The sequence below is a fragment of the Cannabis sativa genome, chromosome 4, assembly GCF_029168945.1.
Source record: "Cannabis sativa cultivar Pink pepper isolate KNU-18-1 chromosome 4, ASM2916894v1, whole genome shotgun sequence".
In the NCBI taxonomy this organism is placed as follows: domain Eukaryota; kingdom Viridiplantae; phylum Streptophyta; class Magnoliopsida; order Rosales; family Cannabaceae; genus Cannabis; species Cannabis sativa.
The window spans coordinates 7,063,543-7,135,631 of NC_083604.1; the positions used below are offsets into that span (position 1 = coordinate 7,063,543).

The 72,089-nt window shown below is 31.7% G+C and overlaps 8 protein-coding genes across 8 annotated transcripts in view; 2 read left to right on the forward strand and 6 right to left on the reverse strand.

Moving 5' to 3' along the window:
- Nucleotides 1-690, reverse strand: part of LOC115713070 (ALBINO3-like protein 1, chloroplastic) — a 4,040-nt gene extending 3,350 nt beyond the window's left edge. Inside the window, exon 1 of the mRNA XM_030641551.2 lies at nt 85-690. Within this exon, the coding sequence (XP_030497411.2) occupies nt 85-441 (357 nt within the window). The 5' untranslated portion in view covers nt 442-690. The remainder of the gene's footprint in view (nt 1-84) is intronic.
- Nucleotides 691-4,312: 3,622 nt separating this feature from the next.
- On the reverse strand, nt 4,313-5,023 carry LOC115713158 (uncharacterized). The gene has a single exon (XM_030641644.2). The coding sequence runs from the start codon at nt 5,021-5,023 to the stop codon at nt 4,313-4,315; it is 711 nt and encodes a 236-aa protein (XP_030497504.2).
- Nucleotides 5,024-20,484: 15,461 nt separating this feature from the next.
- LOC115714330 (photosystem II reaction center proteins PsbY, chloroplastic) lies at nt 20,485-21,645 on the forward strand. Its single transcript, XM_030642993.2, has one exon. The coding sequence runs from the start codon at nt 20,794-20,796 to the stop codon at nt 21,418-21,420; it is 627 nt and encodes a 208-aa protein (XP_030498853.1). The 5' UTR covers nt 20,485-20,793; the 3' UTR covers nt 21,421-21,645.
- A 433-nt stretch (nt 21,646-22,078) lies between these two features.
- On the reverse strand, nt 22,079-23,356 carry LOC133036760 (uncharacterized). Its single transcript, XM_061113490.1, has one exon. The coding sequence runs from the start codon at nt 23,354-23,356 to the stop codon at nt 22,079-22,081; it is 1,278 nt and encodes a 425-aa protein (XP_060969473.1).
- A 7,522-nt stretch (nt 23,357-30,878) lies between these two features.
- On the reverse strand, nt 30,879-32,304 carry LOC115714729 (uncharacterized). The gene is made up of 3 exons (XM_061113005.1): nt 31,938-32,304; nt 31,414-31,856; nt 30,879-31,334 (listed from the first exon to the last, which is right to left on the reverse strand). Exons 2-3 carry the CDS (start codon nt 31,849-31,851, stop codon nt 31,227-31,229), a joined length of 546 nt encoding a protein of 181 aa, XP_060968988.1. The 5' UTR covers nt 31,852-31,856; nt 31,938-32,304; the 3' UTR covers nt 30,879-31,226.
- Nucleotides 32,305-34,015: 1,711 nt separating this feature from the next.
- Nucleotides 34,016-35,324, forward strand: LOC115712340 (uncharacterized). The gene has a single exon (XM_030640614.2). It carries the CDS (start codon nt 34,168-34,170, stop codon nt 34,939-34,941), a length of 774 nt encoding a protein of 257 aa, XP_030496474.2. The 5' UTR covers nt 34,016-34,167; the 3' UTR covers nt 34,942-35,324.
- A 7,558-nt stretch (nt 35,325-42,882) lies between these two features.
- LOC115712537 (uncharacterized) lies at nt 42,883-47,674 on the reverse strand. The gene is made up of 6 exons (XM_030640828.2): nt 47,272-47,674; nt 46,900-46,967; nt 45,006-46,812; nt 43,553-44,872; nt 43,377-43,425; nt 42,883-43,284 (listed from the first exon to the last, which is right to left on the reverse strand). Exons 1-6 carry the CDS (start codon nt 47,390-47,392, stop codon nt 43,137-43,139), a joined length of 3,513 nt encoding a protein of 1,170 aa, XP_030496688.2. The 5' UTR covers nt 47,393-47,674; the 3' UTR covers nt 42,883-43,136.
- A 23,341-nt stretch (nt 47,675-71,015) lies between these two features.
- Nucleotides 71,016-72,089, reverse strand: part of LOC115713927 (very-long-chain 3-oxoacyl-CoA reductase 1) — a 2,205-nt gene continuing 1,131 nt past the window's right edge. The window contains exons 2-3 of the mRNA XM_030642407.2: nt 72,025-72,089; nt 71,016-71,465 (exon numbers count right to left, since the gene is read on the reverse strand). The exon at nt 72,025-72,089 is cut by the window's right edge and continues 5 nt beyond it. Of these exons, the coding sequence (XP_030498267.2) occupies nt 71,211-71,465; nt 72,025-72,089 (320 nt within the window). The 3' untranslated portion in view covers nt 71,016-71,210. The remainder of the gene's footprint in view (nt 71,466-72,024) is intronic.

The following is a 72,089-nucleotide window of genomic DNA, read 5'->3' on the forward strand; positions in this document are numbered from 1 at the left end:
AAACACCCAATATAAAGGAAATGTTTATATATATAATAAAAAAAGGATAGTCAACATTCAACATCAATTGAATTGATTACTCACTTTCAAAATAGTCTCCATATAATTGGTAATCCCAGTGAACCAATCACTGTTTTGTTTAGCTGTAGTAACAGTATCCGAAGAAGAAGAAGACGAAACAGCAGCATCAGCAACCGTGTAGAGAAGACCTTCTGCTCTACCAAAAAGCTCCCTAACAAACCCCTCAGTGCTATCAGGGTCAGGAAAGAAATCGGGTTTGAACCCGAGTCTGGCTACGGCGAGAGAACCACGAAGACCCGGCTTAGATAAAGGCGCCAATCCAAAATAATGGGTTCGACGGAAAACTGGATTCTGGGTTCGGTCAGGGACCGGGACCGGAGACAAGACCAAGCTCGGTCGATGCGGTAACACAGTGTTCATTTTTTTTAAAGTCGGTGAGGGATTGAGTAGGCAGCGGAGCTCGAAACAGAGAGCTTAAGGAATTGTTGGGCGGAGGTTCGTTGGTTTTGGGGAAGCTTGTTCAAAGTTTCAGTTGCTTGCTCACTCTGCCTCTTCTCCTGGAGAGGTAAGAACCATGAAAATGGAGCTCCGAGTTAGAGGAAGATGGATTGGGTTTTTCTTTACGCTGTTGCGGTTTTGTAATTTTTAATTTAATCGTTATTTCGTTTATTTATTTACAGAAAATTAAATATTATAAATATCTGTTTTTTTTAAGTATTCATTTGGAAAATTTACATCATATACTAACTTTTGTCATTTTTTTATAAAAATACTCTCAGGCGGAAATTTTTACTTTTTTTCTGTATTTTTTTATAAGTTTCATACTGCAGTATACTGTGTTAAATTTCATTGGTGTTCTACTGGTATTTTTTAGTTGTTCTACTGTTGTTTTGAGTTGTTCTGCTTTGTGTTTTACTGGTCTTTTATAAAAACACAGTATTTTTGAAAACTTTTTCGTGAGACAGTATTTTTATAAAAGTTAACTCAAATTCCAGTATTTTTTGTAAGTTTTCCATTCATTTTTCTTCAATTTTGGATCGGACCATGGTTTTTGGGCTTTTAACGATTAAGCTTAAAATTGAGGGATTATTTCACAAAAATATAGAAACAACAAAAAAAATTATAAAAGTACGATTTTACAGAATTTTAAATATTTTTACAATTTTTTTAATTTTATTTATATAAAATACTTTTTTTTTTATGTTGTAATCTTGTTAATTTGTTGTTGATTTTTTCTTATATGTATGTTATTTTTTGTTGTTATTTTGATGTTACTTATATGTAGTTTTCTTATTGATTTTATGTTGTTTTCGTGTTACTTTTTGAAAAACCGTAAAAATGAAAATATATATATATTCTTTGAACGTAAAAATGTAAATATTTTACAAAAAATAATGTCTTATGTAATTACTCCTAAAATTGAAGAGCTGTCGATGGCCATTTTGAAAGGATTGGGCTTTCATTAGAAGGAATAAGAACATTATACTGTATATCTCTTTTAAATTAGGGATAATTACATAAAGTACTAATTTTTTTAAAAAAAATTATCTTTTACGTTTAAAGAATTTTTTTTATATTTTTACGGTTTTCTATAAAAACAACAAGAAAACTACATAAAAATAAAATCTAAATAACAACAAAAAATAACATACAAATAATAAAAAATTAACAAGAGTACACCATAAAAAAAACTGTATTTTCTGTAAATAAAATTAAAAAAAAATCGTAAAAATATTTAAAATTTCGTGAAATCGTATTTTTGTAATTTTTTTGTTGTTTTTGTGTATTTATGAAATAATCCCTTTAAATTAATGTCTTTAATTTTTACCTCCTCTTTTAAAATTTTTTATATTTACCGTTTTTTTTAATCATTCTACCAATTTTACTCCTATCACTTCATAATTTTCTTCATTCTTCTCTAATCAAAATTTTGCTCCACAAAAATAATTTATACAATTATATTTAATGTAATTTATCATAAAAATGGGAGACAGAGGTAATTTATAACCTTAATAAGGGGAATTATATTTACATATATATAACCTAATATAAAAGGACTAGATTATCCATTTCTTAGTTTTAGTTATATCTTTAAAAAAATCTCTTTTTTAAAAAAAAAAAAATATATATATATATATATAGCGTTTATAGATAAATAAAGAAGTTAGACCTCACGGTCATTGTAATACTTGAGTGTGATAATCTGAAATTTATTTGGCAATATTTGAGTGCGAAATGACATTTTTGCCCTTGAAAATGAATATGTATGTTTTATAGCCCTAAGGGAAAAATGGTCATTTGACCATTATTGAGTTATATTGAATTCAATGGATTTTGAGAGAAAATGAATTGTATTTTCTGGATAATTCTCTCTCTCATCCGACCCTCTTTCTCTCTTCCAAACCCTCTTGATTTTTCAAAATTTGTTTGGAGAATTGCTTGAAGATGGTGTGGAATCAAAGCTTTGCAATTGTGGAATTTTGAGCTTGCTTTTGGGTTGAGTTTAAGGTAGTTTTCTCAGCTTTATTTCTAATTATAGTTTGCTGATTTTTGTTGTTAGAAGAGCATGAAAATGGTTGTGATATTGTGAATTGCATGTTCTTAATTTTGATGTTAATCTTGGTGAATAGAGTGTGTAAAGCATAGTTTAATTGTGATATATGTTTATTGAGCATGGAATGTGAGTTTAGGTCAGAATTTATGAGTTATTGGTTGAGTTTGCAGCTCTGATTTTAGTGTTGTTTTTGAGTTTGTGTTTTGGGGTTTTGATGTTCATGGTTATGGACTTGAATTCTAGGTTGAATTTTGCTCAAGTATTGAGCTTGACTTGAGGGTTGTTAATCTAATTTTTGGGATGCATATTCTGTGATGAATTTAAGCATGAAATTGTGTTTTACTCCCTGTTTTGATTAAGGTTCGAATATATGGTAAAGTGGGCATGTTTAGACCTTAAAATCTGCTTTTCTGGGTTTTTCGAACCCAGTGGCCGCGGCCAGATCTATGGTCGCCGCGACCATAAAACGCAGCAGAGAGCCATCTTTTTTCCGATTTTGTTTTGGCCATAACTTTTGACTCGGGACTCTATTTGGGACGTTCTTTATACCGTTGGAAAGCTCTTTTCGAGCTCTATGTGATTATCTGTAATGTAAATGCCATGCTTGAATTTTATTGAGTTAAAAGTCAGGGGTTAACCCTAAGTATGAATTATCCCGGATTTGTGTGACTAGGATTACCGGCACCTGATCAGGAGCACCCGGGGATTTGGAATCTCCTTCTATTGCTGGACAACAGGTAAGACAGTAGTTTGCACATAGAGTATGCGCAGTGGCGCTTATGTTGAATATGATATATGTGAGTTATGGTAACCGGGATTAGGGTTATTACCCTGATAGGAACGGTTTGTTAGCTTAGGGTTATTACCCTAGTGAAATATGTGTATAAATGCCATGCCATGTTAATTGAAATGAAATTTATGGATTATGCGCTCAAGGCATAATCCAGGTTGGACTCGGTACACATAACCGAGATGAACCACTTCTAAGGCCTTAATGTATTTAGACGTGTGAGAGCAACACGTGGTTCTACGTCACGTAGATTTAATTAGATGTGTGGGCGCAACACATAGGTCTACGCCACGTAGACATAAATGGGCATGTTGATATAGTGATTAGGTCTGTGCTATACAGACATATGTAAATGAGCATATTATATTTATTGTGATTTATACTGTCTTGCTGGGCTTGGCTCACGGGTGCTCTACTGTGCAGGAAAGGGTAAGGCATTAGCTGATCAGCCATGAGTTTCAGGAGCAGGACGAAGAATGTACATGTTCACGCCACTTCAGACCAAGCGGGTTATGGGTCTAATAGTGTTGACTTTTGTATTCGGTTTTGCCGCTTAGGTCGTCTAGTAAGAAAGAACTTGTAATAAGTTTGTAAATATTTTTGGGATCCCAACTATTTTGAAAAGTTAAATATATTAGAAGTTTATTTTCAGTCTGTTTAATATAAAAGTTTAAATTCTGCGCTATTTTAATTAGTAATCCCGATTAGGGGATTAGGGTTTCATAAGTATTTTTGAGTAGCGTGCCTAATTATTTAGGGCGTTACAACATTACATAAGATATTTCCTGATATAGAAGATATCTCAACCATACCAGTAATATTTTTAACGAAAGCCCACCTAGCTAAATTATGGGCTGCAAAATTATACAGTCTGGAAATAAACAAAAAATTACATCTAAATAAAAGATTAGAGAGTCTTTTACATTGTTGGATATAATTATCAATACTCAATTGGAACAATTTCCTTTCAGGGCATTGATAACTATTTTTGAGTCACTCTCAATCATAACAAAAAGGTATTTCATCATAACCGCCGTCTCTAAAGCTAACTGACATGCCGCAACTTCTCCAACAAGTGGGTTAGAGAAATTAAGCATGTTGGTAATCATCCACATAACGATCCCTGTGTGATCCCTAGCTAAAGTCACCACGCACATGGAACAGCTGCCCACTTTAACGTCACAAATGATTTTGACCCAATCATCTGGAGGAGGGGACCAAACAGGAGACACAACAGCCATCGTCAGAGCAAATAAAAATGACCCATAATCTACGTAACAAGTAGAGATAGAATCAATACAGTGTTGAATGTTACCGAGAGAATTATTGTGTACCTTGTCATTGCGAGCTTTCCAAATCGTTTCCACCACAATCGAAGCATAGAAAAATAATTTGTCTGTATCCACCCCTTTCGACCTCAAATTCCAAAGAAATTTTACCCAATCCCAAACATGAGCACCAGATTCAATGATAGGCATAACCCCCCAAGGGGATGACCTCCAAAGGTGGAAAGAAAAATTACAATGGAGGAAGAGATGCTCCATCAACTTCTCACCTTCCCCACAAAGAGGACAAGAAATCTCATCAACCTGAATTCTCTTAGCAAGGAGGCCACGGATAGGAAGAGCATCAAAAAGTATACACCACCAAAGTACCATATGACACTCTAGAATTTTAGCATTCTAGAGTTTGTTCCACAGGGTGGGGGCAATAACGCAGGCAGTGGCTCGCTCGAGAGCTTGGATAAGATAAGCTGACTTAGAAGTAAATAAATCATTAGGCTCTTTTGTCCACACCCACCTGTCACTACCCTGACCACAGAGTCTACCACCTTTAATGATATCCCTGATTGTTGTCGGGTTGAAAAGCATTCGAAGCTTTGGAATATCCTAGTCCAAGTTATCTAACAGTAGTTTTGCAACTTTTGTTACTTCCCCTAGCCCAGTGGAAGTTGGCTTTGGGTGAAAATCCTGACTATGAATAGTCCAAGGATCAATCTAAATGTTCGTCTCTTCCCCATTAGATATCAGCTTACACGCACCTTTCTTAAGGATTTCCTTAGTTTTCACAACATTCTTCCAAAACCAAGAATTTAAGTTTTTATAGGAACAATCCAAAAATGACTTGCCTCTCAGATACTTAGTTCTTAAAACTTTGCAGCATAGCGATTGATCCTCATTGATGAGGGCCCAACCCCACCTAGCCAATAAAGCCTAATTCATTTCCAAAGTCTTTCGAAAGCCTAGGCCACCCTAAGACTTATGTAGGCAAAGACGATCCCAAGCTTTCAAATAGATACCTTAGTTGCCCTGTTCACAACCCCCACCAAAAATCTCTATCCATACAATCAAATTTGGATGCGAGTTTCTTAGAAAGCTTGGTAATTTGCATAGTGTAGACTGGCATAGCAAGTCCTACCGATTTGATCAAAGTCGCATGTACAACCTTAGATAGAGTTTTCAACTTCCACCCGTGGAGCTTCGAAACCAAGTTCTCAATAATGAAGTTAAAATTAGCATCCTTTTGATTGGACCTAAATAAGAGGAATCCTAAGTATTTAATGTTGCTAATGGCAATGTTGAGCCCAAGCTCTTGGAGAATGCCTCTTTTCATACCCTCACTTGTGTTATTGCTGAAGAAGATGGAGGTTTTAAGCTTGTTTATACGTTGGCTAGACCAAATACAAAATTTTGCTAGGCATTGCCAAAATCCTTTTGCTTTTGCAATAATCGCTCTGCCCACAAGGATAAGGTCATCCGTAAAGAATAGATGGGAGAGCCTAGGGCCATCCCTACTCAAAGTGATACCTCTAATGGATTCAACCTCAAAGGCATTCTCGAGAATACGCGAGTAGATATCGGTAGCCCAGATAAAGAGGTAAGGGGCCAGCGGGTCACCCTGCCTTATGCCATACTCAGGGGCCAAGTTACTTACTAAACCTCCATTTAGGCAAATGTTGAATGAAGATGTAGAAAATTGGCGGACCCAATTACAAAACTTTTCAGGGGCCTTAAAGCTGCGAAGGACGTGATTAATAAATTGTCAGCTTAACTTGCCATAAGCTTTCACCGGGTATATTTTGATAGCAAAGAGGCCTTCTTTACCTTTTTTGAGCTTAAACGAATGAACGATCTCTTAGACCAACACATTGTTATCCTGAATACTACGATCGGGAACAAAATCCATCTGTGTAGGGAAAATCAACCAGGGGAGGACCGGTCTAATTCTGTTTGCAATTATTGTTAGAATATGTTTTATCAGAATCTAGATTTACTACCGTGTATGTTATTTAACATCCTAAATATGAATTTCTAAAATAATGTAAATAAACACATATAAAGTTTAGGAAACCTTACATTGGGTGCAGCAGAATATTAATGGCTCCTTCCACTCAGATCTCTAACCCTTGTATCTTGTGTTGGGTTTTATGTCCTAAATAAAACTCTATTTCAATGTAATCCAGATTATTCGATATCAATAAAGTAACAGAAGTATTTTTCATTCATTTGTGTATGTTTTGGTTCACCTTATCAATTGTTTGTCTTTTTGATTGATAAATTTATTCAAACCCTTTTCACATACTTGATCATGTTTATTGTGTTGTCAACACAGTGGAAAGTAAACATGACTATGTGAATAAAGATTCCTAGATTTATCAGAACACTGGGTTTTACTGATATGACAATCTACAACAGAGTTTACTTGCATTTGGAGAAATGCTATGTTCTTTCCAAAACATTAGTTAAAGTAAAGCTTGGGTTGGATGCATGGAGTATGCATTGGAATGGACCGATATTAAACTTTGATATAGATTTATTAAACTTACCGTAATATCTATTCAATTCAATATCACTTAGTAGATCCTAGATCAAATGATCTAAATCCTGATATGATTAGGTTCAATCTCAAGAGTATTATTTGATTTGTTAGTTAAGCCTACTTTTGGGTCAGGGTGATACGTACATTTTGAGAACACGATAGTACAATTGAGTGGGAGCGCTAACATAAATATGGAATCTATAGCTTCTATCTGGCGAATAGAAAGTAAAGGATGATTTCCTTCGAGCTTAACCAAACGAATATAAATGGTGGAGTACTCATTTCACTTAGCTGAAATATCATTTATATGGGGTTAAGTGTTTTAAGGATAAAATACATTGTAGGGTGTTACGGTAATTAAATCCCTTTACAGTGTAAATCATCCATATAGAGGATCATTGATCAAATTAGGATTATAACAATGGATAATTAATGACGTGTCTATATGGTGGAACGTATAGAGCGTTCTATATAACTGAGAGTGCAATTCTAAGTTCTATGCGTGGATTCAACAAAGAATTAATAAGTCAGTGAATTTAAGTTGTAAATTCTTGATCTGCTTATTAGAAGCTCAGATATATAGACCCATGGTCCCCACACTAATTGAGACAATATTACTTGTAAGACTCATTTAATGGATTTTAATTAGTCAATTATAATTCTCAAAGTTAGACTATGTCTATTTGAGAATTTATCACTTATTAAGGGCAAAACAGTAAATAGAGAGTTTAAAGGGTATATTTATTAGGCTAAATAGTGGCATAAGTACCCAAAGTTTTAGGTTTGTAAGCGGCATAAACCGAATGATTTTTTTTAGTGGCATAAGTACCCAATGTTTATAGAACTGTAATTTTTTTCCAGTTTTATCAGTACAGACTCTGTTATTGTCTCAAACAGGACACATATAAGACTCGAATTTTAGATTATTTGGTCTGGACGAAAAATATGTAGTATCATTTACTTCCAAATCTTTTTTTAATAAATTTAAAACGGAGCCTGTACTGAAGAAAATAGAGAAAAATTACAGTTTTACAAACATTGGGTACTTATGCCACTAAAAAAAATCATTGGGTTTATGCCACTTACAAACTCAAAACTTTGGGTACTTATGCCGCAATTTACCCTATTTATTAATTGGGAAACTTTGATTAGTTTTATTATTAATAAATAAATGACAATATATTATTTGATAATTAATTATAATTATTAAATAATTAGATTTGACATTTATGAGGTTGAATAAGAGAATTGGCAGTTTTTGACAAAATGGAAAACTAGGAATGATGGAAAAGGAAAGTTGGACAAGTGGAAGGCTTATTTCCAGATTGCTAGGCCGGCCACCTTTGCTTCCCTTTTCCCATTTATTTTTCATTTTTTAATGCCAAGTAATTCAACCATAACCCTAGGTGGTCCTCTATAAATAGAAGGTAAAGGCTTCAAGTTTTACACACACTTTGACATTATTTTATTTCACTCAAAAACCATCTTGAAGCCGCCACTCTCTCTCTCTCTCTCTCTCTCTCTCTCTCTCTCTCTCTCTCTCTACCTTCTCTGTTTTTCGAAACCCTCTAAGTGATAGAGTAGTGCCCACACACATCAAGTAATACCTCAATCATAGTGAGGAAGGCTGTGTAGAATTCAGAGTCAATATAGAAGGACATTCAGGCTCATATCTTGATTATACTCTGCGACAGAAAGGAATCAACATACTTGTGAGTAGATCTAAGATCCTGGTATTATGCCGCTGCACTCAATGTAAGGTTTCTCATACTTTTATATGTTTAATTTATTATCGTTTTAGAAGTTCATATTTAGGTTGTTAAATCAACATACTTGTGAGTAGATCTAAGATCCTGGTAAAATAATTCCAACATCTTGTCTATAGCAGAGTATCACCAAGATCTGAGCCCGAATGTCCTTCTCTTGATTCTGGATTCTTCACAGCCTTACACACTATGCTTGAGATACCACTTGATGTGTGTGGGTACTCACTCTATCACTCAAGGTATGAAATTATGAAGAAGGAAGAGAAGTGGCTGGTTCGAAAATAGAAAGAGGATGGCTCAAGAAAGTTTTTTACTGAAGGCAAGAAAAATTCATCATCTTTTAATTGTGAGCCATCACTATCTATTTATAGGTAACCACCTAGGTTTAGGTTAGGATTTATTAGGCATTAAAATAATGGAAATATTAAGTGGAAAATCCATCCAAGTGGCCGGCCATAGTAATGGGCCCCACTTTGGAATTTTTCACTTTTGACAAAATTTCCTTATTTTCTCAAAAAATACCATTTTTCCAATTCTAACAATTTAAATGCCAAAACTGTTTATTTAATAATTAATTAGACTTAACAAAGTCTCTCTATTAATAAATAAGACCTAGAATCTCTTTTCTTCACAATTAAGCCATTGCTTAGTGAAAATTCATAAACTAGACATAGTCTAATTTTAGAATTATAATTGATTAATTAAAATTAATTATCTCAGTCTTACAAGTAGTATGGTCTCAACTAGTATGGGGACCAGGAGACCATACAACCGAGCTTCCAATAAGCAGAACTAGAATTTACCAAATAAATTCCCTAACTTATTAATTCCTTGTTGCATCCACCATTGAACTTGGAATTGCACTCTCAGTCATATAAAACGATCGATATGTTCCACGATATAGATTCGCTATAAACATTTAACCATCGTTCTAATCTCAATAATCAAAGATCCTCTATAGATGACTTACACCGAGTAGGGATAAATTTTACCGTTTCACTCCTCAATGTATTTTATCCTTAAAACACTTAGCTTCCTGTAAATGATATTTCAGTGAACTAAAATATAATCACTAAAATAAGAGCTCTTCCATTTACCTCTATGAAGCCAAGCTCGAAGGAAATCATCGTTTTACTCCTATGTCCTGATAGAAGCTATAGATTCCATATCTATGTTTAGCGCTCCCACTCAATCACACTACCATGTTTCCAAAATGTACGTATCACCCTGACCAGAAAGTAGGCTTAACTAACAAATCAAAGAACATGAATAACACTCCTGAGATTGAACCTAAGCATGTCAGGATTAAGATCTTTTGATCTAAGATCAACCAGTGATATTGACTTAGAGAGATACAACGGTAAGATTATAATATCTTTACCAAGATCAATATCGGTCCCAGTCCAATGTATACTCCATACATCCGAAACTAGCATACTTTGCCAATGTTCTGGAAAGAACATAACACTTATGCAAAGTGTAAGTACACTTCATCGCTGATTATCACATCAGTGTAAATTCAGTGCACTGATGAATCAGGGACTTTTTCTTTTGAAGCATATAATCACAATCACATTCCACTGTGTTGACATCACTGTAATTGTGAATCACTATATGTTCGGGACTTACAGATTTTTGTATATATTAAACCATAAACACGAAAACTACACGTAAACATAAATGACTTCTAATCTTTCATTGATAAAAAATCAGATTAGATTGAAATGGGTTTTATTTAGGGCATATAATCCCAACAATTATTTTTGACATAACCTTGTACACCACATTACAAAGAGAAATAGGTCTGAATTGAGATAATTTTTTTGGATTGGGCACCTTGGGAATAAGGATTATATTTGTCGCATTAATGCCCCTATGCATTGTCCCCGACTTGAAGAAATCCACAACTGCCTGCCTCACAGAAGTCTACCCCAACTAAGCTCTAGTAATGCTTAAAGAATAGGATTGACATACCATCAGGACCCGGGGCCTTCATTGTAACACCCTGGAATTTAGAAATGGATTAGCAAAACCCTAATTAAATAATTGTGAATATTAAGGAATTATATTATTATATAGTTCAATATATGTGAAATTATATGAATTTTAATATGTTAAGACCTCGTTGGTGAGCTAGGGGCATTTTGGTAATTATGACCCGAGAAGGGTAAAAGGATGAAATTAATTTAATTACGTGCTTAATAGAACTATATTATTATATAGTATATCTGTATTGTCTTTTCAGGTGTGTTCTGACAGGTTGGCGCGGTATAGTCACAACCGGGAATTTGGGGCCGAACCGGGTTCGGGCCCGAAATGCAATTTGGGATTTAAAATGTTGGCATTTTATTTGATATTTGATAATCTGAAATTTATTTGTGAATGAATTGAGTATGAATGACAAATATGCCCTTGAGAATGCTTATGCATGTTATATAGCCCTAGGGGCAAAATGGTCATTTGACCATATATGAGTTTCATTTAATTAAAAGTGTTTTTTGAAGAAATGAAATGTAATTTCTGGTTGCATCTCCCTCTCAACCGAACCCTCTCTCCCTCTCTAACCCTTTCTTTAACTTCAAGTGAATTGTTGGTTTTTTTTGAGTGAATTGCTTGACTTTGGAGCTTGGGATTGGAAGAATTATAAGCTTGGAATTGAGGTATTCTCTAGCTGAAGTGATGTAGAATTTATTGTTGAAATCCATGCTGAATTTGTTTGTGGTAGAAACATGCTTAGATTATTTGATTTTTGGTTATGCATGTGTTGTGAAGGGATGCTTAATCTTGTTAGTTTGAAGGTTAATCTCTTAACTTGTGTTGAATTGAGCTTAGAGAATAATTCATGGATGTTTTTCAAGCTTGAATTTGAGTATTTATTTGCTGTTTGTGGTTAGTTGCTGCTGGAAATTAGGTGTGAGTATTGGGTTTTAGCTCAAAGTTCTTGAGTTTGAATATTGCAAGTTTAAAGCATGAGTTTGTGTGTCATGCAATCTGAAATCTTGGGTTTATTGATGGAAATTGATGTTTGAAACATGAGTTTTATTTCCTTGTTAATTGTTAGCATCAATATTTGGTTAATTGAATGTTTGGTTGAGTTTTGGGATGGAAAAGATTGGATTTTGTTGCTGAAAAATCGTGTTGAGCTGCTGGTTTTCTGGGTTCTGCACCCAGATGCCGCGGCATGCTCAGGAGCATGCCGCAGCCCGCTCCTCTGAGTGGAAGGCATGCCGCAGCCCCCCCTCGTGTTTTTGAGCAGTTTTGAGTTGATTTTCGAAAATACATAACTTTTGTTTCCGAACTCTGATTTGGGAGTTCTTTATATCGTTGGAAAGTTTGTTCCGAGCTCTGTATAATTATCTGAATTATAAATGCCATGCTTGAATTTTTATGAGTTGAAAGTCAGGGGTTAACCCTAAGTGTGAAAAATCCCGAATTGGTGTGACTAGGATTAGCGGCACCTGATCAGGAGCACCCGCGGATTCAGAATCTCTTTCCATTGCTGGACAACAGGTAAGACAGTGATTAGCATGTAGAGTATGCGCAGTGGCACTTATATTGAGAATGATATGCATGAATGTTTAGTAACCGGGATTAGGGTTATTACCCTAATAGGAACGGTCTAATAGCCTAGGGTTATTACCCTAGTGATATATGTGTATAAATGCCATGCCATGTTAATTGAAATGAGATTTAGGGATTATGCGCTCAAGGCATAATCAGGTTGGACTCGGTAACCATAACCGAGATGAACCAATTCTAAGGCCTTAATGTATTTAGACGTGTGAGAGCAACACGTGGGTCTACATCATGTAGATTTAAATAGATGTGTGAGCGCAACACATAGGTCTACGCCACGTAGACATAAATGGGCATGTTGGTATAATAATCAGGTCTGTGTTACACAGACATATGTGAATGGCATATCTATTAAATAGTATGATGAGCATATTATATTTGTTATGATTTATACTGTCTTGCTGGGCTTGGCTCACGGGTGCTCTACTGTGCAGGAAAGGGTAAGTCAGTGGCTGATCAACCATGAGTTTGAGGAGCAGGACGAAGAATGTACATGTTCAAGCCATATCAGACCAAGCGGGTTAAGGCTCTATCAGTGTTGAACTTTTGAATTCTGTTTTGCCGCTTAGGTCGGCTAGAAAGAAAAGACTTGTAATAAAGTTTATAAATATTTTTTTTGGGATCCCAACCGTTTAAAAGTTTAAATGCATTACAAGTTTTATTTTCATTCCATTTAATTTAAAAGTTTAAATTCTGCGCTATTTTGGTTAGTAATCCCGATTAGGGGATTAGGGTTCCATAAGTATTTTGGGTAGCGCGCCTAATTATTTAGGGCGTTACATTCATACTCCCCATAGAGAAAAGTATTTGTCTAATTTCCTCATGCCCTGGTATTAATTATAGACCATCTCGTTCCTGGGGGAAGATGGTCTAAAATCAGATGGTCAAGTTTCTCCCGAGGACCCTGGGCTGGGTTGGCAAAGATGTTCTCCATTTAATCAGAGAATTATTTACCAATATCCTTCCTACTTGTGATCCAAACCTCATCCTTATTCAAGATACTCTCAACCACATTTCACCTATTACGGATGGTGGCTGCAATAAAAAAGAACTTAGAGCATTTATCCCCCTCCTTAATCCAAGAAATTTGGGATCGTTGCTGCCATTAAATGGCTTTCTGCCTTAAGGTCTCATTAAGGGCCTTTCTCACCTCCCACTCCTGACTCCACACCCTATATCTAGTGGGCATCTGTTGAAAGTTCTTGAGTTGGCATTCTAGCTGGGAGATTCTTGTGTCCCACTTACCAAATTGCTCTCTATTCCATCTACTCAAAGCTAGACGGGTAGTACACACCTTCTTAAAAATCATTACCGGGGCCCAATCATGGGAAACTGAAGCCCAAGCATGATTTACAACCATCATGCTCCTAGGGTCTCTAGTCCACCAAGCCTCAAACTGAAAAGGCCTTCTTGAACTATGATTAGAGTTCACAATGCAAATAAAGAGAGGTCAATGGTTCGAGTTACAAGTGTGGAGTGACTTAAACATAGCCTTTGGATATAGACGTAACCGCCCATCATTGACTAGAGCTTTGTTAAGGGCCAATTTAATGTTAGTCGCACCATCTCTATGGTTATCACATGTCATGTTGTCACCTTTAATGGGCATATCAATCATCGCATGGCTATTGATTAACTCAATAATGTAAGGGAGAAATTTATCCTTCCCTTTCAAACTAATACGCTCAGAGTTACTTAAGACACAATTCACATCACCAAGAATTAACCAAGGCCCACCAAATTTGTTGCCTAACCTTATAATGTTTGACAAGAATTTCTTCTTCTCATGGAAGTTAAGAGGCCTATAAATACAAGAAAAACAACTAGAGATTATGCCCAGGGTCAGAGTACACAATATCATAAATCTAATTTTTGGAAACACAAATACTCTCAAAAATAAAACCAGCTTTCCAGGCTGAAATAATGCCCCTGAACAACCCACCACAAGAATAACAATGTTAAAGTAAAAATCCAAACTACTAAGAATATGTACAAAATTTAAGGCCTCCACTTTCCGTTTGATAATGAAAATAAAATTTGGAGAGCACGACCGTATCAGAGCTTTTAGTTCCAAAACTATAGAGGTATACCCCAACCCTTTACAGTTCCAAGCAATACCTCTCATGGCTCTTGTGGAGGAGGGACTCCATCCTCCTCCACATGGGTAAGAACATCGTCTTGCACACCCATTGCAGAACCCTCATCCTCGATCAACACATCAATTTTGAGTGGTAGAGCAATGTCCAATAACTGAGATTTGGCTTTCCACGTCGTAAGTCTAGCCGATTGGCCTTCAGAGATCGGCTTGTCAACTTGCTAAGAGCACAAATCATTGTCGGTACCAATATTTCTCTCAACTTCATCACTATCCAGAGGTTCCTTCGAATATCCCACAAACACATGTTCAGAGTTTACGACAAACACTGCACCAACCAGGCCAATACCACGAGGATAGTCTCTGACCATTTCTTAAACCTTCTAATAGATAAGTTAGGCTTATTCCCAAGTGAGTAAGTTTCGAATTCCAACCTCCACTTTTTCACAGGTGTGGTACATTCATTAATTTCATAAGAAGGATGTACACCGATGTCAACAAAGCAAGCCTTCCTTTTGTTTTAACCCGATGACTCTAATGCTTCAAGTTCTTGGATATAACTTTCTTGGGCTTGGAAAAATTTGGACAAGGTTCTTCTTTCGTCCAAATGAGCAAATATATCTTGTTCTTTTAAAGAATTACTCGAATCACCCCTGGCAAAAATATTGCTCTGGCCTTTTATCTCGGACTGATTTTCAATTGGCCCAGTGAGTAAAAGCCTTTGAGTTGGCTCATGACCCAACATACTTTGTTTAACAAAATTTGGCCCAATAGGAAATAAATCAATCTTCGACCCGTATGCATTAGCCGTGTGGGATGTTTGACTTTGAGGCAAAGTCACAATTGCATCACCTAACTCTGACGGCCCAAGAGAGTCCCAAGCCCATTAAAGTCTTCAAAATGGTCAAGGTTGATCGAGTCAACCCCATCATCACCACACATCCTCATACAATTGTCCTCCCCTATAAATAAGTTTAAATTTACATCTAAAAAGGAAAATGCTTAGCTTTATTTCCATCTTGCAGATGCGCCTTCTTCAAACTATCACCCAAAAGCCATTAGCTACAACAGACCTCCTTGACACCACCTTGGGTAACCACGCCTTTCTAGCTCTGCCTATAGACTGCTCCGTCACTATCAAAATGGTCCAGATCTTGAGTTGCGTGGGAGAATGCCATGTTTGCCATTAATAGTTGTTGTACGAGCACCATCAATCGCCATCGGAGACAGAGCTTTCTTTCCCTTTGATCCACTGCCCACGACCAAAGGAGTTTTGATGATCTTCCCCCTGAGCTTGGAAGCAGCCACCCTACCTGAAAAATAGCTAGGGTATATCGAAGAAACATTGAGTCTGGGACTAAAAAGAGGGAACGAGTTACCCCGAGCATCCCAAACAGTGACCGACGAAGATAGTGAGCAATCCCCTCTTTGGTGACCTAACCTACCACACAAGTAGCAAAAGTTTTAAAAAAAAATAACCACAAAATAATAGATTGTTCACATCAATCTCCACTTGAACTCTAATCCATCTATTCTAAGAGACTGGCTTTGACTCATCCAACTCGATAGACATGACCTTACCCGCTTGAGCAGCTAGAACATTGGCATTTGATCTGGAGTAATAGTCGTGCGGCAAATGGTGGATTTGTATCCATAGTCGGGTTGAGTTGAAAGTCAGCTCTTTGAAGCTGAAACCAGAGGACCACGAGAGTAACACAAGCAAATCACCCTTAACGCACTAAGGTCCATGGTCAAGCACCCATTAACTGTCTGAAACTTTATCAAAGCCAAAGCGAAAAACATTCAACGCAACTTGACAATAAAATGGGGCATCAACCTTCACCTGGGTCTTTCAAAGCTTTGAGCAAAAAATTTCCACTTCCTTTTCCCCAAAAGCTCTGGAAGAGAGAAGCTTACCAATAAGACAATACTTAGACAAAATTTGAGCAGTAGAAGTACTGGGCGAAAGAGAAATAGTTGCCTCATTAAATGAGATGCATCTACCCCTCTTACCTCCCGAAAAACCAACAACATCACTCACGATAAATAATTACTCAAACATATGCAAAGATTGATATAAATTTACACTGAGTTATAATCATTTTGCCGATACACCACACCCACTTCTTATTATTTATAAAACTTCTCCAATCAAAAATAATATAAACAATGTGATATTGAAAAAAAGAAAAAAAGAAAAAAAGAAAAAAAGAAAAAAAGAAATATAACTAAGGTAACAAAGGTTTGCAAAATAATATCATTTCTTCAGTAGACTTTTAATCAATATAATCTATATATAAGTACAAAATTTACTAATTTTTAACTACCTATTAGATCTATATTTACAAAAGTAATGTAATATAAATTAGAAGGAAAGAGCAGTGGGAGTAGAAGAGAAGAAGGACAGTTTAGATTAATGCTGGTATGAAGAAAAATAAGCTAACTTGGAATGTACTTCCTTTTTCAAATAAGGATAATTCGATAAATAAATTGGGTATAGTTATAAAAATTTATATTTTAATAAATAAAATGGGGTAAACTTAGTTTTGGAGTGCATTTATAGGTTTTTTAAGATGTAAATATAACTCCCTCTTAATAAAAATGAGAATATTTATGAGCCTCTATCAAAATAATCTTTAAATAGTTATGAGATTATAAAAGGAAATAATTCCCATTTAGAAGCAAATATGTATATTCAATACCTTATATGTTTAGGTCTCCATTTTTTTTTTTTTGAGAGAGAGAAAAGAAAAAGTTATTTATTAGTGATGAATAATTTTGGTATCTTTGAATTATTATTTTCTAATTTTGATTCTTTTTATTTTCTAAATTTAATAATTATATGAAGTAGTTTATGTATTATTCTTACAATAATTTATACATATGGTTTAGATTTTAATATATAAAAATTAAATTATTTTTTTGTTAGGTGAAATGTTAGTAGAATTCAACATATATATATTCAAAGCTTTTTAACTATATGCAGATTTTTTTTTAAAAAAAAATAAATAAATAAATATAAGTGATGAGTGCAGTAAAATTTTAAAATTATTATTTTGTAATTTTGATTCTTTTTATTTTATAAAAATTAATGATTAAATGATCTAATTTATGTATTTTTCTTGTATAATTTGTACATATAACTTAAACTTTAATATATAAAAATTAAATTAAATTATCCTAAGTTTTATTCTAGTAATAATTTTTTTATGAAGATTTATTTTAAATTTTATATACAATTATAATGATTTGCTTAATTTAGTATTTTTATATTCAAGTTTATTCATTTAATTTTACTATGTAACAATCTGAAGTATATTATTTTTAGTTTTTTTTTTAACTAGAGTATATATAAGAAAACATAATATATACTATTTTATGAGTAAGTATTACTATTTTCATAACTATTTTATGGTCAAGACTCAAATATATTACTTTATGGTCAAGTATCTTTATTTTAAGAGATAACTATTTTTTTTTCTTCCATACATAATATAAAATTTAAAAGAAGAAAGCATCGCTTAATCAAATTTTGTATGTTTAAATATTTAGGATAATACTTGAGTAGAGGTATTAAAAATAACTTTAGGTAGAGTTTTTTTTTTTTTTTTAATACGTGTCATTATTTTATTTTATTTTCATTAAAAATATTATTTCCTTATTTAATATTTTTTACATATATAATTATTTGTTAAAAATTACTATCATTTTCTTAAAAAAAAACTATCATTCACTTCTCTCTTCTTCTCCTTCATCTTTTTCTCTAAAAATTCTTAAAAGTTATTTATCAAAGAACCTAAACTATAACTAAAACTAAGAACTTTGATTTTTTTTTTTAAAAGAAAAATAGAGGTTGAGACTCAAAAATTCTCTAATGACGAGGTCAAAGAACAATACAAAATAAAGTTGTACATATCTCTCATCTCAAATTATATCCACCAAAAAATATTTTTTTTTTGGTAAATATGAGTATTTTTGACAAATAATTATAAAAAATAACTAATTAAAGAAATAAAATTAAATATGGAAATAAAATGAAATAATCACACCTATTAAAAAAAATGACTCTATATAAAATCATTTTTAATACCTCTACTAAGCATTATCCTAAATATTTAATTATGTAGTTTTTTTTTTTTTTTTGAAGGGATTACCTTGATAATTTTTTAACTCAATAATTACATATATATACCCCTTAATAAAAAAATAATTACACATATATGAACACAGTATAGAGAATTTTAATTATTGAATGTGTATGTAACTAAATGTAAATATATTTAATTAATTTTTTTTTTCTAATAGCCGTTTCATTGTTATAGTAATGTCTTTCTTCTAGAAAGTCACACTCTTTGTTGCTTCTTTGAACTAGACGGCGTTATTTTCTTAATTTTTTTAATTTTTTTTGGTTTAATGAAATTGTAGTAGTAGTATATCTTCCTTCAAAGTAATTAATATTTAAAGAAAAGTAAATATGTCTCACGTGCGTAGCACGAATACCCTAACTAGTGTCATAAAATATGATAATTTTTGGGAATTTTTTTTTAAAAATCGAAGGCTAAGCAAAATATCATAAATACATTTAATAAGACTTCCAAGAATAATCATCACTAAAGAAGTCATTGCTAAAAAATTATTGAAAGTCATCAAAGTTGTCATTACTATCGAAAAAGTCACTGAAAATTCGTTGAATTTTTATCGCTACCGAAAAAATCATCAAAGTTATCACTGTCAATAGAAACTCACCGGAGTTAAGGTGTCAAAGTTGAACGTTAGAATTTGACATAGAAAAACTAATTACGTTTATTGCTAATTACAAAATTTGACACAAAAAAACCATTACGTAAATCAATTAAATTAAAAATTAACATATAAAAAATAATTACTTAAAATAAGTAAATCAAACATTACAACTTAAAACTCAGCTATGTAAAACAACAAAAGTAACAACATGGTCAACTCAAGGGTGGACAAGAGGGTCCATGCCTAAAGTCCCCTCCTCGTCATTTATTTAAGTTTAATACTCTACAAAAATATCGTCCTTACAAGTTTAATACAATTAAAAGTTTAAAATAATTAAAACAACAACATTGTTAAATAATAAAACGGAACTAGAAAATATGAAAATAAATACACAAAATAGTCAAGCATTCCAAATTTTATAACAAAAGAAAAAAAAAACAAATAGCTACTAAAAATATATATATATATATTTTGGTTTTTTCAATATTTTTATTAAATATAAATAAGTTTTTTAATATATATAAATGTTATTGGATAGAATCAGGTTTTAATTAGATTTTGAGATTGACATCCCAATAATTAATCTAATCCAATTAGAATTCAACTTTTAGAATATAATTCAATTCAATTATAGTTGGATATCCAATTTTTTGTAATTGAATCGAATTGAATTGGTTCGGTTCAATTTAATTAAATTAAATTAAATGTTGTCTACCCCTATCATCTCTATCACAAAATCAGTAGTGTGTGTCAAAATAAAAAATTATCAAGGTTGAATCTTTCCATGGTTAGATAATTCTAATGCTGGAAATATATTTAAATTCATTTTTTTAGGCTAAATAAGGTTTCTCCCTAATTAAAAGTAATTTGTATTATTATGAGGTGACACTTTATAATTGGTTAATGATTTTTTATAATTTTTATTAAAATAAAATATAAGAACCAATATTAAATTGCACTAATAAAAATATTACAGTTATTAAAATAACTTTAGCATTTCTCTTCATATTAATATAAGCTTTCAAAATCTAACTTACTGATCTTAGCTTAACAAAAAGAAATTACAAAAGAAGAAGTAGATTTAAGTACAAGCTGATCAAATATGTTTAATTATTAACTTTAACTCACTTGAGATTAAGATTTATGTCAAAAGAAAGTGATAAGAAACTATTGTAGCTGTAATGGTATGAAATAAGAGGTCCAAATTTCACCAAATGAAAGTCTCTCTAGATAAGAATAGAATCCACAAATCCCAATTCTATTGGTCCATATTCCACTTTGCCTCCACATCTATATTGCCAATTTTCCCATTCCACCCAATCAAATCAAAACCTCATCTCTCTCTCTCTCTCCCAAGCTTCTTTCTACTCAGATTAATCTTCGAATCCCAAAACAGAGAGCCTCTCATACTCATACTCATACTCCAACAATGGCAGCAACCATGGCAACAATGGCAATCCTCAACACCAAGTGCTTAACCACCAACAAAATGATAATGATGATGAACAACAACAACAACCCCACCAAGCAAATTTCATCAAAACCCAATTCCCTTTTCTCAATCCAAAACCTCCCCAAAGGATTAAACGACAAGTCGTTTAATACTACCATAGCAGGAACAGCCATAGCAGGAGCCATATTCACCACACTAAGCGCCTGCGAACCAGCCATGGCGGTTCAGCAAATAGCTGACATAGCAGCGGAAGCCACCAGCAACGACAACCGCGGCTTGGCTCTGCTCCTTCCAATCATCCCAGCCATAGCTTGGGTCCTCTTCAACATTCTGCAGCCGGCTCTGAACCAGCTGAACCGCATGAGGAGCTCAAAGGGTGTAGCCATCGGGCTCGGACTTGGGCTGGGAGCCGCGGCTTCAGGGCTGATGGGTGCGCAAGAAGCATCGGCTGGTGAGCTGGCGGCTATAGCCGAGGCTGCAGCTGCTGGGAGTGATAACAGAGGACAGCTTCTGTTGTTGGTTATATCTCCAGCTATTCTTTGGGTTCTTTACAATATTCTACAACCGGCTTTGAACCAGCTCAACAGGATGAGGTCTCAGTAAGTAATTAAGTGTTAATTCTCTGTTCTAAAATATTATTTATTTTCTTTGCAATTTCCAAAAAAGAACAAAAAAAAAAAGAAAAAACTTTCTTGTTATTGAAAGTTGTGTAATGAAACATGTTTCATATTGATTAGCTTTTTTTTTTTTTTTTTGTTCTTGATGTGTATTTAGTTACCGCCCCCAAGTTCTTCACAAAATTATATATTGATATATATCTTTTCTTTTTTATGATTTTTGATTGATATGATTGTTATGAGTAGTTAGATTTGAAGGTGGGTAACTTTGTAGCTGACTAGCTTCTGTCATGTGTGATCACATAAGGATTTAATGTGGAATAGTTTGTATATAAATGATTAGATTTGAGATTTTCGAAGGACAAACGACGTGTCGTTTAGATGACAATGGAGCTACCTACTAATCAATACGATGAAAATTCAAAATTTTCGTTTATTATTGGTTATTGGATAGGTTTGATATTACTAAAAATTAATATTTATAATTATTTTTGTTAGTAATTAGAAGTGTATATATTGATTAAAAGACAAAGTTTTAGCTAACACAATAAAATAACATTAAAAATTAATTTGCGATTAGTCGAAATATTATATATTTTGCATTTTAAAGTGTTTTTTTTTTTCGAAGATAATAATCAACTTTATTAATTGCAATCATTCATGATTACATGAAGCAAATCAGTAGAAACGTCATTGCTTGAAAGAGTATGATCAGCAACAAAATAGGAAGCCCTCGCAAAGGAGTGAGCAACACTATTAGCAGACCGCTTAATAAAATAAATAGAAACATCACCAATTTGTTCCAATAACAATTTGCAATCAGATATAACACTTCCAAAATAAGATAATAAAGGAAGATTACTCTGAATTGCTTGAATCACCGAGAGACAATCTGACTCCACAACTACCCCGTGCCAAGCCTTCTTCTTAATCCAGCTTAGAGCTTCACGAACCCCCATGGCCTCAGCCATTTCTGGTTGTACAGTACCAGCCCTACAACATGTGATAGCCTCCACTAAATTACCACTTGCATCCCGAGCAACACACACAAAACTATATGTGCCATTGCTGTCAAAAGTTGCAGCATCAACATTGATTTTAATCAATGCAGCAGCTGGTTTCTGCCACTTATCCGAGCCATCAGCAGCAGAGAGGTAAGCTGGTATAGGAATGAAAGATCTGTCTTGAGCTTGAGACCAATTCGAGAGAGTAACTTGAGCAAGAACAGCTACACTCTCGGCTGTAGACACTTTCTCAGACCAGGCTAGATCGTTTCTGGTTTTCCATATCGCACAGCAGGTCACGGCAATTTGCTCTCTAATGGCTGAATCAACTCGATCAAATACAGCTTCCAACCAACCAGCAAAAGAGACATAGCCCTGAATATTCACCATGATACCACTCCAGTTCCAACATTGTGCAGCAAAAGGACAGTCAACCAAGCAATGAAATGGAGTCTCAGGTTGATCAACACACCTGGGACAATTGCTCTGTATCGGCACATGTCTTGATTGCAGCCTTGTTTTCGTGGGAAGACAATCTGAAGTCGCTCGCCATAACAAATCCTTAGCTTTAGGAGGAACACGTAATTTCCAAATTAGTTTCCATACCCCTGAGCTGTGTAAATTAACTCCTGCTTCCTTATTCATTTGCAGATATTTGTATGTTGATTTAACTGTAAAGTGCCCAGTTTTTTCCAAGTTCCAAAACCAGGAATCACATACCCGACTTGAAGATAAGGGAATACTAAGTATTAAATTAGAATCCCTGTTGTTAAACAAATCTCGCACCAAGTCTCCATCCCAAGCTAACTCTCCAGGAACCATCAACACACTAACATTTTTGTCCAATAAGGCCGGATGAGAAGAAGTAACAATTGGATTTTCAGGGTCAGGTAACCAAGGATCCCGAATAATGTTCATTTTAAAGTGTTTTAGTTGTTGAGAATAACAAATTCTTTGCGTTAAAAGGGGTTGTTTGTTAGTAGTGCAGTTACTCATCTTGCACAATAGTTGAGTGCTCAAACTACAATGTTAAATGAACTTGCTACAACAGTTTCTACTGCCATGCCTTATGAACGATAAATGAAAATAAATATATGTGTTCTTAAGGTTAACTGTGATGCTGCAATATTTTTCATCTTATCTTATTTTTAGTTTGTTTATCAAATGACCTAAGAATTAGTCGATTGATTATTTGACTCGTTTTTCTAATTTTAATCCTTGTCGTGTTTCCAACGACGGAGAAGATGTCCTGATTAGATTGCAGATTGTTATTTTAGTTGATTGCTATTAACAAAATTATATAATTTATTAAAAAAAATAGAACTTTCAAAGCCTAATCAACCAGTTCCATGATTCCAGTGAGAATTTTACCACATAAAAAAGACCACAAGGATTATAATTTGTGAGAAAAATCTACTTCTCTTAGTCGTGATAGTGATAGTAATAATTTTAATTAAGACGATCTATCTGAGACGAAAAAAAATGTCTATTTATTTTATTTAGTTATTTAATTAACTCAATAATTTGTTATTGTAGTTTATGGTAATACTAATTTTATTTTTTTCTAAAGAAACACTAATGTCAATTAAACCAAATTGAACTTAAAAATTTATGTGTTGCGACTAACATTAGTATTGAACAAAAGGTCAGCCTATATGTTATCACTAAAAAGTTAGTGGCTAAAAATATTAATCCTAAAAATTATAATTTATTGTGATTAAATGTATTTTTATAAAAAATAATTTATATTTAAATACTAACGGTAATGATAAGTTACTTCTTAATGTAAGTAAAAATGATGTTAAGTAATAAAAAATTTATGTTATGTCTAAAAGGTTATTACCTATAAGTGATAGCTTTCTTTTAGGGCTTATTATTTTTTTATTTATTTTTTTTTATATTAGGTAGATGTTATGTGCAATGCATGTATAATTCTTTTTCTTTTTAATTAGGTTCAATTAGGTGATGTTAAGTGCAATACATATGTTTATTTTTTTTTAATTAGGTAGTGTATTTTTTTTTTTTTTTAATTTTTGAAATGAGGTGAGAGTTTGATATTTGAGAATTTTTTTTAGCTATTTCGGTTACATTGGTGTGTCATTTGAATGTGATTATATATATACAATAAAATCCAAGTGAGATATCGTGGTGAATCGTTTTGTGCCCGATTGAACAAAAATTGTCTCTTAATATAATTTTCCTTTTTATTTTAATTCAAAGTTAAACCAATAAAGTTAAAACTATGATTAAAAATATCTACAATATTTTAAGTATTTTAAATTTAAATTATCACCTTAAAAATACAAATTAAATATAAAATATCAATCAATATATATAAAGGAGAAGTATGAGGCAGTAACATGACATTTTAAAATTACTCCAAAATTATTTTTCTCTTCTCTCGTAAATTAGCTCAATTTTAATATCAATCAATCTATATTATATATACAAAGGAAAAGTATGAGACGGTGATGTGGCGGTCTAAAATCTCTCCAAAGCTATTTTTCTTTTTTCTCCTTAATTCTCTCAATTTTTTAATATTTTATTAGAGCATAAATTTACAAATTAATATTTTAGCATTATTTTAATAAATTTTTTTTATAAAAATATCTATCTTAAATTAATTATTTTTTAAAAAACATATAATAATAAATATACACTAAATTAATAATATTAAATTAAATAATTATTCAATTATTTATATATATATATTCATAACTATACATATGTGTGAAGTTTTTTTTACTTTGCAGAATATAAGAAAAGTGTTTTTTTATAGAAAGAATTTATTGTGAATCAAACATTATGAATTGAACAAAAAAACAAAAGCAAGTGTGAGATTATGTAGAAGAAGAAACATGTATGAGATTATGAATCAAATTTTTTCAAAATATATTATTTTTATTTTTCGATCATATAAAGTTGATGTCACCATTGTAGTTCCGATTGATATTCTCAAATTTCTAAACTTAACACTCAATTTAACGTTCTGTTAGTTGATCAATAAAATGCCACATGTAAATATAGTATTGGCCAAACTAATAATTCTTTTAGAAAAGATAATTTTAAAAAATAAAAATTAATTAAAATAAATTCATATTATTCAATTATATACATATTAAATGAAATAAAAATCAATTTTTCCATCTTCTTCTAGTCATATTATCTTTACAGATTAACAATAATTTTTTTTGTAAGGAGATTAACAATGAACTTTGATTCTCGACTCAAATGCTATTTTCAATTCTATTTTCACATATTCAAAATTCTCATTCCATAAACTTTCTACTAATATTTTTCAATCAATGAAACGAAAAGGCAAATTTTAATTCCCGTATGAAAAATTAAACTTTCAATCCCAATAATTAATAGAAACAACATCAAATTTCAAGTTCTCAAAATCTATAAAAATAAATAAATAAAAACAGATCTCATAAACACAAACTCAAACATTAGAACTCCAGTAAAACACTAAAACTCAAACCTTAAAAACACACAATAAAATTTGAACCGAGAACTTAACACACACATCAGAATAATAATTAAACCATTAATGAGAATTTATGCTACTATTTTTTGAATTTCGATATTTGTTAGCAACAAATTTAATATTTTAAGTATTTATGTCACAAATTTTTTAATAGATTAGTTAAAATTTTAATATAATTTTACTAAGTAATCATTATTAATCAAAATACACAATTTATTTTTTATATATAATTTAAAATACCTTATATATCCACCGCGAAGCGCGGGATATTTACTAGTGTATATATAAAGGAGAAGTATGAGGCAGTGACATGGCATTTTAAAATTACTCCAAAATTATTTTTCTCTTCTCTCCTTAATTATCTCAATTTTAATATTTTATTAAAGCATAAATCTACAAATTGATTCAATTGAAGCTTCATAATTGGGGGAGCCAACATCTCTTGTGTGCTAGTAGAGTGGATTGATTCAATTGGTGTTGTTAGGCATCCGTTTTATTGGATGAGTATTTTTATGCTCCTACAGAAATTAGTCAAGGATGTTGATAAACTATGCAGGGACTTTTTGTGGGGTGTGAAAGATAATACTAGTAAGATGAACTTAGCCCTGTGGGATCTTGTTTGCAAGCCTAAGAACTAAGGAGGATTGGAATTCCGTGAAGGAGCTAAGTGGAACAAAACTTCGATTACTCGATATACTGTTTTTAGGAAGCAAGATTCATTTGAGTTAAATGGATCAATGCCCTCTACTTAAAACACCAAGACTTTTGAGTTATCAATAAGAAAGGGGGTGTGAGTTGGTATTGACGTAAACTCAATCTTAGAGATATTTTTACACGAGATACAATCCTGGATGCTAGAAAATGGGTTAGATTTCAAATAAGCAAGCTTTTACAATTCCTTTCTCATTCCTTATGCTAACATCGATAATTGTAAAGTGATTTGGTGTAGATTATCCACACCAAAACACATATTTATTTTTTTGCAAACCTCTCATAATAACTTATTAATGAGGGATCACTTGATAACAAGAGGTATCACTATTATTTCTACATTTTGCCCAAAGTGTAATTTTGGATATGACTGTCATGCTTGTATTTTCTTTCAATGTCCATTCTCCGAGCAACTCATGTATGTTGGCAATGCCATTTGGCCATAGTCTTAACGCATTGGTACTGCGGTCAAAAGTCAAAAGCGATCGTAACTTCCTTCATAATGTTGTGGTGATTATTTGTACGGTAGCATTATTTAGTTGAACTAGAATACTTGTATTTTTGAGAAAAAATATTTGTGATCTCTCTCTCTCTCTCTCTCTCTCTCTCTCTCTCTCTCTCTCTCTCTCTCTCTCTCTCTCTCTCTCTCTCTCTCTCTCTCTCTCTCTCTCTCTCTCTCTCGTGCCACAATCTACGCTGCTGGGTTGGATGGCTAACGACATCGCCCCCGCTGGCCAGCTCACCACAACAGTGCCAATTGCGACGGTGGGATTTCGGCCTGCGCCGTTTGCGACGGTGCTGGGGCTTCTCCTCTTGATACTAAGCGCCCTAGGATTGAGAATGGCGGCAGTGGCTTTGATTCTCCATGTGGTTCGTTTTCTTTCTTTGTTTTTGTTGTTATTTTTGTATTTTAGATTGGTCTATGATTTTGTGAGAGTTATATGCAGATTATAAGGTTGGTGTAATTATAGGTGGGAGATGCGGCTGGAGAGGGTGCGGATTATTGGAGGAGATGGTGGTGATGGTGATGGTGGTTGGCTTCGTAGTCCGCCATGAATGGAATGGGGTTATTGTGATTTGTGAGCTTGATTTAGTTACTAGTTTTGAGAAGTGAGGGAATTAAGGAATTAGGGTTTGGGTTAGGGAATAGGTATTAGGGTTAGCAGAGAAGAGAAGAAGAAGAAGAAGAAGGAGGAGGAGGGCGTGGGAATGGGCTAGGGTTATTAGGGTTTTTTTTTTAATTTTTATTTTTTTAAAATTGTTTTTTTAATTTTAAATTATTTAATTTTTAAAGATTTTTTTTTATTTTTATTTTTAAAATAATTAATTTTTTTATTTTTTTTAAATATTTGTTTACGTGGACCAATAAAATTGTGCCACGTGTACATTGTGTACACGTAGACATTCCACCATGGCAGTTAACAGCTAAAAATGGATGGAAGTGTTAATCTGCTATAACAGAACACGAGTTTAGGAGGTTTTACCACCAAAATTTTAGAATTGGGAGTTAGTTGCAAAAACCTGGCCACTTAAGGAGGTTATGCCGCAAATTACTCTAATATAAATGATAATTTTATTTGATCATTACTTATAATTATTAAATAAATAGTTTTGACATTTATAGGATAAAAATTAAAAAAATATGGCATTTGTGAAATAATAGATAAATAGTTAAAAAAATAACAAAAGTACAATTAGTGGGGCCCACATATGGTCGGCCACTTATTCTTTGTTTTAGCCATTATTTTATCATTTTTTATTCCATATAATTCAACCGTAACCCTAAGTGAATTAGTATAAAAAGAAAAGAATAGTCTCATTATCCAACTAATGCTTTTAAACCTAGTTTTCATTCTGTCAGACAACTAGTGTTTTGAGACTTCTTCTTCTTTCTAATTTTTGAATTCTTGAGTGTTCTTCACAAAATATTTTGGAGCCTTAGTGATTGAGTGCATACCCACCCATAGCAAGTTAGTCCTCAATCATAGTGTGTAAGACCGTGAAGAATCCAAATAACTGAGGAGAATCGGGCTCAGATCTTGATAATACTCTGTGACAAAAAGGAACAACTCTAAGTGGGAGGAGTCATTATATTCCGCTGCAATCAATGTACGTAAGGTTTCTCAAACTTTATATGTGTTTAAGTTTCATTGTTTTAAAAATTCATACTTAGGATGTTAAAAACATACTTGTTAGTAAATCTAGATCGTGGTAAAATATTTTCCAATAGTTATAGGATGGGTTCCTTGAAACCCTCCTACTACGAGGAGATACCGTGAATTTCTGTCTAGGAACATTAATGGTATTGGCCTCATCGGTTGCATCAAGACAACAGAGACAGTGGGACCATCTTATATAGAATAAGATGATAGAACATTTTGGAATTGAAAATAAAAAAGTATCTCCTCTATTGTACTTCTTTATTTTAAGACTTAGTCATATTCTTAAAAAAGTAGTATTCGTTTAAACAAACACTTTCTTATCTTAATGACCATAGGATGGTCCACCCTTAATTACTTTAGAATAGCTATCAAACATGCAAACCTTAGTTAATAGTTCTAGCTTTTCTTAAGTTCATGATCAGGACATCCATGAATCTAGTAATGGTGTACAGTAAGTATACAACCATTGCATCATTATGAAATTCTTATCTTTTTTATGTGTATTAATTGAGTTAAGTTAATTATAAATAATTTGTTAGAAAAAAAAATACATTATATAATACAAATAATTATTTGTAATTTAATATAAAAATAAAAAATGAAATTAATTTTACAGCATTTAATTTAGAAAAAAAATCTAGTTTCAAGTCCAACTTAGTTGAACTAGAAAGGTGTTCCCAGCGTGGGATCACTTTTCAAGTCCAGCATTGTTGGACTATAAATGTTTTTCTAGTCCAAAAATTAAGTTTCATGTTGTGGGAATGCTTTTATGGTCCAATAATGTTGGACTAGAAATGTTTTTCTAGTCGAATACCCTTTTTATGTCTCAGGCTATCATGTCCAATACAAAAGAGACTCGAAAAATTTATCTAGTCTAATGTTGATGGACTTAGGGGGTTTTCCTAGTAGTGGATGATACTACCAATAAAAGTAGTTGTCCTCAACACAACTCACTACTACACAGTGAGATTTACTTTACCTTGTACAAGTGAATCGATTGCCTCTTAAACTAACGGGTTACGACGAAGTTGTCTCTAAGATAAGAGGTCCATTGCTAAGGTATGACTTCTATATATACTAAAAAGTCGAATAGGACATTAGTATAGTAAGTATCACTTCAGCTAAGCTTGGATTACTTCAAATGCATTTTTTTTTCTTTCAACTTAGCTCACAGTAAATTAATTGTATTTAATTTGATGAGAAAAAATATTGAACAATGTTTTTTTTTTTACTTCATATGAATTAATCAATTGCAGCTTACAGACCTGACAACACTCTCAAGCGTTGAGTAAAGCTTGTAGGGTTGGTCTTGAGATAACTTCGATTGTTTCTTTATTGAGTTCAACATTACCACTCATGAATCCTTGGATAAGTGCAGAGTGCTCACGCTTGTAATACCACCCAGGAGGAATGATCAAGAAGGTCCAGGGAGATTCGATATGGAAATTGACTAATGAAGGAACTTCCTTGATCACTTGGGGGGTACATAGGTCATGTTATACAAGAGCCATATGCTAAACGAGCATACAAAACTTTTTTGCACATCTGTGTAAGTACTCTTATGGTAAAGATAACTTTAAAAAGTAGTGACATTACTTCCAGTGATCGAGTTTCTTAAGATATGGTGTACTGTGTAAGTGTTAAACAGTCAAGCGATAACTGATAAAGTAAAATAAAGAAAGCTAACATCGGAATAAAAGTTTTATTAAGTTGAAAATAATTTCTAATTTAACTAAAACAAATTCTGATAACATTTTACTAAGGCTTATCCACATCAAAAGGTCTCTCGAGAACGACCAACTAACACACTAAAGCTAAATGCTAAAAACAAAAAAGAAGAATGGACTCGAACAACATCCTCGAAGCTTATCACATCAATAGTAGCTTCATCCTTTTCCTCACTCTCTGCAACTAGCGCATCAATAGCAAAAGGAGGAAAGTAGGGATGTTGAGGGTTGTAGCCTTCAACTCTTCCAACTTCTTCGACCATTGGCTCACTGCCATTTAAAGTAAAGTCTATTTTTTGGAGAGCTTCTTTAAAACGCTGCTCATAGCGCTCTACAAACTTCGACACCTGTTTATCAAGGAAGGCCGACCAATTGAATGACTTTGCTCCTCCATTGGCAGAGCAATCATTGTAGATGGCATCAAATCATAAGCCGTCGTAGAAGGTGATGTCAAGAACAACTTGATGAGTAGTTACTTGATCTTTCAAGACCTTGATTTGATCTCTAAGCTCAGCAGCAGCTTAACTATGTACATCAAGTGCAAGACAAGAAGGCTCTTCAATACCCGAAGTCTTCTTCCGAGCAATTTCCAAGCTTTTCTTCAAGCTACTCTCTTGAGCTTTGACACCAATAGCCACTTCTCAAAGATTAGTCAACTCACTGTCTAGAGAATCAATCTTCTCCTTCAAAGCAGTCACCTAGTCTTTTGCAGCAACATCACGATCTTCTATAGCCTCGAGCTTCTCAGCAAGCTCAACTACCTTCTTGTGTTCGTTATCCATGGTGTAAGCATAACCAACACAAGCCTGAAGATAAGAAAACGATGCCAGGTGATGTTAAACAAAAGAGAGTTTAGCTTGAAGGAGACAAGAAAAAAATAGTTACCTCGAAGATTTTGGTGAAGCATCTTTGAGCAATAACATATTGTGGAGGTTTAGTGCTGACCAACTTTTGTAACAGGATATTCTCAGCCTTGGAACCAATCAAGGTATCACCATGGGCAAGAAGCCCGGAGCCCTGTGCACGCAGCTGCTCCACTAAATCTAAACCAGAGTTCGGAACACCAGTCTCAGCCTCATCCAGAGAGATATCGATTGTAGTTCTCTCATCAGCACCAGCAGTACTAAACTTCTCTCTGCTAGAGTCTTGAGTAGGAGAAGCAACATCAATAGGTCTACTCCTCTTTTTGACTTTCTTCTTTGAATGCAACGGAAACAACAGGGATACCATGGAAACTTCCTTGATTGGAGGTTCAAATTCCTTCGACACCAGAATTTTTTGTTTCAAATTTGAATAAGATGCCATAGCAGCCAAAAGACTCATATTGTCTACGAAGAAAAAAAGATAAGCAGTTAGTACAACAGGAAAAAAGCAAAACAAAAAAGTTCAACATTCACAACATCAGCCACCTGTGATTGATTCCCCATCTTACTTTGAAGTAGTTTGAGTGGAGGTAACTTCTTATTTTCAATGGATAAGATATATAGATAGAAAGATGGATAAGATAAATAGATAAATGTAAAAGGAATGAAAGAATATTATTTCCTCAGGAAAAATAAATAAATAAGAAGAAAGAAACTAAGAATATATGATCGGATACCACGTTAGAGCACTGGTTTCTAGAATTAATAACGCAGCACGCACTCTATTAAACATTTTATTCATCCTTATCTTCTATGTATGGTAAATATAGCATATGATATATGTATAATATTGCATAAACACACACAACAATACCAGTACTATATATAATTATTAGTTTATGTTGTTATATAGAAATATATTAATAAAACAAAATAGAAATATTGGTGGTGTTTTTTTCTTCGTCATAGTATATATTGTAGTGATATTTGGGCTAAGAAAATATATATATTATGAGAATTAATTTTAATCGGGCAGCTGGTGTGTGGTGGTTAGGTTATCCTTTTTCATCTTCCATTAAAGTTGCCTGGTACGTACCCTTGAGAGACACCATAGTGTTCTAAATTAAGTGTGACCTTTACAAATGGAGACTCTAAAATAACACTTTTTCATTTATAATTTTTAATAAGTCTTTTTTTCTTTTAATAATTTAAAACAATATTAATGAATATGAGACTCAGTATTTATTTATACTAATAGCTAAAGCTAGCTAGCCTTATAAAGTGTTGGACACATATATATGTGAGTCAAAAAATGTTCACCACAATTTTTGAATATGTATGTATATGCATTATAATAAATCTCACTCACGGATTGATTGATCATTTTTCTTTTTTCTCACTTTTTTACAAGGGAAAAGGAAAAAAAGAATATAAAGAAAAAGAAAAGTAATTAATTCGTGTCATTCACGGAAAGTTATAATAAGTATGATCAAGTGGTGAGAATCATTATTCTGGATCAAACTAATTAATATAGTAACGCATTTATATATGTGTATATATAGCAATAGCACTAATTGAATTTATGATCTAGACAGCCCAAAAATTAATATTCAGCTGGGGAAGGTGGAGACTACATTATCTACATACATATACATATATAAATACAATAATTAATGGTATATATATTATATATACAGCATTAAGAACGACCCATCTCCACTACTATCTTCTCTTTTCTTTTCGCCTCTCGAATGTTATTGCATGATCATGGAGCATATATTTCATTATCTATACTGCCACATTATCCATTTTTTTTTCTTTCTTTTTCATCATAAAATAAATTTGTTATTATTTTTATATTATATAATATGTGGACTATATTAGATGATCATTCCTTATTATAAATGTATTTTTTGTATATATATAATTAACGCATTTATCCCATTATTAACTACTAAGTCATGTATTTTTTGTTTGTTATAGTTTTACTACTGTTTAACACCTCCTGTGTATGAGATTATCACATTCTATACTAATTGGCCATTTCTAATAATATTAAATTAAAATATATTAATTCAAAATATTCTTTTTGACTTAAAGTTTGTTGTATTAATTAAAAAAAAAGTGTAAATTAGCATAAAAATCATTCGGACCCCGCTAATCAATGACTTGAAAAAGAATAGCCCGACCCAAACAATTAATCATCTTGTTCAGATATTGTTTAACAAAATTATTAAAATCTAAAATATTAAATATAAATGTTAGAGAGAGCTTTATTTACACCTTATTTAATAATTTTTTATTTTCAATATTGTATGTGTGTCAAAAAAATATATGATTTAAAAAATATATGAAAATAATTATATAACACAATATCGTTTCTTTAAAAAAGATAATCTTATAAAATGTTATAGAGTTATTTTTTAATTTTTAAAATTGATTTAAATTTATCTTTTAAAAATATTACTTATAATTTTGTGAGGGTTCAAATAAAAATCGAACAAGATAGAAAAAAAAAAATCACTTTTACACGTATGACTAAAATCATTATAAAGCACCTCTCCTAAAATACATTTTGGTTGACAATATAAACCCTAGCTAATAATATATTATAACTAACCCAACCCAACAATTATATATATAGGGTTAGCAATAGTGACATACTATCACGTTGTTCATTGGCGAACGTTATATATATTTACATATATAAACACTCACCATATAAACATTCTTAAACTTTCTACAGAAAAAAGAAAAGAGATTATATATTAGTTTCATGCAGAGCGAGATGAAAACCAGTTCAACTCATCATCAAATCAACAAACACCGTTCATTCATAATAATACTCAAATACTTTTTTATCTCTCTCTTCCTCTCACTCCCTCTCTTTCTCTTCCTCCTTTCCCTTCAACCCAATCACCGCACCACCACCACCACCAACTCAGTTTCCGGTGACCTCCTCAGAATACGACCGGGATACTCCTCCTACGAAAACTACATCCAGCGCCAGCTCAACAAGACTCTCAACCCAAAGCTCCGCCAAATATGGACAACACGAGATTGGGAAAGAAAAATCAAAGTATTCTCTCAATTCTTCGACCAATTGAAACGACAAAATCTTCTCTCAAACGACTCCAAAGCTCTCTGTATCGGAGCCCGAGTCGGCCAGGAGGTTGAAGCACTGAGGCGAATCGGAGTATCTGACTCGGTCGGGATCGATCTCGTGCCTTATCCTCCTCTCGTAGTGAAAGGAGATTTTCATAACCAACCGTTTCGAAACGGGACTTTCGATTTTGAATTCTCTAACGTGTTTGATCACGCGCTTTTCCCGGAAAAGTTCGTTGCGGAGATCGAACGGACGTTGAGGCCAGGTGGCGTTTGCGCTTTACACGTGTCGATATCTAAACGGGCTGATAAGTACTCAGCTAATGATTTGTATAGTTCCGAACCTTTGGTGAAGTTGTTTAAGGGTTCTGATTTGGTTCACTTGAAAAAAATCGACGGTTTTGGATTGGACACCGAGGTTGTTTTTCGTAAACGTGAGAACTGATCCAACGGTCACGATTATTCCACTTGTTTTTTTCTCATTTATTTGAACTTTAACTCCATTTTTTTTTAATATTATATAAATTATTTGATGATACGTGCATAGATGTATGTATGTTTGGTTTATATACATATATTTTTTTTTTTTATATTATATATGATGAGAATTAGATACAAACAACCACCAATATGATATGATTTAATTACTTTTCATAATTGTAATGAGAAAACAACAAAAGAGAAGAGAACAATTGAGAGGCTTGGCCTGCTTAATTGTTCTATTAAGAAAATAATTATGTGAAATAAGAGAAGTAAAGTGGAAGTAAAGAGTGAATTTGATAATGCTTTAAGAGACAAAAAGGAATTTCTTGATACCATTGCATTGATTACGGCCAATGCTAATAATGTCCTCTAACTTTGGATAATTGGACTTGGACCCACTATTTTTTTTTTTTTTTTGATTAATAACCCTGGGAACAGGGCACAAAGAGAACAAAGCACAACAAACGAAATGAACAGCTTAAGTCCAAACAGCAAAAGGAAAGTAAACTACTAACTGAACAGAAAGAGAAGAACCTAAGCTACAACAAAACAGAGAATTAAGGACAGTCAACCCTCGCAGAGGGCAGAGCGCCACTCTCAGAAGACAAATCAATCCAACCAAATCGATTGTTCTGATTCGCCCATTTAGCCACCGAATGGGCCACACCATTGCAATTCCTCGGGATCCAGGAGACTTCCCAAAGAGCAAACTGGTCCATTAATCAATTAATTAAATAAATTTATATTTATATCAATATCTATATCTATATCTATACTATAATACAATAGGTATTGTAATTTTTACCTATGGATAGTAATTTGTAGCCTTTCATTTAATCAAATGGCTCAAATTAATCCTTGAAAACTAAACCATCATTAATATATATTTTTATTTATAATTAATTTTGAATATTATTAATTACAAGTTCAACTAACAAACTCCAAACCTAATTTTTTTTTTTTTACTTATTTATCTTATGACTAGTTATAATTTTCAATTAATTATTTTTTTAATCTGAAATTTATATATTTATTTTTAATTAATTTTATTTTCTACTTAACACAATAATTGTAGCTAAAAAAGTATAAAATATTCAAGTTATTTAATCCTACAATAATCAATGCAACCAATAATATAATAATGGTGTAAGTAGTAAAATTATTGTATATCAATACAATAATTTGAGATTTTAAATTAATTTAATAACGTGAATTTCTTTATTCTTTTTTTTCTAAACAATAGTTCATTTTTTTTAATGTTTACTAATATGGAACAATTCTTATACTATAAAAATTTTAAACTTTGTAATTATTTTGGTGAAAAGTCTTAAACTTTTATTTGTTAATACATGTTGATGGTTGTATTACATTAAAGTATAATAGTGAACAATAAAATAGCACATGCAATAATAATAATAATAATAATAATAATAATAATAATAATAATAATCAAATAAAAAATTTGTCAAATAAAAATTGACTAATAAATTTTGTCAAATAAAAAAAATACATTATAAAAAGATGAAAAATTTGTACTAAAAAAATATCTGAACGATTTCGATTTATCGTCGATCTCATCGAAATTTTATAGTTTATGACAACTTTAATTATAAGGTGCTTCAAACGTACTATAATACATGCATTAATAAATAATATTCAAATAAAAAGTTATGGCTCTTTGTCAAATAAAATTATGCATAATAAATAGATAAAAAGTTTTGCACTAAAAAAAAATTTAAATGATCTCGATTACCGTTGATCTCATTCAAATTAGATAGTATATGATAACTGTAATGGCCGCTTAAGATCAATATTTTAGATTATTAAATGATTAGGGTTAATTACAATATTGAGTTATTAATTATAATTTACATGTTTATAGAGATTTATTTAAATTTAAAATGTATTTATTATGCTATATATGTGAATTTCACGTTTTCTGTGCTTGTGTTCGGTAACGGTGGAAAGCGACGTGGGCCACTAGAGAGTCACGTTTTGTATGATTTAGAATGTCAGTAGCGGGGTATTATTGTTAGGCATTGGAGATATTGGGGATTTGTCGGGAGTGGTAAATGACTAAACTACCCTTGTTGCAATTAAAGAGTTTTCAATTAGAAATAGGAGGTCCAATTCAAGGTATAATGCTTAGCCTTCTTCTTTATGGTTTTCTTTAGCTCAAGATAGGTTAATTGCATGATTTTAGTGATTTGAGGTTCTGTAGTGTGCAGCTAGTTTGGGTTTGAATTCTGGGGTTAAGATAAGTTTATTTTAGTTGATTTTGTGCTAAGATAGCTAATTGTGCTACAGATTACTCAAACTTGAAGTTAGAGAGCTTAACTTAGCTCTCTAATGGTGTTTCTAATTTCTGAGCTATTTGATGTGTTCTGTTGCTTGAACTGGATTTAGTATAGTATATGGAGGTGTTCTAGAGAGTATGGTAGAGTTTGGGCTCGATTTGAGTTGTGGGGGATATTTTTGGGGTTCCCTGCACTAAACTGGTCGACCGGTTCAGGGGAACCTGTAACAACTGGTCGACCGGTTGGTCCCTAGGAACCCGTCTTCCGATTGGGAATCGGTCTGCCGGTTGGGCCTTTTTTAGAACCCTAGTTTTTCTCATTTTTGTGTTGTTTGGAACATTACCATCCTATTTATTGATATAGTTATTCCTAGTTTTGATTTTAGGTCCCTAATAAGTGTTTAGCGTGTCTCTTTTTTGATAGACAATATATTGTTCTCAATACGTTGTATTGCTTCATTAAGATCAAATGTTTTATTTGGTGCAGCCATCCAATCTTCATCAGAAGACATCTAAAAAAATAGAAAAATCAAAAGAAAAATAAGTTGTACACAAAATAAAAAAATAATATAATAATGATACAATAATGTTATATACATATATGAATAAAAAATACATACCTTGCTAATGTTGTTGATGGTGTGATCCAAAAAAAAATATATTTTTTAAATTATTGACAAAAAAAATATAATTATGTTAAAAATGTGTACTGCTAACTAGTTCATGCATGCTTTATATAGATAGTGTAATTAAAATAAATAATTAATTCAATATCTAGAAATTTTAAATACATTGAACATTTACCTTAAACTAAGTTGAAGAATAAGCATATAATGAATGTATATTATTTACTAGTTCATGAATGATTTTATAAATAATGTAATTGATGTAAATAATTAATTTTATATCTAAAAATTTTAAATACATTGAACATTATAATCTTGAATAATAAAATTAATTAATAAAATATGATAGAATTTTAAAACTATTAAATTAATTGAAATATTAAATTAAATATAAGTAAAGAAAAGAAAATAAAATATTACTTCTAAAGTATTAAACTCATGACATTTTAATTATTTAAAGAGTGATTATTATAAAATTACTATAAGTTGAATATGTTATAGGTTTTTATAGGTATAATTATTGTTTTAAAAATAAATTTAATTGAAATATTTTTTTATGTAAATTTGAAATAAAAAAATATATAATTAAAACTAAATTTTAAATAGAAATAAAATAAAAAAATAAAAACATTAGGTTTGGAGTTTGTTAGTTGAACCTACCATTAATAATATTAAAAGTTAATTATAAAAAAATATATATTAATTTTGGTGTAGTTTTCAAGATTAAATAAAGGGCTATAAATCAATATCCCTATTGATAGGTAAAATACCCAATCTCTACCATACTAGCCCCCTTTATATAAAGTTCAATTTATATTTTCGTTCTTTCAAATTTGTTTATTTCTGTCAATAGTTAAAGAAAAGGTTTATTATATTTTAGAAGTATTCTTATTTTCTTTTTCTTTTCTTCTCCAACTTTATTTATTTATCTAATTTTTGATAGCTGCTCTCTGCTGTTTTCTTCTTCTTAACTTTTTTTTTTCTCCACTGTTCATTTTTGAAGCAGATTAAGTTTAAGCTTCGAACTATAGGAAAGGATTTTTGAGATTGAAATTAAGCTTTGAACTTAAGGCCTAATTAAGAAACAATTTATACTGATTCTCGCAATTGAGTTTAAGCTTTGAATTAGGAAGACTTAATTAAAAAGCAATTGATACCAATTCCCTGCTCTTTTCTTCTTATTTTTATTTTTATTTTCTCAATTGTTCATTTCTGAAGCAGGGAGAGATTGAGTTTAAGTTTTGATTTGGGAAGGCCTAATCAAGAAGCAATTGATACCTTTATCAACATTTGTTGATTATGGCTACAAGTTTTGTCATATGGAAAGAAAGCTGTGAATCTAGGGAGTAGATACGAGAAGCTTAGTGTGGATTTAAAAAAGTCTTAGGCGAAAGATTTTGTAGAAGCAGGAAGAGGTTTCCAAGTAAGCTTGTACCGGGTATGTATTGTAACTCCAGATAGCTTGTTATTAGTCTAGAGATGAACTTTCGGATAACTTACTATTAGTCATGGCTATTCATCCTGGAATAAGCACTTGTACAAATCCTAATATGGCTTGTACTGAAAGCGTGTTCTTCAAGTTGACAAGTTGACGAGGATTATTATTGTTGGAGATGAACTAGATCCTTTAAGGTGGTGTAAATAAGCCATGATATTTTTGGAGCTAATTTATAAATCTATAAATAGTTATTAATCCTTGTAATCTGAAGTGAATCAGACCATTATAGCTTAAGTGAAGATCGTGATAGTGTAAGGTTGAGAAAGAGTCTAAACTAGAGAGAGAAATTTTTTTTCGTAATCTCTGAAAGTTTGTGAATATTCTTGTAACCTTGTAAATATTGATATCAATAAAGATATAGTTGTTGATATTCTGACTGAGATGTAGAGCATTGCACATGGCTCGAACTCGTTAAACCTAGTGTTATTCTTTTCTGTTTTACTGCTTAATTCATTACATGAATTATGTGATCTTTTGATTTATTGTTTCTTAATTGTGTTGCGTGTTTGTTGGTCTGGTATATTGAATCGTAAGTCATTAATTGTTTCTATTACGTACAACAAATCGGTATTAGAGAACGGTTTGTAATCATGAATGTCGCAAAGTACATATGATGTTGAAAAGTTTATTGATACGAAAAATTTTAGATTATGGAGGATGAAGATGAAGGCTTTGTTGGTTCACCAAAGGTTGTACGAGGCTTTGCTATGCTAGGAGATAAGTCTCTTTGTAATTTGATGTCTGAAAAGGAAAAGAAAGAGACTCTTGCAAAGGCTCATAGTGCAATCATTTGAATCTCAGAGATAAAGTTTTGAGAAAAGTTTCAAAAGAAGATACAGTCGCAGATGTGTGGCTGAAAATTGAAAGTCTGTATATGACTAAATCATTGGTGAATAGATTATATCTGAAACATGCCATGTATTCATTCAAGATGATGGAAGAAAAATAAGTTGGAGAACAAATTGATGAATTTAACAAGTTGATTATCGATGTTAAAAACAATGGTGTCACCATTGAAGATGAAGATCAAGCCCTGTTGTTGCTCAATTCTTTACCGAAGTCTTTTGCACACTTTAAAGATACAATGTTGTATGGAAGAGAGTCGATCACACTCGATGATGTGCAATCAGTCTTAAAAAAGCTGAATCAGAGGAGTGAGTCAAAGAATTCTGGAGCTGGTGATGGATTGTTTACAAGAGGTAGAAGTGAGAAAATAGAAAGTCACAAAGGTTTAAAAGTAAAATCAAGATCTAAATCGCAGTTTGATAGCCAAAAGAATCTTAGATGCTGGATTTGTAAAAAAACAGGGCATCTCAAAGGGCGTGTCCAGAGAGGCATTAAATGGGTAGTTCAAGATCATAAGGGGATGCAGTAGTGAGTAGTGACAGTTATGACTCAGCTAGTGCTTTTCTAGTAACCTCTAAGAATTCACATTCTGAATAGATCTTGAATTCTGGGTGTTCATTCCATATGATGCCAAATAAATCTTAGTTCAAAGAATTTACATCTCAAAATTATAAGATTGTGTATCTTGGAGATTGTTAAAAATTAAGGAAGGAGTAATGAACGTTTATAGATGTTCAATGGTGGTGATGAGATGTAAGAAATCAAATGGGATTTATCCTATGGAAGGCATCACGATGAACAACACGAAAGTGTGTGTTTCAAGCAAGCACGTAACTGAAGTATGGCACAAGAGACTTGGCCATGTTACTTAAAGAGGGTTGTATGAGCAGTTAGATTTTTGTGAGTATTGTGTTCTTGGTAAAGCTTGTAGAGTCAAGTTCAGTACTGGCAAAAAGGATACCAAGGGAACACTAGATTACATTTACAATGACTTATGGGGACCCTTAAGGACACCATCACACTCTGGAAGCAGGTTTTTGTTGGTTTTTATGATCCGTATCAGAGTTATAAAAGCGGAAGCAGAATTTTGATAAATAATCTTTATCCAATATGAACTATAAGCTCAAGGATCTCAACATAATGTATGTAGATTAAATCTAATCTACTGAAAGAAATTCAATTACCTCTTGATGCCTATCAGTGTATCCATGTTTCTTTTCGTATAACAATCGAACATCTAATCCAAGAACATGATTGAAGAATCCACACTTTGATCTTCCAAGTCAGTCTCAACACTCAAGAATAAAGTGGGTTATTAGATCTTAAAGGATGAACATATTTAGGTATTACAATGTGTACTCAACTTAATTATGAGACACTGTAATAAGATTAGGGTTTTAATCTCACACACTATGAATAGTGTGTAGGCGTGTGAGAAGAGATAAAGAGAGAGTCTCACACATGAGAGAGAGAATATGATTGAAAAATCCAATTATCTCTAATTTCTCTGTTTATTGGCTAGTTTTTTGTTGTTATTTATGATACTATATATCTATATATATAGTATATATAGTGTTATAAATATTATATGAAATAAAAAATATTATGACAAAAATATTAAAATAAAAAATTATATGAAATTCTATTAGAAAAAAATAAAAAAAAAATACTTAACAATTTGAAAAAAAAATTATGATTTTTTTAAATAATTACTAAATTAACACAAAATAATGTCACAAAAAAAATTCAAAAAAATATTAAGAGTAATTTTTTTTTTAAATATTAGAATGTACTTATGATTTTGTAAAATGCAAAATTTTGGGGGTTTCATCCGATCCAATCTGCACTTTTTTGGTCAAACAATATTCAATCCGCACTAAGTGCGGATTTCATATTTTGGATCCAATCCGATCCGCATAATAGTTTAAATCCAATTCGTAATAGTGCGGATTGGATCAGTTATTTTGGATCGGTTGTTTTTTTAATGATAAATTATTTAATATTTCATAGAAAAAAATTTTAAAAAAATTATTATTTCTTAATCTCTAATAATAATCTATTTCCATATCCATTTATATATAAATCAAACCAATATCCATATATGTCAATATATATGTACTCATCTTTAGATTTAAAATAAAATATATATATATATTCATTAGTAAAATAAATAAGTTAGTATATATATATATATATATATATATTTAAATTTATGTGTATTTGTTTATGTGAATAAGAATAAATTTTTTGATATTTTTTATTATATAATAAATAAAATACACCAACTCAATATATTACTAAAAAAAAAATTAAAAATTTGTGTCTTTTTTTATATTACTTGAAAATTAATATATATTATATATTATATAATTTTTTAAAAATATATATAATTAAGTGCGGATTGAATTAGATTGGTTACTTTTTGAGGTAAAACAACATCCAATCCGCACAAATACAAATTTTAGATTTTTCAATCCAATTCAATCCGCGCAAGTACGGATATTCGCATTTTGCGGATTGGATTGAATTGAATCGTGCGGATTGAATTAGATCGGATACTAGTGAACATCCTATTGATGAGTCCCTTCAAAATAAAAAATTATGTTAAACGTGCAAAGCACGTGTATCTCCCACTAGTTTAAAATAAAAATAATAATGTGAAATCTATATAATTATACATATCACACGTGCAAACTGCAAAGCACGTCCAAAAACTAGTATAGGATAAAAGATTAATAATCTTAAGGACATTACTTCCACAACAACATTAACAAATCAAAATTGGAAGAAATGGACAACGTTGGAATTGCCAAATGGAATGACATAGAAATATCCTTGAAAGGAGCAAATCTCATCTCACTCACTTCAGCCAAGAAAGATCAAAAAATTTACTATATTGGTTGACTGTCTGGGACAAAATCAACTTGCTTCTGACTCTCTTCTTCTAGTACCAACTGGGCTGCTGTTCGTTTGGCTAGCTTGAATCTGCTTGAGCTTCTAAAGATCTCATCAAGAGCCATGTTCTTTGTACTTGAAAGACTATACCAATAATAAATAGAGAACAGATTTTAGATTCTACAAATATAGCATAAACGAAAAAATTGACTTGCATAATTTCAAATTTTACTTACGAAGATTTTCTCATGTTTCTCCCTTCGGTTTTCGGCGAGTTATTAGATCCTGTTCGATGCAATTAGTAATTAGAATAAGGTGAAACGTGATAAATGTATAGAAATAAGAATAATCATGTATTGCAATGGTCAGAATCCACAGAAAGGGAAATTGGAGATATAAAATTCTCCATTACCATTATGCGGTGTGTGCAAATTCGAATTGCTCTCCCCATCTGAGTAGTCTGATATCAAGTGATCTGATGGACTTCTTGTGCTGCTATCTGAACCCACCTCTTCTTCATCTTCAGAACTCTCATCATCATCCTTGAAAATTGACCCTGGTGTTAATCTTTTGTTTTGTTTTGAGCTGTTCAAGATTTCTCCATTGTACTTCTTAGAAACTTTTCCCTCAGCTGCACCCAGTATTTCTTGCTTAGTCTCGGTCCTTGATCTTTGGAAGGTCGACTTTGAAACCAAAACAGAATCAGTATTTTTCTGCAAATGAACAGCACCCCCGACATTGTGGCTTCTGATTTCATTAGGAATCAAATTTACCTTATCCAAAACATTAGACACAGGAGTTTTAGTCCTAGAAGCTTTTGGCTGCTTCTTCACAGGCTGAACTGTTGATTCACCGGGTTTTTCATTCTCTTGCTTATCATTTGGCTTCAGAGACCTCTGCAAATTGGATGAAGTTTCATCTGAATGTCCATTTTTTTGATCTTCCTTGAAATTAATAATATGAGCTGCTCTCTTTGTTTTGGTCATCTTGCCAACAAGGGCTCCATTAGTGGTAGCAAAACCTTCAGACAAATCTTTTGCCAAGTTAACTTTATTTCCCACTGCAGAACCTTTGATCTGATTATCAGATGTTTGTGTAGATGTTTGATCAACTGTATTTCGATCCTCTAATTGCATATCAGGAAGGTTCTTTTCTGATAATTTCCGTTTCCTTTTAGAGTTCTTTCTCTCTCGGTTTTCCACATTTTCAGCTTTACCCTGATGTTTGCTGGCTTGCTGCATGTTCTTCCCCTCAGTTTTACTCAGGTCCTCATCTTTCTTAGCTTCAAGAGGTTGAACAAAGATTTTAGGCTCAGGCTCTTTTATATCTTCTTTACCTAATGTGGCCACAGTTTCTAGAACAGAACCCTTGGTCTTTCTAGTTTTTATCTTTTTACAAGACTTTATAGGTACATCAGTTGTCTTTTCACCACAAAGATCAGCACTGACGTTTACATTTTGTATTTTTAGCTCAGTTGTATTTTGGCTATGTGAGTTAGGCTTGTTTGACAGCACTGAGCCTTTCTTTGAGGCTGAATTCTCTTCTACCGCTCCTTCAACCCGACTAAGTGAAACATTCTTATGCCCAGATTCGCAAACATCCATTTGCTGATCTAAGGGCTCTTTGACAGCAAGAGAAGCAATCAGCTCAGCATTAGGAGGACAATGACTCTTTAAATTTATCACTTTGTCTGCTGCACTTGCCGCCTTGTCTACACTTGCTCCACTTTGATCTTCAGCATCAAGAAAAGAAGCAGAATTAAAATAAATCATCAGAAATTTTGTTTCAGTTATATATCTGAAGTTGTCTAGTAACACAAATCAAATGAACTTGTTTCACATATCAATATACCAGACAAGGCTCACCTAATAATGGGAGTGCATGTTTTTCAGCTCCTGGGACGATGTCAGATTGCGTCTCTTTTGTGGAGATTACCGGAAGAGTTATACCATGTAGAGCAGATGCAGTGCCAGGCTTCTCACCTAAACTTTTATGGTGAACTTCTGCAGTGATGTTATAGTGCTCATCCTTCCCCAAAGATGGAACCTCAGCACCAACTAGATCAAGTTTCCTTTTTGATTTTCTTCTTCTCTTATTTTCCGTCTTATCTGCAGGCTTGCAAGTTAAACCATCCAAAGAAGCATTTTCATTTTTATTCTTGTTATTATTCGGTACATGGACATCATCTGCTCCTGGGATAATATCAGATTGACTCTCCTTCGTTGAGGTTGCTGCAAGAGTTATGCCATGTTCAGCCTGTGAAGGAGCAGATGCAATGCTAGGCTCCTCAACTAAATTTTTGCGGTCAACTTCTGCGGTGATGTTACAATGCTCCTCTGAAACATGCTTCCTCAAAGATGGAACCCCAGCAACTTCTTGATCAAGTTTACTTTTTGATTTCTTTCCCATCTCATTACTCATTACATGGACATCATTTGTAGGCTTGGCAGTTGAATCATCCAAGGAAGCATTTTCATTTTTATTCTTTTTACTACTTGCTACATGGACATCATCTGCTCCTGGGATGATATCAGATTGCTTGTCTTTTGTAGAGGTAACCTGAAGAGTTCTACCATGTTCAGCCTGTAAACGCGCAGATGCGGTGTCAGGCTCCCCACTTAAGTTTTTATGGTTAACTTCTGAGCTGATGTCAATATGCTCATCCTTCCCCAAAGATGGAATCCCAGCAACTAGTTGATCAAGTTTACTTTTTGATTTCTTCCCCTTTCCCTTCTTCTTTCCCATCTCATTACTTACATGAACATCTTTTGTAGGCTGGGCCGTTGAATCATCCAAAGAAGCATTTTCATTTTTATTCTTTTCATTACTCGCTACATGGACATCATCTGCTCCTGGGATGATATCAGATTGCTTGTCTTTTGTAGAGATTTCCGGAAGAGTTGTACAATGTTCAGCTTGTAAAGGAGCAGATGCAGTGGCAGGTACCTCACCTAAATTTTTATGGTCACCTTCTGCAGTGCCTAAATCATCATTCCTCAAAGATGGAGCCTCAGAAAATACTTGATCTTTATTTGTAGATTTCATTCCCTTTTTCTTCTTTTTTCTTGAGTCCTTGCTCACTGCATGGACATCATCTGTAGGCTTGGCAGTTAAACCAGCCAAGGTAGCATTTGCAAGTTGATCAATTTTTGTAGCTTCTTCAACTATCGAATTGCTGCGCTCCAGAATGTCATTCATAGATACAAACTCTGGTTTAGAGGTCTCCCTACCAGAATCAATATTTTTTTCTTGTAAATGTTCCATCTTGCGTCTTTTTGCAACTTGATCAGATTGCAATTCTTCTCCAACTAACTTGTTGCGCTGCTGAAAACTATCTTGCTTAGCTTCATCACTTTTGGTGCTGATACACAACTTCTGAGAGACAATATCCGGCTTAGAGGTGTCTTTACAAGAATCAATATTTGTTTCCTGTAAATGTTCAAGCTTGCGCTTTCTATTAGCAACTTGATCAAATTGTGAAGTATTAGTATTGAAGCCATAGCAAGTTAATAATAGGTTGTTAGAATCAGGATTTTGGAGAAGTTGTTCCTGATGATGCTTCTTTACAAAAGAAGCATCAACACTAAGAAACCATGTCTTCTTGGCCTTGTCAAAAGCATCACTTACGAGCATATAATCTGGTAAGTAATAGAGTTTTCCAAGGCGCTTTACCTGCCAGGTAAACAAAATATCATTGATGCAAACCTTATTAAAAGACAGAAAAAAGATCAGAACAGTTAACTGTGCAAAGAAACTCACCTTGAGAGCATGAACAACTATTTCCCCAACATTAGTGAAGCACAATCTGTGTTCTTTCTCAATCTTCCCTGTTTCATAAAACAGAAGAATCATTCAACATTATATGGAAACAATAAAGCACACGAACAAATCACCTTAAGAGAAGTAAAGGGTTTAGGTTCTAACAGGTTAAGCTTTTTTTATTGATAAAAACATTAAACTTGATTTTCTACAAGAAAGGCATAAAATGCAAACTTCAGAGAACAGACTAAACACATTCAAATAATCGGTACTTACTACTTAGTTCAATTAAACACATCCAAGAAAGCCAAATATCAATATTTTCTGAAAAATAAAAAATAAAGAAATAGAGAGAAGTAATGAAGGTTATACCTTTGAGGTCGGAAACGGTGTGAAGTTCAGAGACGACCATGGCGAAGTGAGTGTCGAGGCTGGTGTCTATGAACACGGTACGGTCATCCGAATGGGAGGTGTCGGTGAGTTTCAAAGCCATTGATTTTAGAACCAGAAATCCTCGGAGGCGGTGTTGTTGTGGAGTGGATTCGTTCAACACCGGCCAGTACGGCCAGCGAAGGAGAAGATGATCGGGACAGACGCAGAAGACGGTGATGAGATGAGAAGGAGGCTAGGGGTACGGCCGAGTACGAGAGAAAAGAAACATTCTTACAACTCGCCCGCTTAAAAGGGTTTGGGTTTCGACTCAGCTGATGCTCGTACGATGAACTATGATATATTGTTTTTAAAAAAAAAATTGTGAAGTAATATAATTTCTAGTGAGTCAAACTCTCTTGTGTTTTAATTTTTATACATTTAACTCTCTTATTTTTGGTAAAAACCGCACAAAAGACAGTTATATTTAGGGGTGTTCATTCGATCCAATACGTACTTTTTTAGTCAAACAACATTCAATCCGATCCGATCCGATCCGCATAAGAGTTTAAATCCAATCCAATCCAATCCGTAATAGTGCGGATTTGATCGGTTATTTTTTCATAATAAATTATTTAATATTTCATAGAAAAAAAAATGAAAACCCTATTGTTTCTTAATCTCCAATAATAATCTATTTCCATCTCTATTTATATACAAATTAAACCAATATATATAAGAATATTTTATTTAAGGAAATATATTTCTGTTTAAAGAAATAAATTTCTATTTAAGTAAATAAATAAATAATTGATTTTCTGATAAATGAATATTTTATATTCATTGAATCTGGACAGAATCAATTATGTAATATTCTATATATGGTCAGATTTCTATATTCATTACCTGATTTGATTTCCTAAATTAATTGTCAAAATATTCTGACAATTAATGTGGCACAGATAATGATGGAGTATCTCACCTATAAATATAGGGTCTCGGTCCCCAAACTCCTCACTCATTCTGTTCATAACAGCAAAATTCCATCTAAAGAGATTTGAGAGAACGAGGAAGCCCGATTACCCACATCAACCAGTTTCCTTTGCAGATCAAAGATTATGTGGGTTTGAAGCTCAAGAATCAATGGCTGGAGGTATTTCAATCCTTAAGTTATATAGTGTATATATTTGTTTATTCCGCATTTTATATACACATACATATATTTCAGTTTATACATATAAATGTCTAACAGTTGGTATCAGAGCGGATTATATATCTCTGCCTTGATTTTTTTTTTGAGTTTCATATATATATATATATTTACGGGGTTCTTCATTTATAATATAAATTATGTATATTTTATATATACTTTTATATTATATAATCCCGATTATATATATTCATACTCAATTTATTTTTATATATACATATATATATATTCATCTTCATATTTACGTTCATATATATATATTATATACATTTATTTATACCGTATAATATATATATTTCTGGGTATTCACTTTCATATTATTATTCATTTATTCATTGATTTCCTTCTATATAATTAATTATCATATTCTATTATATATTTGTATGATATTTTATATGGTTTAATATGTATATGCAAGTATATATATATATATATGTAACGCCCTAATATTTTGCCTTATTTTACAAAATACTAATTTTGATGCATTAATTAAAAAGATTCAAAGCTGTTTGGAAATACACAGTGGGTTTTACAATAATTATGCAAAAAGGTGAATGATCATTCATATTAAAAACAAAATAAGTAGTTGAGTGCAAAAAATAAATAAATTTGTAACATCCCACTGAGCTGAGATTACTTTACTATATAAAAAAACAAAACCAAGGCTCCACCGGCGTTCTAGACCGTTTGCTCGTCCATAGCCCCTCACAGTATACATACCAGAACTGAATCTCAAGCCGTGAAGCCAAAACGTCCACCCAAGCAAGTTGCTCGCAAATCGGTAAGGCCCTATCGCACCTGGACTTCCTCATCTGAATCCTCTAAGGAATCTCCTCCTCCATTGGCTGTTCCTCCTCCTGCTGCATCAATGGCTGGCACCACTCCAACAGGCCCTTCCACTCGAACTCGAGCCCAGCAAGCCTCGGCTGAGAAAGAACTTCAAGCCTCTCAATCTCGAGAGAAGACTGTTCCTCCAGCCAAGAAGAAACTCAAGACTAATCCTCCCTCGGCTTCCTCGAGTTCCAGTTCAGAAGAAGAGGATCCAATGGAAGTCTCTTCAGACAAATCAGTATCTCTGCATACTGAGAAGGACAGTGAAGACACAGAAGTCGAGCCAGAGCCTCCTCGTTCAAAACCGCTTCGCGGCAAAGGCCTCGCCGTCGCCAAAGGCAAGCAGCCCATGGAAGATCCTACATCTGGTAATATCCCTTCCGTTCTTTCTGGTTGTCCTACTTTTTATTATCGAGACAATGAGCGTGACTGGAATCTTTATGCAACCCGTAAGTTTGAAAGTGAGAGGAATTATGATTTGCATGCCCATTGTGTTTATGGTATTGTAAAATACATTCAATTTCATCAATGGGAAAATACTCTTACTGGTTTCATTGGATTCATTGCAAACATTATTAAGGAGTTTTATGCTAATCTTACTGATGATTTCCTTGATGAGAACTCTAGACTGTATAGGAGAGTTTATGTTAGGGGTCACTGGTTCTCGTTTTCTGAAAAGGACATTGCTTAGGCTCTGCAATTGCTTGAGAATGTATCCAATGCTGCGATGTCCATGGATCGTGAGTTGATGCATTCTGAACTCACTGGTGCTCGTTCAGAATTGAAACCAGGGGAGAGTCTTCGAATCACTCACCTCACTTTTGCTCATGCTTCCCTTATGCGGTTTGCACTAAGCAATTGGGTTCCAAATTCTAACAAGACCGTGGTGTCTCAAGAAGTGGCTACACTCCTATACCACATCACTTCTGGAACTTCCATTGATCTAGCCTCTCATATTCTCAACCAGATTGTCTCCTTCCGAAGAGGTAAAAAGCCAACCTTCAAACTTGTTTTTCCAAATCTAATCTATAAGGTTTTATCTTCTCAGAAGAATGTGGCCCAAGCACATGAAACACTTGAGCCTCCCATCACTGGACCTACATTCCAACCCTCTGAATACTTTGATGGTGTGTTTCAAAAACGGCCAAAGGCTGGTGCTGCCGCCGCTTCGTGGTGCAAGTTCAGGCTCTGCTGCAGCAGAACTCCTGGAGGTCAAGTCTGAACTTCAGAATGTGTATACTCGTCTTGAAGCAATGACAGATGTCCAGCATAGCATGTCCAGGCAACTGTCCACTTTGGTTAAACTTTACAAAGATTAACGTGTTTTTCGTTTGTCCCTTTTTAATTAAACTTTAGTCTATTCTTTGTTCTTTGTTTACTTTGGCACTCCGATAAACAAAAAGGGGGAGAGATATTTATTTTTTGGTTTGTTGCCCAACTCTGGACCCTTTTTCCAGGGGGAGTTGTGGTTTGTTAGTACTTGTGAACTTAATGTTTAAAGTTAGCATGTTTTTGTTTTTATTGTGATATTCGTTTGTGTTACTCAGGGGGAGTAGTTTCTTTTGCTCTTGCTAACTTTGCATTGCAGGTACTTTATGGTAAAAATTATTTTGTTCATCTAAAGTGCCAAAGGGGGAGATTGTAAAGTCCTTTTTTGGCAAGTTAGGTGACAAAATAATTTTTCCATTTATGGTAAGATTGTTGTACATTCATATTCGATTTCTTACCTTATAAATTTGGATTGTAGTTGCCCTTTTCCTTGTTTGGAAAGTTGCACTTTCAGCTGAACTTTCCTTTGTTGAAAACTTCTCAAAAGAGAAGGAATTCTCTTTTGGAAAGTTGTCTTTTTTAGGGAAACTTTGTTTATTGCCTTTTCCTTATTGATTTCGATTGTATCTTGATACAATCAGAATATCTAATCTGTTTTTGGCAGGAATCAAGCATTGAAAGAAGATCGGACCCGATTTTAGTAAGTTTCCCGTTTCTGGGCAGATCTGCTGCGTCAGCATCCGAATCTGATGTAGCAGATCGTGTTTCTTTTGGAAAGTTTTTATACAGCTGCTAATTCGAACTTGTGGTTGCCTCTTTGGTTTCTATGGTCTATAAATAGAGCCTAGAGAGCAACCATTCGAATTACCTCTTCCATTATTCATTTTCTACATTTATCTTTTGAGAGAAGAGAGTGTTTCTTTGTTTTGTGAGAGCCTAGTTGTTCACCTAGGTTCTAGTTGTTCTATTTCTGTTCTTACTCTATCCTAGAGGTTGTGAAGAACTACTTGACTGAACAAGAGATTGGTCTTCGGGAGAAGACTTGATAAAGCCTTACTTCGGGAGGAAGTAAGCACTTGGTCTTCGGGAGAAGACTTGTTAAAGCCTTACTTCGGGAGGAAGTAAGCACTCACACTTCAAAGACGAAGGGAGTTCGGGCTTGAAGGTCTTTCAAGAAGTCAGATTCATAAAGTGGATTACAAAGGATTGCGGCAATACTTTAGAGGGAGTCTAAACTTGTTTAAGTCAATTGTCTTTGTAATTTTGATACTTTATTAATTGATTTCATTCTCTGGGCGTGGCCCCGTGGACTAGGAGTGTTCGGGAGAACACTGATACCACGTACAAATCTCTTGTGTCAAGTTATTTATTTTTCTGCAAATATTTTATATTCTGCCTGTTCAGTTTTGCTGTAGCAGAATTACTTTCTGCTGCTGCAAACGCTTACAGTTTTTATATTTTCGTATATACAACTGACATTTGCAAAAACACGGTTTTTCAATATCTTTCACCACTTACCGCATTACCTCCTTATCTACTATATGGAGCCAACAAATATGCATTTAACCTATATCTTGTCGATCAATCCATAACACATATAATACAAATAACTTATTAATTAAGCATTATTATTTCTCTATACATTACTTAAATATTAAAACGTACTCTATCATAATAAATTACATTTACATGCTTTAAATACATAAATTTTGCAATAGCATGCTCGTAATATTATAAAAAAAAAATTCTTCTCTTATGACCATCCTTACATGACATTAAGAGTGAAACTATTTATTCTTCTATGAGCATCCTTACATGCCATTAAGAGTAAAACTATTTATTCTCTAAATGAACATCCTTACATGTCACTTGAGAACACATTATACAATACAAAATAATAAACACAAGGAGTAGGGTAGAAGACCTTATGCAAACTTCTCTTTAATCATTCCCACTCTTTAGTTAAATGTTATTACGTATAAAAATCTTACTTCTCTACTTGATTTTCTACTGTAAGGCTACAGTGTCATTCTTTCAATTTCATAGATGTTACTCACTCATCGATAGACACATGTTCCATGACACTTGGAAATAAACATGTAAGCTCTTAAAAAAAGTCTTCTATGTATAAATATTTTAATGATCCATTTCGACCACTTTTTTGTCTAACATTCACTTCTTGATATCCTTTATCCATGTATTCATTGCACTTGTCACGCCTTCCCATTTTCCTAGGTACCTGCTGTTGGTTTCTTTTGTAGTGACTTTCTTGTATCACTCTATTGTATTTTCTTCGCTAATCTCTCCTATGGTGCTTGGTCCTCCATTACTCCTTTCAATCAAGTTGAGTTGATTATGAGATTATCTAGTTTTCCCCATTAACTTTTGTCTGCTAGGCGAACATGAGATAACAAATTCAGTCTTTCACTAAGATTTCAAATAGCTATGTCGAACTCAAGTTGATTATGTTTCGCCTCTTCCTCGGAGAAAGACGATCAAACAATTCCCAATCATGGTCCTCGCGGATCAGATCATCCATATAATATACAAAAAGAAACTCCAGATATTTGGTATCCTTCTCTTTGAATGAGATCTCAATTCCAGCGACAGTTTCATTAGATATCGCCCATAAGCATCTAAATTTCATTTTATCATTTATTAACTAAATATTAACTAAGAGATGAACCTAATCCAGAATATAAACCATAAAAGAAAATACCAAGTAAACCGATCACTAGAACACCAGTTACAGTACCTATTATCCAAAGAGGAATCCTTCTAGTAGTATCGGCCATTTGTCCTACTTTCCTCCACATTTCATCAGGTGGTGTTACATTGCTATACTGATGAAGTCTAAATCTGCAATGCTGATAGATTTGTGTAATTGTGTTCAATGATTGTTTCTTCTATTATACTAACCTTCTGGGTATCACATCACTTTCATATTTATAATACCATATATTTTTCTAACCATATTTATGTCTTACATATTGTAGACCTCTATAGTTCACAAAATAAATCCCAACTTCTTAATTGCACTGTTAAGACCTCCAAAATCTAAAACCAGCTTACATTCGAGTACAGACCATCTACTTTTAGTTAAGTAAGATCATATATGCTAAAATATCGTAAGTGCATTAGTAACCCTTTAAAACGAGTTCAACATTAACATAGGTTAGGTAACCCAATTATTTATTTATCATTTACTATTTAACCATAGGTTAATCATGTAATCTCATAATATATCAATCAATCAAGTTGTCGGGGTAAGGATACTATATACATAATTGGCAAATCATGCTGAACAGACCTTACTCTGTTCATCGTTACTATACCTCCTACACCCCACTTGTATCTGATTTGCTACTAGAGACTCACTTTTTATAATTATTTAGCCAGGGCTCTTTGACTCGTACTTCCTAAACTACCTTTAAAAATAAGTCCATACTTCACTTAAGCATCTTCATTCCATATCTGAATGCAATCATGTTATCAATATATACATCCTTTTCTCTTTCATTATAAGTTCCTCACTTCCAATTAGATAAACTTTAGTTATTTTCCAAACAATGGCTATTGTCTTATTCCATCTTAGTATGTTCCTCTAGGATATTGCTCCATTACTAGCCCTCTGGGTCGAGAAAGTTTCAAATATTTGTCTGAATTCTTAGCTCTTGACAACTTTAACTTTTGGCAGATCTGATGTCATTCTTTCCTCTAACACTATATAGCATTTAAATGCCACCTCTCTTGACCAAAATTAACACTTTTGTAAGTTTTTTTTTTTCCTTATTTGCTTCTATTCACTTAAACATACTCATACTATTGTCCACAAAGCAAATCATGAGTGGATTGTAGTATCATTTGCATACTCTGTGCCTTTTATGTTGCTTGATCATTTTATAATCCCAACACTTCACAAAAACTCGTATGGTCCTTGTCGTTCCATGAAATTATTCTAGATGTATCACTTTAGTCCTAGTTGTGTCTCACTTGTCTCTTGCCTTTGAGTGAGGCTTTCCTAACCTCTTCTCCTTGAGTTATGATCTACACCGTTGTTGTATCGATGGGTATTTAGAATCTAGGGATGTCACCTTTGAATATTAATTTCCCCTCTTCCTCAAGTCTTGAATTTATGATCTACTTTCTATAGTGTTTATTTTTTTTTCATCCTTTACGAAGCTATATCTATGATCTCCAAGTTGTCCAGTTTGAATTGTTCTGTGTAGTTGTCCTCTGTGTTGCCTCACATTCATGTTGTACCCAAATTGTTAGCCGTGTCTAAATCTTCTTTTTCTTCCTCCTTTGAAATTGTCTTTATCGAAACCATGCGCATTTTACTTTATTGTCTCCTCACAAAGTAGCTGACCTTGAGTTTGAAGATTACAATTTTCCTTCGATAATCTAATATTTGTTGATGCTCTACTTATCTCTTGGTGTTCAAGATACCTTCATAAGTCATTACTTTTAAAAAAATTATATCAGGTTTCTTTCTAACTTCTTATTCTAAAATCTGTTCAGTACGCTACACTCCTTTCTACGTGATGGCATAGTCCTCTTTGGACTAATTTGTATAATAGACTTTTCTCTAAAGTCTTCATATACAATATTCATACTTCTTACCACCTAACTTAGGGGTGTGTATCCATAGAATATCCATCAAGACAGTACTTGCTCCTTATAGGTCTATTCTTTCATCTTTCTTAATAAGTGAGTTTCATAAAATACCCTATCTAGTCTAGTATAGCATTCACTATCTTAAATCATTCCCTACTCCCTATAGGTTGGGCTTCCTTTCATAACTAGGTGTAGAGACTTCATCTTTAACCATTTGTAGACAGGTGCAATTCTATGCATCGATACTTAGTTGGCTATTGGTACATTTCATTATGTGCTTCAAGTTCCACTACTAGTGTTGGTGATCTATTGCGCTGAGCCTGTGAAAACTCTTCAACAAATCGTCTTAGTCATGCTCACATTCCTTCCAATACCTCTATTAGATCGTTAGCCTTAACTACTATTGGGTTCGATCTGGAACATCGACCATTTGTGGGTCAGCGGAACACACATCCTTAGCCCCCACCTCTACTGGTCGTTCCTTTCAAATTGATTCTAACTGATCTTCTAGTTGCATGTGTGAGCTCTTACAAGAAATGTTGATTTAATAGAAACAAAAGAGTTCAATTATAGGGAGAGAAGATTCCATGAACATATCTAAACTTAATGTTGTCAAGCTTAACTAGTAATATTCTATTTATCAAACAAAGTCTTATGAATTCCTAATATAATTTATTCTAAATTTTCAAGAAAGGAACACTGTCCTTCCTAGTTTCAATTCAAGGCAATAAAGAAATATAAAACCTATTCATATTCTTCATAAAAAGTGTAATCAATCATAACAGGTAATATACTCTTAATTTCTCTAAGCACCCACTACAGATGAGGCTCTAATTCTAGGAAACATATTTTAACAAAAATCTATGTATCACATATAAAACTATTAATAGCAATACTAAGCATATTAAAACTAACACTTACGTTATAGTGAGAGGGATCTTTTCAGTCTTCTGTATGTATACTGTGAGTATCCTTCGGGCTAAGGAATGATCGGCTCTGATACCAACTGTAACGCCCCAATATTTTGCCTTATTTTACAAAATACTAATTTTGATGCATTAATTAAAAAGATTCAAAGTTGTTTGGAAATACACAGTGGGTTTTACAATAATTATGCAAAAAGGTGAATGATCATTCATATTAAAAACAAAATAAGTAGTTGAGTGCAAAAAATAAATAAATTTGTAACATCCCACTGAGCTAAGATTACTTTACTATATAAAAAAACAAAACCAAGGCTCCACCGGCGTTCTAGACCGTTTGCTCGTCCATAGCCCCTCGCAGTATACATACCAGAACTGACCCAACTCATCAAACTTACATTCAATGTTCCCTGTCTATTGCCTGTAGGGGGAAAGTAAGGGGGTGAGCTAAAAGCCCAGTAAGGAAATGCTTAACATACAATAGCATTCAATACACTAAATATATCTTAAAATTCACAATAATACGATTCTTTATAATATTAACGTATCCAGTCTTAACAATATTATATACCTTAGCTCATAATTGTAACTTAAATAACTCCAGATATAGAAAGCTATATCATATACCATATATTTGTACCAAACGAAACCATTACATATATGTAGGGATCACAACCCTGACATCATACTCATAGCAATAACATATAATAATTATTTCAATCATATCATGTCTTTACCATAATGTGGCGTATCATAGCCACTCCATACACAACCTGGGCTTAACTGGCCCTACAATAACATGGGCACATTTAGCCCTACCATTGCTATGGAATAAGGTATCTCTATATTCAACAGCATTGTCGCTGTATCATACCTTACCATAATAATGTCATACACAAATCTAACAAATGTAGGGTAGGGTATCTCTACATTCAACGGCCTTATCCCGTATCATACCCCACCATAATTATTTCATACACGACTCAGAAAAATGCAGGGTAGGGTATCTCTACATTCAACGGCCTTACCCCATATCATACCCCACCATGGTCCCTCACTTTACCTGAGACGTTAGCATACAACTTGCAGCATACAACACACAATATATGAATGCAACATACAACATATACAAGTCAAAACAACCCTAATCAATATATCAATTCATAAACTCATATTGTGTCCATACCACACATTCTCAGTACCACATACATATTCATAATAACAAAGCATAAACCATATTCTAATGCATAAAGAATTTAAATTTATGCAAATAAACACAAACAAAACTATCTAATTTCCTTACCTCAAATCCCGCTGCTTAAACTTGTTATCTCGTCACTACTACCTAGAATAACACATGGGTCAAGGCCCTAACATTAAAATTCGCACTCTTACAGTACATCAAAAAGAATACTATTTTTGACCAATAACTACACGAATTCAGTGGAAGTTTCCTTCATAAAAATTATAAGAAATTCAATTATCTTTCCAATGATATAAAGATCACTAAAAATGGATTAAAACTGAGGGAGTTATGATAGTTTTACTGAAACTATTTCTGAGAAGGAATATGGAGTAACGAATCACAATAGACAACGGAAATCCAAAGTTTTGATACTGAAATATTTCAAATGAGAGAATACTTTCTTCATAAAAGTTTTAGAAAATCGAATTCCCTTTCTAATGACACTAAAATCTTTAAAATCGGAGTTATAACTTAAGAGATATAGATATTATACCGAAACAGTTTTCTAGAAATCCTGAAACAAATGGATTTCGAACTACAGCAATAAAACAATAATTTTCACTTAGAGTAATCAATAATTAGTGAATGGTTTCTTCATAAAACATTTAGAAAATTAAATTATCTTTTCAACGGTACCAAGATCGCTAGAATAAGATCATTATTCAGAGAGATATTTGAGTTTTACTGAGACAACTTATATAGAAAATATAAAAAAACGATTTACAACTAACAGCGTAGAAATACTAATTTTTGATATAGATAAATTTCGATTCAGTAAAACCTTTCTTCATAAGAATTATGGGAAATTCAGTAAGCTTTCTATAGGCACAAAGATTGCGAGAATCGGATGAGTATTTAAAGAGATATGACAGTTTTACTGAGACATGTTTCATTCTGAAAAATAAGAAAAGGAGACCTACGAATATTCTCCTATTGTGATCAATAAATAAGTAAATGTAGAGTTTCTTACCTCAAATATATCGAGCTGCTTGGATCGATAGACATAAGATGATGGTGATCAAAGATGAGAGTGAAGAGTAGTATAAATTTGGCTAAGGATGTAATGGAAAGATGATTTGAAAATTTTAGGGTTAGTCTTGCTCAGATAGGTGGGAAGAATAGAACGATATAATTTTAGGGTTAATGAAACTTATACTATTCTGACTCTTATTAGGTTTAGTTTTATGAATAATAATAATAATAATATTAACATAATAGCAATATAAATTATTAAATAAAAAAATATCTTACTTTTAAATTTAAATTGTAACCTCTAAATCTCGTAACTTTAGGGCTTAGTTTTCACCTAAAAAATTACGAATTATGATACGGTTATTTCTACAAAATTTATAGATCTTTTAATTATCTTTCCAACGCCACTAGAATCACCTCAATCGGAGTTATAAAACTCCAGATAGGGTCATTTTCGTAAAAAAGTTTCTAAACTTACGAATTTCTCTAAACTTACGATTTTTCTAACATTAATAAAATAATAATATTATTTAATACCACTTATACAATTAATTAAATATAATAAATATATTATAAAAACCTAATGGGCTTTCATATCGGGCTTTAATTAAACGATTACCTACTTATGAAAATATCATAATATTTTACTTTCATAGTTAATACAACTTTAACTTTCTTTAAAAAAATGGTACAACTACTCTAAGCAATAATATCAACTCACTAACAACACAAATAAATGAATTAATTATCCTCGCACAATTAATATCCAAACGAAAAATTAAATACTATTTTAAACTGGATATTACAATATATACGCATACAGTATTGGTTTTTATTTATATATTTTATATATATACATTTTCTTTTCATTTATGTATATATATATTCATATTTATATATATATATATATACATTTTTATATTCATATTTCATAATCTATATGTTCATATATATACACACATTCATATTTATATTCATATACTGTGTATATACATACAATTTTTCATGTATATATGTTTATATATAATACTCAATGCTTTCATATTTTTATTGAATAAAATTGTATGTAATACTATCTTTCATACATTAATGATGATTTTATGCAGTATTTACATTGTATACGAGTATATATATACATGAAGGTTTTATTTTTCGGTCTGTAATTTTTTCTTTTTCATTTTTCGGTATTTATTTCGAATCCTCTATTTATTACTATATTCATATAATTTTTTAGATCAATTTTATGAATGAAAAGGATTTGAAAACCATCTGAAAACTGAAAAAATTCGCTTAAGAACACGATCGGACCCGAAAGAATATTTATGAAATTAAAGTCTACATTTTACGTGTTTTTGATGCTTGAAATCAATATGGATCTCTTAATTTATTCATTTAGATCATTTTGGAATAGATTTCATGAATTTTGGTCGTCAGTGTCGTTTTTCAGGGCAGTTTTTTCAAAAAAAAAGGGAAAATTAAGAAAAATTTAAGAAAATTCCAAAATATTATTATTTTGATTTATTTTTGGAATTTTATTTTAAATACTTATTTGTGTTGATTTGTTCAATTAAATTACATTTGTTTTAAATTTTCCATTCTTATTTAACATATATCTTCATATATTATATGTTATTTAGTAATAAATTATTATGGAAAGTTTTTAACTTGGTAAATTAATTACATGCTTTATTTTTACATGTAATTACAATAATTGTGATATTTTAAGAATGTCAATATTTGATTATTCTACAATTAAGTGCGCAATTATTATATTTATTTACCAATTATGTAATTTACTGATTGAATTAATTGATAATCTGCCATTAAATAGATTCTTTAGTTTTGCATTTAATTCATTTCATATAATTAATTGTACTAATTTGTATATTTACCTTATTTATACAAATTAATTATTAGTGCAAATATTTAAGATATTATATGGTCATAAATGCATAATTAATTATATATTATGGAATTAAGCATTTAATTTATTATCATACAATACTTGTATTAATTTGTATTTATTTGGCAAACTTATTTTTAATACAATTAATTTTGATTTGTATGATTTAAATGCTATACATAAATTCATTTTATAGTGCTAGATATATTTAAAAATATTCAAACATTAAGATAGGTTGAATATTTTATATAGCACATTAAGTTTCATAAAACTTCATAAATATATTTATAAAATATTCATAAAACTTCCTAAAATGAATAAAATATGAATAAAATGTAAGTAATTTTGTAGTTTGACATAAGAAAACATAAACTTGGGACAAATGCTCATATCTAGAACGGTTTTTAATGATCTTCGGACGACCACACTAGGAGCACTAATCTCAGTGATTGTCTATTATGTTAATAACGAAATTACTTTTAGGTAGAGCCCAATACCTAATGTCAAAGTGAAAATATAACTTTATATAATTAGGGAGTAGCCACATCATCTTTAATTATATAAAATTATATATTAATTAAGATTCACCTTAATGGACATACCTTGTAATTAACTATATAGGTATAATAACTTTACCCCACAGGAATTTTATTATATTTGTATAATTAATTAGGATAATATGTTAAATTAAATTCTCTTAATTTACCCCACAGGGAGTTATGGGGATTTAATTTAATAGTGTTATCACAAATTTAATTAAGATAGATAATAAACCTTCATTTTTCTAAACTAATCGTTTAATTAAATCTATCATAAGGTTCATCTAATTTTATTAAATTTAAAATTTAGCCCACAGGCAATTTTGGATTTAGTAAAATTTTAATCTTCAGTTTATACTTTGGTGTCTAGTGAACCACATAATTTTAAATAATTAGGGAGTAGCCACAGCATCCTTAATTATATAAAATTATATATTATAAGTGGATCACGATCACATAATGGACATGAATTATGTGAACATAATAATCTTACCCTACAGGGATTTTATTATATTTACATAATTAATATGTTAAATTAAATTCTCTTAATTTATCCCACAGGGAATTATGTAGATTTAATTTAATAATTTTATCATAAAGTATAAAATTTTGAAACATTTATAAGTGTTTCATACCTTTCATTGAGATAGAAATATTAAACTTTAAGTTTTTCATAAATTGTATAAATCTATCATAATCTACATCTAAATCTAATCTTATTAAATTAAAATTTAGCCCACAGGCAATTTTTGTTTAATAAGATTTCATATTTAAGTATGTTTATTCATTGGTAAAAACATGATTCATTTAAATCTCAAAACTATATATGTAATTTTATTACATCACTATTTATAAATTTCTTCCATACCAGTAGAAATTTCCAAAATTTATTCTGATAACTTCATCTAAAATGTACAGTTTTTACTGTATAATTAAGAAAAATAAATCACACTTTATTATCACCAATAAATTTTAATTTATTGTGTATGAATTCATTCTAATATAGTTAATGTGATTATTAACACATAGTGGATTATTTTAGATTGTTATTCTACATTCATAATTTCTTGCAAGGTTTACAAATAAACCTAAGAAAGTCAGTAACTGTGAGCAAATCTTATCCACATACAAGATAACTTCTCACATTTAGAAGTTTAAGGAACAAGCAATATAGTAGTGGCTTTGATTTAAAATTGGCAAAGACTTTTTATGTTCCAAGCTTCTTTCGAAACTTGATTTAGACACATTTAAAGGTCTTTACTATAAAATGATGTCACTCATAAAGATATGCAAGTTCAATCTGACAATAAGAAATGAGTTATCAATAAGAATTCTTCTACATTATAACACCAAAAATTAAGGAACATATATCCTTGAATAGAATAAATGTTAGTAAATGGTGGGAATATTCATTACACATGATTTTTACTAACTTTATTTAGAACTTGTGTGGAATTCATTAAGAATATGTATTCCAACAAGTCAAAATCGGTGCATATTAGAATTCTATCATATTAGAAATCATACAAGTCAATTAATTTTGAAGACATGGACTCAAATTTTGTATCTCATTTTTAATGATTACTCACATAAATTATTTTTCTACAAAAGTATAGATTTATATGTTTCAAAGACATTTAAATCTTAAGTAGAGAAATAGTGCATTTTGCATATTAAGATAGTGAGATCAAATATAAAATGGAGAATGCTACATTAAAATTCGTGAGTATGGATAAACTCCCAGTCCATTTGTTGCCCAATACATATGCCTTGTACACCTAAATCATAGTGTGTGATAGATTTAAGAAACTAAGCATTTTTTGGACATGGGTGGAGCCTACTGTAACGCCCCAATATTTTGCCTTATTTTACAAAATACTAATTTTGATGCATTAATTAAAAAGATTCAAAGCTGTTTGGAAATACACAGTGGATTTTACAATAAATATGCAAAAAGGTGAATGATCATTTATATTAAAAACAAAATAAGTAGTTGAGTGCAAAAAAAATAAATTTATAACACCCCACTGAGCTGAGATTACTTTACTATATAAAAAAAACAAAACCAAGGCTCCACCGGCGTTCTAGACCGTTTGCTCGTCCATAGCCCCTCGCAGTATACATACCAGAACTGACCCAACTCATCAAACTTACATTCAATGTTCCCTGTCTATTGCCTGTAGGGGGAAAGTAAGGGGGGGTGAGCTAAAAGCCCAGTAAGGAAATGCTTAACATACAATAGCATTCAATACACTAAATATATCTTAAAATTCACAATAATACGATTCTTTATAATATTAACGTATCCAGTCTTAACAATATTATATACCTTAGCTCATAATTGTAACTTAAATAACTCCAGATATGGAAAGCTATATCATATACCATATATTTGTACTAAACGAAACCATTACATATATGTAGGGATCACAACCCTGACATCATACTCATAGCAATAACATATAGTAATTATTTCAATCATATCATGTCTTTACCATAATGTGGCGTATCATAGCCACTCCATACACAACCTGGGCTTAACTGGCCCTACAATAACATGGGCACATTTAGCCCTACCATTGCTATGGAATAAGGTATCTCTATATTCAACAGCATTGTCGCTGTATCATACCGTACCATAATAATGTCATACACAAATCGGACAAATGTAGGGTAGGGTATCTCTACATTCAACGGCCTTATCCCGTATCATACCCCACCATAATAATTTCATACACGACTCAGAAAACTGCAGGGTAGGGTATCTCTACATTCAACGGCCTTACCCCGTATCATACCCCACCATGGTCCCTCACTTTACCTGAGACGTTAGCATACAACTTGCAGCATACAACACACAATATATGAATGCAACATACAACATATACAAGTCAAAACAACCTTAATCAATATATCAATTCATAAACTCATATTGTGTCCATACCACACATTCTCAGTACCATATACATATTCATAATAACAAAGCATAAACCATATTCCAATACATAAAGAGTTTAAATTTATGCAAATAAACACAAACAAAACTATCTAATTTCCTTACCTCAAATCCCTCTGCTTAAACTTGTTATCTCGTCACTACTACCTATAATAACACATGGGTCAAGGCCCTAACATTAAAATTCGCACTCTTACAGTACATCAGAAAGAATACTATTTTTGACCAATAACTACATGAATTCAGTGGAAGTTTCCTTCATAAAAATTATAGGAAATTCAATTATCTTTCCAATGATATAAAGATCACTAAAAATAGATTAAAAATGAGAGAGTTATGATAGTTTTACTGAAACTATTTCTGAGATGGAATATGGAGTAACGAATCACAGTAGACATCGAAAATCTAAAGTTTTGATACTGAAATATTCCAAATCAGAGAATACTCTTTTCATAAAAGTTTTAGAAAATCGAATTCCCTTTCTAATGACACTAAAATCTTTAAAATCGGAGTTATAACGTAAGAGATATAGATATTATACCGAAACAGTTTTCTAGAAATCCTGAAACAAATGGATTTCGAACTATAGCAATAAAACAATAATTTTGACTTAGAATAATCAATAATTAGTGAATGGTTTCTTCATAAAACATTTAGAAAATTGAATTATCTTTTCAACGGTACCAAGATCACTAGAATCAGATCATTATTCAGAGAGATATTTGAATTTTACTAAGACAACCTATATAGAAAATATAAAAAAAACGATTTACAACAAACAGCGTAGAAATACTAATTTTTGACATAGATAAATTTTGATTCAGTAAAACCTTTCTTCATAAGAATTATGGGAAATTTAATAAGCTTTCTATAGGCACCAAGATTGTGAGAATCGGATGAGTATTTAAAGAGATATGAGATGTTTCATTCTGAAAAATAAGAAAAGGAGACCTACGAATATTCTCCTATTGTGATCAATAAATAAGCAAATGTAGAGTTTCTTACCTCAAATACATCGAGCTGCTTGGATCGATAGACATAAGATGATGGTGATCAAAGATGAGAGTGAAGAGTGGTATAGATTTGGCTAAAGATGTAATGGAAAGATGATTTGAAAATTTTAGGGTTAGTCTTGCTCAGATAGGTGGGAAGAATAGAACGATATAATTTTAGGGTTAATGAAACCTATATTATTCTGACTCTTATTAGGTTTAGTTTTGTGAATAATAATAATATTAACATAATAGCAATAACAATATGATAAATTATTAAATAAACAAATATCTTACTTTTAAATTTAAATTGTAACCTCTAAATCTCGTAACTTTAGGGCTTAGTTTTCACTTAAAAAAATTACGAATTATGATATGGTTATTTCTACAAAATTTATAGATCTTTGAATTATCTTTCCAACGCCACTGGAATCACCTCAATCGGAGTTATAAAACTCCAGATATGGTTATTTTCGTAAAACAGTTTCTAAACACCGTTGAATTTCTCTAAACTTACGATTTTTCTAACATTAATCAAATAATAATATTATTTAATACCACTTATACAATTAATTAAATCTAATAAATATATTATAAAAACCTAATGGACTTTCATATCGGGCTTTAATTAAACGATTACCTACTTATGAAAATCTCATAATATTTTACTTTCGTAGTTAATACAACTTTAACTTTCTTTAAAAAAATGGTACAACTACTCTAAGCAATAATATCAACTCACTAACAACACAAATAAATGAATTAATTATCCTTGCACAATTAATATTCAAACGAAAAATTAAATACTATTTTAAACTGGATATTACACCTACATAGCAAACTCCAAACCTTCCTAAATCTTTGTCTATTGATACTCTTAAATGGGGGTGTACATATCGAATCGTGTTCTAACCAAAGTTGTTTCTCAAACATATTTTGAGTTGTGATAAGGTTGAAAATCGACTTGATGACATGTACACATTTTATAAATACTCATATATAGTTAGAGTACAATTGTCAAAGAAAAGATCTGGGCCCAAAACCATAAATGAGCATATTTCTTTTGAAAAGCTATAAGGTTTAAGGGTTACATATTTTATTATCTATCTCACAACACTAGAACTGTGGAATTAAGAATTGACTTGATCAGTGGGAGTGATCAATCTAGGAACCTAGTTTCAGAGAAAGATCATTCATATTTTCTCAAACTTCCACCTCAAGTGTTAGATTAATTATGATTCACAACAACCCTTAAGGTTAATGGTTATTGAGAATTCATAACTAATCATTAATAATCTACAAGCCATTGATAAAATTCTAATAAATTATGTTATTTAGTAATTGCTAAAATAACATGTATATTGAACCATTTGCTCTTTTAAGAGTTTGTTGGTCCATCCTAAAGATGACTTATTAGAACAATAAGATCAATGTTTTCTAGTGATTACATTTTGTACAATAAGAGTTCAACTACAATATTAATTTGATACACAAATTAAATTATAGAATGATAAAGAATTAAAGTTGTAGTACAATATGTCATGAATGAAGAAATGAATATCTTAAAGAGCAATAAAGTTTATCTGTAGTAAAGTTGCCTAATGGGGTGGAGAACATTAATTAAGCATAGGTTTTTCCACCAATAATATTCATTAGGCAACATTGATAAACATAAAGATATAAAAGAATATTCATTGCTAAGAAGTTCATTTTGAAATAAGAATCAATAATAAAGGAGATTTGCATTCTCACTTGTTTTTATAAAAGATTCTATTATAGACCTTGGCATTCGTTGCTTGTTTTAATTCATTAATCAATTCAAACAGTGAACTAGACGAGAAGGTATACAGACTGCCATTAAGATTTTCCTCTAGCTAATAAGTGGTGAACATATGCAAGCTTAAAGTGTCTACCTATAGATTAAAACAAACATCTCACAAATTGGTGTTATATCATCTTTTCCTTTACGTTTGAAAAGAGAATTATGGAAATAATTATATACCAAAAGGTTAGTGGAAGTAATATTTGTTTTATACGTAGACAATATGTTACTTGCAAATGATGATAAAAGTTTTCTATATAAGTTGAAATAATTCATATCTCAAATTATTATTTTGAGATAAGGAATATAAATAATATATATAATTTTAATTAATTAGAGAGTAGCCACATCATCTCTGATTAAATAAAATTATGTATTATTCATCTGATATAACTTTTATCTTTAAGTGTGATAAATTCAACTCGAACCAGCAACTGAAAAATGATCTGGAGTGAGAATAAATTAAGAACATTCATTTGCTTCTATTTTAGAAGCCTAATGTATGCCTAAGAGTCTGAATAAGACTTTGCATTACATTTGTTTCAAGATCGTTAAGTAGTATCAGAATAATTAAAGTTAAGACCACTTTATTCTTCATACAAAATGATGAGGTGTCTTTAAGATACTAAAAATTATATTCATATATATTTTGTTAAGATGAATTGACTATCTGGAAATATAGTTAACCAATCAGATTCTAACGTATTTCACTAGTTGTATTGATTCACGTAAATCAATATTTTATTACAACCTTAAGATTACCAGTAAGATTATATTGTGGAGAATCTTGATTGTTATTTCCACTGTAGAAGTCACATTCATTTATTGTTTTGAGGACACATCTCGTATGATGTATTATAGAGTTTCATAGTAGGCCTAGAGTTCAGAATTACAGTTACATTAGGCCATTAAGAAAATTTTGCGATAAATTCAGCTACAATATTTATGGCTAATAACTATAAGAGTACTGGTCGAAGCTAGCATATCGACATTAAGTATTTAGCCATAAAAAGGCGTGATAAGTGGTCATTAACTACACAAACTGAATTGGGTGATCGCATATATCCTTGACTAAAGGCATGCCGCAACACAAATTCAAGGATCATAAAGTAAATATGGGATTCAGTTAACCTATATGCAGTTTTTTATATTTGTACAACCAAAAATTATTCAATAAAACTCTAATTTCGATATTTTCTTATATTTATGTGCACCTTAATTTCATCTGAGAAAATTATCGTAAGAGGACCTGAATAAACATAAGGTTTAGGGTTTATTCACTTAATTACATTGCCACATTAAGTACATTGTTATATAATAAATATATCATAATACATGGAAGATAATACTCGACTTATAATGAGGACATGTCGCTATGATTTGTATGTTTATTATATAATGAGAAACGTTTGGGTTTGAATGTTTTAGTCTAAATGCTGACCAAGTGGGAGAATATAAGAATATTTTATTTAAGAAAATATATTTCTATTTAAAAAAATAAATTTCTATTTAAGGAAATAAATAAATAATTGATTTTCTAATAAATGAATATTTTATATTCATTGAATCTGGACAGAATCAATTATGTAATATTCTATATATGGTCAGATTTCTATATTCATTACCTGATTTGATTTCTTAAATTAATTGTCAAAATATTCTGACAATTAATGTGGCACAAATACTGATGGAGTATCTCACCTATAAATATAGGGTCTCGGTCCCCAAGCTCCTCACTCATTCTGTTCATAACAGCAAAATTCCATCTAAAGAGAGTTGAGAGAGCGAGGAAGCCCGATTACCCATATCAACCAGTTTCCTTTGCAGATCAAAGATTATGTGGGTTTGAAGCTCAAGAATCAATGGCTGGAGGTATTTCGATCCTTAAGTTATAGAGTGTATATATTTGTTTATTCCGCATTTTATATACACACACATATATTTCAGTTTATACATATAAATGTCTAACAATATACATAATTACATATATATACTTATCTTTAGATTTACACTAAAATATATATGTATTCATTACTAAAATAAATAAGCTAGTATATATATATTTAAACTTTATGTGTATGTGTCTATGTGAATAAGAATTATTTTTTTTTTGTATTTTTTATTACAAAATAAATAAAATGCACCAACTCAATATATTACTAAAAAAGATTAACAAATTAGAACTTTGTGTCTTTTTTTAATTAATATAGATTATATATTATATTTAAAAAAAAATATATATATAATTAAGTGCGGATTGGATTGGATCGGTTACTTTTTGAGGTCAAACAACATCCAATCCGCACAAGTGCGGATTTTAGATTTTTCAATCCAATCAAATCCGCACTAGTGCGGATATCCGCATTTTGCGGATTGGATTGGATTGGATCGTGCAGATTGGATTGGATCGGATACTTTGTGAACACCCCTAGTTATATTATCCAGTCTATTATTAAAGCTAAAAGAAAATATAACCATCATAGTTACATTTAAAATGTAACCATTGAATAGTAATATGAGTGCACTCTTAATGGGTATTACCCATGAAGGGCTAAAATTAGAAAATTTTGAATTTTTATACTTAATTTTTCTATGTAATTAAAAAAATCTCTCATTTTTATATCATATGGGCTGAGATTGTTCCATCGGTAAAAAAAAAAAATTTAAAAAGTTTTTTAGCAAGAAAAATAAAAAAAGAAAAAGTTGAGTTTGAGTTAAATATTTTTGTATGAACATATTTTTGATATAGTGTAAAAAGAGATATTTTTTGATATTTTTTTAATTAAATAGTTAAATTAAGCATAGAAATTCAAATTTGTAATTTAATTATTCGTTATTAGATCAAAATTCGATAGTTTGATATTTTTAAAATTAATATTTATAGTTAAATTTATTTAGTAATCATTCCTGGGTAATACCCATTAAAAATTGTTCATATATAAATACATATAAAAATATATATAAAAAAAACATCTAGTAAGTTAGCAATCTATCTATATATAAGTCACGTATGTTAATTTTATTTTAGTTTTTAATTTTTTTTAATATCATAATTTTAAAATTAATAATATTTAATGTAGTGATAATCATTAAAATTTGAAAGCATAATAGTGATTTAAATAAAAATAAAAATTACTATTATACTTTGTAATAGTAATTAAAAAAAATTATTATTCGTCCTAAATTTATCTTCGCAATTAATGAAAATGCTTTAAACTATCAAAACATTCAAATTTAATTTAAAATTTGACTAATTCTAAATATCAAAATTTGAAAATAATTTTTAATAAAAAAATAAACAATATGAACAAATTTATTATTAATTGCAACACTTTTGGTGGATTAATTATATTTATGTTTAACTAAGATGCTCACCTTTACGTGGCAACATCTAATAATTTTTTTTTATTTAAAAAAAAAGTCACCCAATAATTTCTCATAAACCAAGAATTCTGTTATATAGCGACATTTTATATAGAATAGATATATATATATAAAGAAGAAGTATGAGACGGTAACATGTCATTTTAAAATCACTCTAAAACTATTTTTCTCTTCTCTCCTTAATTCTCTCAATTTTAATATTTTATTAAAGCATAAATCTACAAATTGATATTTTACTATTATTTTAATTTTCTATAAAAAATATAAAATATTTTTTAAAAAAGTTAGAAAATAAAAAATAAATTACAAATTGATATTTTAGTATTATTTAAAGGCTAATTAAGATTTTTTTCTCTAAACTTTGACATGTACTAAATCATGCCCCAAAATTTTTTTGCCGTTAAAAATTCCTCCTGAACTATTGAGATTGTAAAATTTAAGGTCTTTTGAGGGGCATGATTTGGTAAATATCAAAGTCTAGGGAGCATAGTTTAGTACATAAAATTGAATGAAATTAGACAAAAGTTCTTAAATCTAACAATCTCAATAGTTCATGGGGAATTTTTTAACGGCCAAAATAGTTAAGGGGCATGATTTGGTACATGTCAAAATTTGGAAAAAAGTCCTTAAATTCAACCATCTCAATAGTTCATGGGACATTTTTAACGACCTTAAAAGTTCAGGGACATTATTTGGTACATGTTAAAGTTGAGGGGGCAAAAATCCTAATTAGCCTTTATTATAATACTAAATTGCCCTAATTAAAAAATATACTAGTATTACTATTATAGATTATATTTATTAAATCACCCTTACGAAAAATCATACTAAAATAAAGCTTAACAACATAAGTGTTTTCTTGTTTCTTCCATATAAATTATATAATTTTTAAGTGTGATAACATAGACCTACGTGGAATTAGGATGATTGGAAATAGAAATATATGTTTCAATGAAAAGATGAGGAGAAAAAGAGCATTGCCCAATATCTCCGGAAGTTGGTGTTTGATGAAACCTTCAAAACTTAATATGAAGAAAGTGTAGACAATAATTTGTTGTAGGGGCAATAATCTAATAATCTAAGTTAAACAATAAAGTAAAGTATCATATATTAAATACCCAGCATTACACAATCATTGTTCTTAAGTTTAACCAACAAAACAAACTGCTTTTCTAAACAACCTTTTTCAAAAGAAACATTCTAATCACATTATCTATCTATTATAAAGCTCATTTCTCAGTTCTCCAACTACACCAATGTAAAGGTGTTGTAATTTTCTTAGTCAGTTTTCCTGGAATCTTTGAGTTGTCCCCTCTTTCGAATCGCAAGACAAAACCGCAGACGCCATGCATCGATGATGCATTCTGGTAATGCATTTGCCAAAGCCCATAGAAGGGAATGAGGCCAGTAAGGCGTGCAGCGAGGTTCGTAACCTATCCAACGCATGGCTGCTCGAGCATAGCCATCAGTCGATGGAACAAAGAAGGAAGATCTCTTGATTGATGCCATCTTTGTTGCCACATACAATGGAACCTGCATAGAAAAAAGAACACCTAAGTTGGACATGATAGAAAAGTCCTAATCCTTTGGCAAACTTCCAAAGCATTGTAGTTACAAACCAAACTATAATATAGAATAGCAAGCAAGACAAAGACAAAGAGAATGGACATAATAATATAAACCACAAAAACTCTTCTCAATTTATCTTAACTGAGTCATCTAATTAGTGAAGTGATTAGCAATGGTAAATCTTCAAATCTCAACACTATTGTTTAGAATTATGAGAAAAGTTAGTACATGAAGTAAGAATAAACATGTTGTATTTCAAGTTTAAACAATGGCCAATCATTTCCTGAGTTCTAACATAACATATAAAATTGACTGAGTATGTCATCCGAATGGTGTTTCAAGTTTTCATTTAAATATATATTTTTTTTTCAAAATTTCCTGCCCAAACAAGCTAGTGAAAACTAAATGCTCTTCAACTAAATAAACATAAAAATTATGCATATATCATGATGACAAGATCTGATATTTTGGGTGTCTACTATTCAAAGCTTTTGACCATAAAAACCAAACTTCAAAACATTACCTGACACTGAACATCGATGCCAATGTTCCTGTACTCAACATAGAGACACCTTGAGAACTGATCAA

Excerpts from the sequence above, each read along its gene's own strand:
- LOC115714330 (XM_030642993.2), top strand. The coding sequence starts at position 20,794 with ATGGCAGCAACCATGGCAACAATGGCAATCCTCAACACCAAGTGCTTA.
- LOC115714729 (XM_061113005.1), bottom strand. The coding sequence starts at position 31,851 with ATGAGTCTTTTGGCTGCTATGGCATCTTATTCAAATTTGAAACAAAAA. Across the intron at positions 31,335-31,413 it reads GCTTCACCAAAATCTTCGAG|GCTTGTGTTGGTTATGCTTA; the intron begins GTAACTATTTTT and ends TCTTATCTTCAG.
- LOC133036760 (XM_061113490.1), bottom strand. The coding sequence starts at position 23,356 with ATGAACATTATTCGGGATCCTTGGTTACCTGACCCTGAAAATCCAATT.
- LOC115712340 (XM_030640614.2), top strand. The coding sequence starts at position 34,168 with ATGCAGAGCGAGATGAAAACCAGTTCAACTCATCATCAAATCAACAAA.
- LOC115712537 (XM_030640828.2), bottom strand. The coding sequence starts at position 47,392 with ATGGCTTTGAAACTCACCGACACCTCCCATTCGGATGACCGTACCGTG. Across the intron at positions 46,968-47,271 it reads CACCGTTTCCGACCTCAAAG|GGAAGATTGAGAAAGAACAC; the intron begins GTATAACCTTCA and ends TTTATGAAACAG. Across the intron at positions 43,426-43,552 it reads TTTGCACACACCGCATAATG|GATCTAATAACTCGCCGAAA; the intron begins GTAATGGAGAAT and ends TGCATCGAACAG.
- LOC115713158 (XM_030641644.2), bottom strand. The coding sequence starts at position 5,023 with ATGGTACTTTGGTGGTGTATACTTTTTGATGCTCTTCCTATCCGTGGC.